Consider the following 67,738-nt stretch of genomic DNA (forward strand, 5'->3'; position numbering starts at 1 on the left):
TCTTTGATATATAAATTCATTTTTTAAACATCAAAACTATTTTTTAAAAATAATAAATGGAGATTCCTTATGTGTAAAATTTTCAATATAAACATAGTAAATGTTTTTTTTTTTAAAAAAAACTTTTTTAAAAGATATTGAAGTTAATCTTCTAAGGTCCATTTTCTTCACGGGTTTAATGTCCCACGTTTATTCTAAAATTGATGAAAAAATTAAAATGTAGTTTTTACATTCATGATTAGATGATGTATAATGCAATAAAATGGGTGTATGTTTGGTTTATTGTGTTTTATGCATTAAATTGTGTATTTTAAAAATAATGGATAAGGTTGAGTGATTCATGCACCAACACTCTTTCTCTTAAAAAAAAAATGTTCCTAAAAAAGTATTCACCAAGACTCTTTCTTTTGGAAAAAAAAATATTCCTATAAAATTATTCATCAACACTCTTTCTTTTCAAAAAAATATTCCTAAGAAAATTATTCATGAATCATTCAATAAATCAAATAACTATAGATTATAGTAAAACCAACATTTGTCAATATCATATTTATTAAAGATACTATTTCATAACAAATAAAAAGATATAAATTTTATTTAAAAAACAGAATTTAAAAATTAAATTAGATTTAAAATTCCATATTAAATCATTATAAAATTATTCATAAATATATAATTTTACATCATGAAAAAATTAAAATGTTTCGTAATATCAGTAAAACTTCACCTTCTTTATGATTTTTTTGAATTGACGTGGATCTATAAAATGGAGGCAAAGATATCCAGAACTCGTGAAAACATATTAATCTTAAGGGTGTAGAATTAAGGCAACATGAGCGAGATGATGGGTTCCGTGGGGGGCACTCTGCATTCATTCAACAACTTTGGGGATGGAGAGCAAATTTTCGACAACGCAAATATTAGATCTGGGGGAATCCGTAACCGAGAAGGTGGCTCTGTTCTCTCCATAGGAGGAACGGTAGAGTCCTTCAACAGTCAAGGTCGTCAGAGTTTTGTTGGTGCTAACATTCAGAGTGGAGGTAACATAACGTGCTAATTAATATATATTTTTTACACTTCAATCCTTTCTTGTTTATAATTTCATTGGGTGCTGTGTGATTCTGAATTTTTCTTCCAACTCCTTCTGTTTTGATTTAAAGAGGTGAATGAAAATGAGGAAGGTGCTAATGAGAAATTATGGAAAGAATTGACGAAAATAGGTGTTGAAAATAATTACTTGACTCTTGTATATGCGCACCTTCATAAGAATCCTGCTGATCTAAAAGCTTTTAATGGTCTTCCAACTGATCACCGCAAGAAATTCTTACATGACCTTCTGCCAAATTATGCACCTCAGGGGTCGGTTCAGGAAGTTGAGGTAAATTACACTTCTCAAAGTTATTTTTATTCTTCTTATCACTTCTCTTAATTATATATATCATGTTTGATTGTTTTTTAATATCTTAAATTAATCATGTCTTTTTGCAGATACGAGAGATGTACTATTGAAAGAAGTTAACACCAAGAAGTACTATGAATAAATAAAACTTGGAGAGTAAAGTGCTTATCTGCATGTTGAAGCTAGAACTTCTGAATAAACCTCCTTTGCATGTATCTTATTATCATAAAACTCACTTTTTATATTGAAAGTGATATTGAAATAAAACCACAATTTACCTTATTTCTAATTATTAAATAAACACCCCATCGATGATCATTTGCAAATGGATAAAAATAATTATATATAAATTTGAAATCAATCTTTAGTTTTTCTAACCTAACCCCACTTGTCTTACACTCCATCTTTTTCATTTTTTTTTTACGAAAATACTATTTAGTTAGTACCTCATTTTGTTTTGTTGAAATGCATAATGAAAATTGTTTTTTTTATGCTAATAGGACTGTGATTGCATAATATATTATAAAAGTTTTTGTTGTGTATGCCATAACAAAATAATAAGTGTTATCATCAAATGTACTTATTTTCAGAAAATTTGAAAAAAAGAAACTGAAGTTTTTTTTTAAAAAGAAAGGTATAATATTGCGTTCTATAAGAATCATAGTTCATTCTCGTTTATTTCCAAATAAATAAATAAAAATAGTCAGAAATATAATAAGATATAAAATGAAATAGTCCTTAAAAATACCTGGATGAAAATAATAAAGTCGAACTAAACATTTCTTTTAACACCATTTTTTCCTATCTAAAATGGAACGATTTGAAAAGATCAAATTCTTCCACCAACTCAATGTCTTTCCCCTACACTTCCATTATAATTGTAAAAAAATAGTCTTAACATTTAAAAAAAAAAATTTAAATTTTTTTAAATAACTTAAATGAAACACAATCTTACCTTTTTTAAATAACCTCATTTACACCTCTATACTCATACTTTTCTTTCAACTACAATAATTTCATAATTTGAGCCTGAACGTGTTGAAAAAAAAAAGTTGTATTTAACATTTTTTAGTGTGAAGATAATTTTTTTTTTTAATTTTGTACTCCATGTTAACACCAGATTGATTTTGTATGAGTTTTGTGACTTCTTAAAAGATGAAAAGAAATAAGTAGATGAAAAAACAGTCATAAGTGAAAACACAACAAAACTTACCTCAACCACTAACTTTCACAATGAGTCACCACAATTAATACTATCACTTACCCCCTGTTTGCTTCCATGAATGTACTGTTCAAGAGGAAGGATGTGAGTGGATATCCATGGTTTGGATCAAGGGATGTGCAGGGAAGTGAAGGAGAGGATATACCTGTGAACAGTAAATATTCTCTCCCCTCAAAATGAAGAGATGTAGAAGGAAAGCCGTGTCAGCATCCCTTATTTCCAAATTTACCCTCATTTGAATGTATCACAATGCTTCATTAGAATGTATTAGTATTTTAAAAAAATTATTGTACAATGTTTAAAATATATATATATATATATATATATATATAATATTTAAAATGAAGAAACAAATCATAATAAATTTTAAGGAAGTTTTAAGTTTGTTTATTATTTTATAAAATATTATAAATTAGTGTAAAAAAAAATATAGTTAAATAAAATATTTCATTTATATAATTTGTTGAATACATATTTTTTTTCTAATTATAGTTTTTATATTATATATATTTACATTTAACATATATTTTTTTAATTATAATTTTTTAATTTACGAAATGTGTGAAAGTTTTTCATTTTTAAAAAAAACAACTCATTTTATTATTAATTTTTTTAATAGGCAAGGGTTAATCTGTAAAGTAACAATTCACACCTTCAAAAAAAATTAAAATTTCATCATAACCATCACATCACTCACAAACTCCCATAAACTTTCCTCACACAATTCAAACACCCTCACTTTCTTCACACTTTCCTCACACATCCTCACAACATCCACTCCCTCAAATCCTCACACATCCCCTCCTCAATCCAAACAGAGCCTTAAAGATGAAGAAGAAGGCATCACTCTTTCCAACATGCTCAGAAGGGTATTGTTGAAATTTAAAAAAATGAATGTGCATAGAAAAAGATATAGAGGTGCAAGAAGAATTTGACTTATAACAAATTTTTTTAATCCAATATAGTAAAAATATTATCCTTTTAAAACTATCATTTCAGAGATGTATTGTTTGCTTTAGGTGCACCAATTTTAGTCCAATGAGTAAATGCAATTATGGTCAACATCTTAGTCACTAAAAATCACACTTTCACCAAATTATTATTGCATTGGTTCTATTAGTATTCTTCTTCCTCGACAACAGAAGCAGTGGAAAGTGGTTTGCTTGACAATGTCAACTCATTTATTTGTATTGTTATGATGTGATGCAGATGCACAGTGATAATTGCTTCTCAGAATGGGCTGAACATTTTGGACAAATTGACAGCAGATATAGTGGGCTAGAAACAGTACTAATTACCTTCCTCTCTTTTTCATCTCACCCCAAATATTTATTATGGGAAAATGATACATGGACAACTTTGCTCCAATATACAACCATTTTTTTTTCTAAAATTTCAATTTTTTTTGTATAAAATGACAAAAATACCCTTTTTTATATCATTAATTAAGAATTGTATAGTAGAGCAGGTTGTCCATATATCATTCCTCATTTATTATGCAACAACAGTAGCTATCACTAACTATCAAAGGAAGCTGAGGGTTACATGTGCTGTGTTATATATACATGAAACTATTGTTTTGGTTTGTATTTTCCATTCCCAAATGGTTCCATTGTAAGAGGAGGCTCAATAAATTATTAACTGGTCTCCAAGTACAATATAAAATAGAATAATCAATATAACTCCTAGTCCTTTTAAATTAATAAATCATCATATCAAATGGTATATAGTTTATAATAAATCACCATATCATATGGTATATAGTTTAGGAGAGTTTATCTTAAATCTATAAGAAAATATTAATTAGGTTTTCCAAAAAAAACTTTGAATAATACTTAAAAATAAGTAAAATAAATAGCTTTGTGCTTGTAATTTTGTACGCAACACAGTGGAAGAAATAAAACATCATAATAATTGTTCGTGTGGACGTATGATTGTGCTTGTAATTTTTGTACACAACACAAAATTAAAAGAAATAAAACCTAATAGTTGCTCGTGTGGATATAAAATTGTGCTTTACTCTCAAGCGAAGCAAATAAAAAAAATTACAATAGGATTTAGACGAATTAGTGAAAGATCTCGAATGGGGAAAGAACTATTGCTTCAGGTTAGTTTAATTAGGTTTGAATTAGTGTGGTTTAATGTATTTAAACAATTGAATGATTTAATTTTCAATGGCAGGAATTTAATAAGATATAAAATGAAATAGTCCTTAAAAATACCACGATGAGAATAATAAAGTTCATCTAAGCACTTTTTTTAACACCATTTAAAAAGACCAAATTCTCCCTCCCCCAATTATAATTGTGAAAAATTAGTCTTAACATTTAAAAAAATAAAAATAACTTAAATGAAACACAATCTTACATTTTTTAAATAATCTCAATTGCACTTTCACACTCATACTTCTCTCTCAGTGTTTGAAAGAACAATTTCATAATTTGAACGCATGAAAGAGAGTTAAAAAAGTTGTATTTAACATTTTTTAGTACGAAAATAATTTTTTTTTAATTTTGTACAACTAGGTTTTTTTTTAGGAGTTTTGTGACTTATAAAAAATGTAAAGAAATAGTTAAAACATCACAAAACCTACTCCAATCACCAACTTTCACCATCAGCCACCACTATCACTTAAAGATGAAGAATAAGACATCACTCTTTCTAACATACTCAAAAGGATATGGTTGAAATTAAAAAAAAAATGAAGGATAGAGATAAAAAATATCGAGGTGCAAGAAGAATTGGCTTATAACAATTTTTTTAATCCAAAATAGTAAAAATATTATCCAAAATCGCATTTTTAAATATATTTGTTTCTTAATGTCTTATGTTTTGTTTTATAATATTTATTTTAAAGTTGTTTTTGTCATTAATAATGAATAGTTCGAAATGTGGTTGATAAAACTTATTTTACATAATAATTCTAGAATATCGTATTTTCAATTAATTTTAAATTCACTTTATATTATTAACAATTTCAAAATACAGAAAAAAAGATAGAGTAGAAGGGGAAAGAAATGGAAAGTAAAATCAAGAGAGTATTCTTTCACGTAATACAGCGTAATGACTTAACATTTTTACATTTTGAAGAAAAGCCCAATCTAAAATATATTACACATAATAAATGATCTAAAATTAATGTTAAACTATTTTGAATCCATTATTTTAATAATTTTATAATACATTTTTAATTATGATTATGAAACAAAATAATTTAAAATATATTTGAAAAAAATCATTCCACAAACGTAAAATTATAACTTTCAAGAGAATTTTATCTCAGAAGTTCTTAAAATCTTTCAGAAAGTTTGTTTAGAAAACATAGTTACACCATCTCTCCTTCAGTTACATACTTTTTCTTAAAACCAACAAATATGTTGTCTTAATTTTAAGGTTTCGAATTTTTAAGTTTATGGACTGAATATTTTTAAATCGTTCATGATATTTATGAGACAAAAAAGATTATGTAACGTTTTGAAATAATTACCGTAGAATAGTTTAAAATCAATTTTAAATTATTACTTGAGATTATGTGTCCGATTCCCACTGTGATTTTTTTTTTTTCAGGATTTTTACCATGAAATTTCTTTAGTACATTCTTGGAAAGTATTTTTTAGAAATTACTAATATTTTAAAAAGTATTTTTTTTAATTATAATGTAGCGGGAGGTGTACAAATATTTTTGGATTTTTTTTTTTCAGAATATTTTTGAAACATATTTTTAAGAACATATTTTATTAATTTTGGATTTATCAATCCGGAAATAAATAAAAAATGTTACAGAAAGTATATTATAAAAGATTTTGTCGGGATATCTTATTTTGGAAACATCCTTTACATATAACTTCTATTCTCGAAATACTTTTTCTTACATTTCAAAAAATGTTACTTATATAACTTCTATTCTCGAAATATTTTTTCTTACATTTCAAAAAATGTAGGCTGCAGAAAGAAAAAATGTATGAGTGCAGAAGAAAAGTTTAGGGGTGCAGGAAGAAACTCCTACTGTTGAGATGTTGATAGTAGGCCCAATAACAGCCCAGAATACTGAGAACACGAAACAAAAAGAATGCGAGTGACGAGAGTCTGAGTTCTCTCTCTCCCTCTCTGTTTGTGTGTGAATCGTGTGCTTGATCGCTGAGATCTGAATCTATCGATGGCGACACCGGATCACCTGTTCAACCTCCGCAACAATTTCTATCTCGGCGCCTACCAAGCCGCCATCAACAGCAGCGACGTCTCCAACCTCTCCGAAGACGACGCCCTAGAGCGCGACACCCTCGTCCACCGCTGCTACATCGCCCTCGGTCAGTTGCAGTTCGTCATTTCCGAGATCCACGACGACGCTCCCACTCCTCTCCAGGCCGTCAAACTCCTCGCCCTCTATTTCTCCTCTCCCGACACCAAGGCATGCTTCTTTCATTTTCTCCTCAATTTCTCGTCTCACTTATCTCATCCGCTCTCCTCTCGAAATCTCGCAGGACTCCGCTATCTCCAGCCTCAGGGAATGGCTGGCGGATCCCGCCATCGGCAACAACGCCACGCTCAGGCTCGTCGCCGGTCTCGTCTTCCTCCACGAGAATGATTTCAACGAAGCTCTTAAACACACCAATGCCGGAGGGACCATGGAACTGTATAATTCTTCTCTCTCTTTTTATCTTTTTTTTTTCATTTTAATTATTTCGTTTCTTTACTGTAATTGTTTTTGCGTTTTTTGTTTTGTTTTCAGGCACGCGTTGAATGTTCAGATCTTCATTAAGATGCATAGGTCGGATTACGCGGAGAGGCAGCTGCGGACCATGCAGCAGATCGATGAGGATCACACTCTCACTCAACTCGCCAATGCGTGGCTCGATTTGGCTGTGGTATTAGTTAATTTATTTATAATAGTTGTTGTGATAAGAAATTAGGAATTGTAATTTTCGGAGATGTGATATATGATCAAATTCAAGTATGAAAGTCTTAGATTCTGCATCTTACAGGCTGATTATGGAAGATTGAGTTAGGTTTAACACCTACTAAGTAGAAATAATAGTAAAAAAAGTGATAAATTTTGGAGTGTTTAATTGATGGGTTTGGCCGGATGATGGTGGATCAGGGAGGGTCGAAGATTCAGGAGGCGTATCTGATATTCCAAGATATGTCGGAGAGGTATCAGTCCACCAGTTTGCTTTTGAATGGCAAGGCGGTTTGCTGCATGCACATGGGCAACTTTGACGAAGCAGAGACCCTTTTGGTTGAAGCGTTGAACAAGGCACGTTTTACACACTGTTCTTATTCTACTGGTGTTCTCTTCCATGGATTTGATAATTTAATTGATTTTGTATTGTGCTTATGATTTTCTTAGATTTTTAAATTGCTGAGTTACTTTCCGAGAATTTTTAGTTATTATAGACAGGCACACCATTTTCTGGAGTATGTAGGGGAAAAAAGAGAGAAATGGAAAGAAAAGGAGAAGGAAGAGGGAAAAGTGATAAGATTTGATGAGTGATATTATAGAAAAGAGAGATAGGAAGAAATTAGGGTAGAAAGCAGATGGAAGAAAAGGTGAATGTTGTTTATATTTTTTTCCTTTTAAACTGATCTCATCCTGAAAGGATTTTTTTCTGAGTGTACTTTGTGCGAGCTCTTGTTTTTAGCTTTTAATCTGTTGTTCAAAAATGCCTTTTGATGGGTGATTTGTTGTTTTGGAAAATTGTGTGTGATGAAAATTGTGTGGCTTATACAGGATGCCAGGGATCCTGAAACGCTAGCCAATCTAGTTGTATGCTGCCTTCATCTTGGCAAGCCATCTAACAAATCGTTCAGGTAAACTCTTTGGACATCTTTACTGTTTGTTTCCTCTCTCTTTCTCTGTGAATAACTCTTTGGACATCTTCTTACATTTAATATTTATCGCTGTATGTTTATTGAAAATATCCTATTGCATGGATATAATGTCGTACATTGCTGGCTGAATCTTAGTTCCTTGAGAAAAGTACTATTCAATTCTGAATCAATTATATGTATTTGTTATGAGTCAGGGCATGCTAGGTGTGTTTGTATTTTATAGATGGAGTTATGCCTTCCTAACTTGTTAAAAAACTTTCGTAGCTCTTAAGTTTTAAATACTAGTATTGGGTGAATGAGAGCTTCAGGGTTGGCACAGAATGGATCAACGTTTTAAAAGCATGCACTCATTCTTGTTATAAGTTGATGAATATAGTGTTAGAATTTATATGAATTCTATATTGAACCAACCAATATTCCATGGATCACAGATTTTAAATCCAAACCTCACAATGTTTCTCCCCAATTTGGAGTGTCAAATCTTATCGGCACCATATCAATACTGAATTTTAACATACCCTTCAACAGTTATAGTAATTAGTGAAGTTAACATCGGTTATATAAATAAGAGAACATGAGTTGTTCTCAAACTGGTAATATGTCAAGTCCAAAACTTTAATATAATATATAGAAAAGGCATACCATGTATACTTACACACAATAGACATTTGTTCAATTTAAAGGGTTGAATAATATTGTTCAAAACATTAAACCAAGCCATGCTGGGAAGAAACAATTTTTTTTTGGAGTTGAACACTTAACACCCCTAATCTAAAAGGGGAGTTGATTTAACACATTTCAAGTGTATTGACAAAAATACTGTTATTTACATTTTGAAATTCGATACTATAAGGTTTTAAAGTAAATTAATTTTGAAACTTCTTTCTTCCTCTTTCCTGAGTTGAACCAAACAGTCCCTAACTCTCCACTTCCTTTGTAAAAATAGCTTTCATCTGCCATCGTCAATGGGAGGGTATTTTTTAACTTTCAGTATATAATTTTACTGAGTGAATAGGGAACATAAAGCTTTTTTGTTTCTTATTTGATTGAATGTCCCGTTACACTTCTGGGTTTACTTTCCCCTTTTTAATTTATTCCTTGCTTTCCGTTTATCACTTGATCTGGTTTGGTATTTCTTATTCTCTATCACGTATATTTTTTACCAATGTATGTGACTTGCATTGCTTTGCAGCCAGCTGAAACTTTCTCACGCAGATCATGTTCTCGTCAAACGGGTAACATCAGCAGAAGAAAGTTTTGATAGAGCTCTACAAACATTTTCTTCATGAGTCGATTATTCAATTTCTTTCAGGAGTTGAATGGTTTGAGGTCTTCCATGCAATCTTCACACCTTATCGTGGCCATTGTATTGGGTTGCGTATCTTAGAACATAATCAACTGGGTAATGTGGCATAGTATTCAAATTTATAACATTGTTTGGTTTACTGAGTCTTGATGTTGTAAAAGCTACATCTGACATTATTTGTTACGCAAGTTAATTTACATCGTATATTTTACTAAAAAAAGAAGAAATGGCTATAGGTATTGATTGAGTAAACAAGATTACGAGAGTGGATAGATTGGCGAATATGTATTCACTTTTATCCAAAGTTTTGTACTCTCTTATATGTATTTTTCATGTCAAAAATAAAATTGATTGTGGTGAAGTAGTTGTTTGCCAACTAAATCGTGTATATGGAAAGGGGTAGTGTACATCAATGCGTTTTTGTGATTAACCTGGGGTATCTATTTTGGCTTTTGCAGTAACATGACCAGAATACTGGTGGTTGACGCTGTTGGTCTCGACTTATATTTGGATAGAGATTGAATATTTATTAATATGTTGAAGTTTGCAGATAACCCATAATTGAAACATAATAGTGTGTTAGTTAATTTGCAGAAAATGTGATAAAATTAGTTGGTTTTGTGTGTGAATGTGACAGTTTTTATGAACAATTGATGAATAATATTTGTAGTATTAGTTGGAAATATATCCATTATTTATCGTTGATTATGGAATAATGCTCATTTAAATTTAAACATTAATGCAGGTATTGATTAGTTGGAAATTTTCAATAGATTATTTGCTCGGGTTTATTTTGGAAATTAATATTTTCACTAAAAAAACATGTGATTAGTATTTAATAAGTATTTTCCAAGCTTTAAGTGTACTTATTTGCTTAATATTTTTAAAAAATGTTTTATTGTACTAACACCAAATTCTAAAAGTTTATTAAAATGATAACAAATTGTATTATTTAATGCAGTGGTTTAAATTTTTTAATTTATTTTGGATATAGAATAAATTAGTTGTTTTTTTAATTTTTTGATAAATTCTAAATAGTGTCCGAAGTTTTAAATTTTTGATAGAGATGCATACAAATAATTCTTTTGCGAGTATTTTATATATTCTTAATATTGAAATAATAATAGTTTGTAAGATTCAAACATTTTTTAGACAATGTCTTTTATTATTTTGTTGAAACCACTATAATGATAATAAAATAATGATGGTACATTATGATTACGCTAGTATTACATCATCAAATCCATAAATATACGTCACATCAATTGATTATAGCATTAAATTACAAGAAGAATGTTACTATTTCCATCCTTATAATAAGATACGTTTTAAAAAAAAATGTTGATCCTTCTTATAAAGTATTTTATAATTTTTGAACTTTATATTTATTTTATTGTTTATCCCTATTAAAGGTTATGATTTTTTATATTTTGTATAAATGAATAGTAAAAAAATTTAAAATATTATTAATGAAAGCTAATTTGGTATTTCTTTTACTTCTTTTTAAGTATTATTCAAGGTTTTTTTGGAAAAACTAATTAATAAAAAAATAATAATAAAATGTTTAGAATATTTATTTATTTTACTTTTTTCTTATTTGTATTACAAGGATTATATACAAACTAATTAAAACCTAGATGAAAGGTAAGGAACAACAGAATAATTAATGTGTCGTTTTAGAGTTTTTTTTAGAAATCAACATCAACAAATATATATTTTTTACTTTAATTAAATATTTACAAAACGTTATTAGATAAAAAAAAATATTTAAAAAATACGACACTTAAAAAGAAGAAAAATTATAAAAAAAACAATAATATAACACCTAAGAGAAGAAGGGAAGTAGATTATTTGTAACATCTTTTAAAATTTTACTAAATTGTTTTTTTATTGACGTGTGTGATTATGTTAGAAGCATATTGTCTAGATGGAGTATTAAAAAAATGTCATAAAGCTTCGAAAAAAAGAAGTATTACAGCTAATTCCACGATTGAATATTATTTGGTTAGGTGAATGCTGCAACAGAAAACATTATCATTATTGACTCATTGTACGTCGAATACACATGTAAGTATAACGAATGAACTAGCAAACTCCCTAGGGACAAAAAATATAATGGTGAGGCCCATGATGTGAGATCAGTACAAACTCAGATTGCAGATGAAATGCCATAACCATTACGATGAGATTTTTGCCATTTCCATGCAATCTGTAAGCTCTTCTCAAGGTCAGTGTGTTTTGCAGTCCAATTCAGTTCCAAGTTTATCTTAGAAGGGTCACTATACACTTCTGCATAATCACCAGGTCTACGAGGAAGAAGGTCCACTTTGATGTTCACCCCTGTGGCCTTTTTGCATGCATCCACAAACTCCTTCACTGATCTACCTGATAAATTATAAACCCCTTATGAGAAATCCGTGGATTGGCATCAAAACATTATTTCTTCATATTCAAAGTGTAATAAAAAACCTACCTTTTCCAGTGCCAACATTGTAGATCCCTACTTTCCCCGGTTGTGCCTTTTCAAGAGCCTTCACATGAGCATCAACCAAATCGGTTACATCAATGTAGTCTCGTATGCATGTTCCATCCGGTGTCTTGTAGTCAGTTCCTCTAACCTGCATGGTGCAAACAGATACAATCAGTACATGTTCATTATAGTTTACAACAGGACACACACTGTGTTATTTGCAATATATTACAACGGATTATTTTCTTTGCAACTTTGAATGATAGGATTTGAAGATTGTTGTTCGGAGTGGAATTGCTAATGGAAATGGTTCCAAATTAGCCACTGATGATATCGTTGCAAAACCTTCTGAGGAAGAAAATAAAGATTTCACGAAGGAGGCTTTTCATATGTTCTCAACACCAAAATACTTCAAACACACCAAATCTATAACGATTTCATTATATTTTTCATTGACGTTTGTAACTTGAATATTTGCTTAAGATATCTAATTGGATTATTCCAAATCTTATACATGTCTAAAGTCTTCTAAATACTATAAATTTTGTAGTATAAGTCCTTTAAAATCCAAATGTTGATAATACTTAAAAAAATTTCTCACAAGCCATCACACTCCTATGTACATGGTATTTTAAAAGCTACAATACTTTTGTATGTAAAAACAATATTTTGAAACCTTACTTCAATATACAACTCCTAATGTCTTACCATCACTCAAAATCAAAACAAAGCTGGTATAAAATTTACTTATATATGGTCGACTCATGCCAAGACTTCTACCGAGGCAATAAAAATCATTCATCTAGTAGGAGTTTGAGTGCATGGAAATAGCAAGATTATCATGAGTTTGGTAACTTTGGAAAATATAGCTGTTTAATCCGACTGCCTTGACTAATGCTCCTGACTAGGGGTGGTCATGGCAAAATCCAATCTAGATCCAATCCAAATCCAAATAAATGGATTGGATTTAAAATTCATATCCATTTTAACTAGATCAAATTTATTTGGATTTTTTTTAAATCCATTTAAAGTGAATTAAATCTAGATTAAATCCACTTTGTCAATTATAATAAATCCATTTTCCATTTTGATATGGACACAGACTAACTTGGCTCGAGATGGATCTAAGCCGACTCAACCTGGACGCGGACAAACTCGGATCGACATAGCCCGGGTCCGTTCGGCTCTACATCGGCCCAGACCACTCGACATCCTGGGCCTGAACCACTCAACAACGGCCCAGGCTCAAACGACTCAAAACCGGCCCGGGCCCAGAGGACTCAACATCGGCCCGGGACCGAACAAATCGACATTGGCCCAGGACCGAACAACTCGACATCGACCCGGGCCTGCTTGGCTCGACATCGACCCGAGCCTGCTTGGCTCGACATCAACTCGGGCCCGCTCGACACGACCTCGACCCAGGCCCACTCAGCTCTACATCAGCCCAGACCTGCTCGACACGACATCACCCAGGCCCGCTTGGCTCAACATCGGCCCAAATCCACTCGGTTCGACATCAACCTGGGCCCGCTCGGCTCGACATTGATCAGGGCCCGCTCTGCTTGACATCTGCCCGGGCCCGCTTGGCTCGACATCAACTCGGGCCTGCTCGACACGACATTGCTTAGGCCCGCTCAGCTCTACATCAGCCCAGGCCTGCTCGACACGACATCGCCCAAGCCCGCTTAGCTCAACATCAGCCCGAGTCCGCTCGGTTCAACATCAACCTAGGCCCGCTCCGCTCAACTTGACATCGGCCCAGGCCCACTCCGCTCGACATCAGCTCGGGCCTTCTAGGCTCGACATCGGCCCAGGCCCGCTCAGCTCAATATTGGCCTTGGCCCGCTTGGTTCGACATCAACCTGGGCCCGCTCTGCTTAATATCGGTCTTGGCCGACTCAGCTCGACATCGGCCTGGGCCTGCTTGACTCGATATCGGACCCGAAAGACTCAGCTCGACTAGGTATCAGCCCCTACCCCCTCGACTTGATATCGGCCCCGACCGACTCGGTTCGACTCAATATCGGCCACTCAGCTCGACTTTGGCCCATACCGACTCGATTCGACATCGGCCCAGGCTCGAACGACTCAACAACGACCTGGGTCCAGACGACTCAACATCGAGTCAGGACCGGACGGTTCGACATCAGTTCAAGCCCGCTCAACACATCATTGCTCAGGCCCGCTTAGCTCGACATCAGCCCAGGCCCGCTCTGCTCGACATCTGCCTAGGCCGCTCGACATCAGCCTGGGCCTTCTCGGCTCGACATCGGCCGATTTAAAATCCAAAAATATGGATTTGGATTTGAAATAAATCCATTTAAATGGATTAAAACTAATATGGATTTGGATAATTATAGATTGGATTTTATAATTTTGATTTTTTGCCCACCCTTACTCGTGAGAAGATATGCATCAAATGTAAAGAAATTCTATTTCATCCAAAAGTAAAAATGATAGACTTAACATACCTTTAAGCCAGTTGTGATACCACGAGCTGCATCAAAACACGCACCAGAAATTCGACCGTGTTCTCGAAGTTCAGGTCTTGGAGCCTCGCCTAATCTGCCCTCTGGATCTGATCCAATCACATTGAAGTATCTACAAGTTTCACAGGGAAAAATAAATAGAAATCACAACCATAGCTAACTATAAACACTTATATTTAAATCCAAGTTCCATTGATTTGCCACGCTATCTTTCATTCATTGTCAAACCTCAAATAATATACCAACTGTCCAAACAACATTATTTGTTCTGTTTTGTTATGCTAAACAAATAAAAAAATACTGATATTTATTTTACTTATAGTAGATGCCAAATGCTAATAAAAGGTTTTTATCATACAAAGAAACATAACAAGGATCTTCCTCAAACCTTCCCAGCCCATATCCACCCATCATCATAGGGAGGGAAAAAACAGACAGTGACATCAAAGAGACCGGGGAAAGAAAATGGCATATTTATATTAGAGTAGCATTGAATGAGTCTGCATTAGAAAAATGAATAATAAAAGAAAAATAAAAAAATGCATTTGACTTGAATCATGACTCACCTCTTGAGAATCAATAGTAATTTAAGAATAAAGGGCACACATTAAACACCAATAAGCAATTTAAAATAAGGGGAAGTGAGATATGTAAATGTAAAATACATACCTCAGAATCATTACTGCCATGTTAGAAGTTTTAGAAAAATCAAGGATGATATCTTCTGACATCTTCTTGGCTTTTCCATATGGATTAATTGGTTTCTGGAATTGAAGAACATAATGGTAAGACTACATTCCAATGTGTATTAACGACATTGCAAGATGTGCAACGGAAATAAAAAGTTCTTAACCAAACTCATCATTCATCCACACTTAAGATTTCCCACCTGATCTGTTTCTTCTGTAATAGGCATCTTTTCAGGTTCCCCATATGTTGCACATGTACTAGAATATATTAATTTCTTCACTCCGTATTTAGCCATAGATTCCAATACCAACAAGGTATTTGATGTAATATTGTGATAATACCTGACAAAAAAAGTGTTAAAAAAAGTAGAACTGAAATAGATAATTTTTAACACCAGGGAATCACATCTAAATCTCACAAAAAACATAACATAATTCCATCTCCTCCACCCCCCAGAAAAATAACTGGGGACCAAGCAAGTTTAGTAAATTAAAAGCAATACATTCTAGCAAAGACTCGTTTTCTATATGCATTGGTGCATAAAGAACTAAGAGAGTAATCCGAGAGAACTATCAATACTGTAAATAGCTACAAAGCTAATTGTGTACGTCAAGTCATCAACCTCAACTAAGAATTATTACAGGAAGATACACAACTACAGTGACAACCATCTAAACATCACTTACTATTCTCATAACAGTTTGATCCAACTCTCAACAAAATCATATCTAATTACAACAATAAAGATATATAGCATAATAAATTTCATTAAATTAGGTATCTCACACACTCTTTAGCACCCAAAATTGGTCAGTATTATGATTTTCTAAGCAACTTTTGAGAGGCTATTCCTAGAAAAAGAGGTCCAATCCAACTTTTCTGTAGGTATTCGTCATTTCATACACTAGATCAGCAGCTACGTTGTGCTCATCTTTATAGTTCTTATCCATGTTCTCATAATTTAAAAACCTCGATAGAAAATAATACTATTACTCAATATGTTATCAGAAAAATGTAAACGCTATTGAAATATAATCACCAGCTTTATCTGTAAACCCTTGTCAAATTGGTAATATAAATTTGAAAATGTCAACTTCCATCTAAAACGTCAATCTGTTGTACAAGCTACATGGGTGGGTGGAAGAAATAAGAAAGCACAGATAGATGCTACTTCCCAGTTCCCACTTTTTGTCCCTGAGTAAAAGATATAAGTACTTACTTAAGAGGGTCAAGTGTGCTTTCTCCCACATACGCAACAGCAGCAAAATGAATCACAGCATCAAATTTATTCTCTGAAAATATTTTATTCACCTAATAACCAGTCAAGTAGACAACTTTTCTTGGGAAATCTCTAACATTGTGCTTCAACAAAGGGTTTAAATAAATTCAACACCAAATTATTTCTTGCAATAAGGAAAGATTATAAGGATACAGATTCTTTATCTCCCAAGTCAGCGTATATAAATTGAAGTCTTCCAGGTTCTGGAAATAATTCTTGAAGAACCCTGACAGCACCCAAATTGCCACGTGATAGATTATCCTGTAAACAAGAAAAACTGTTTAGCAGACAGAACAGTAAATGCATTCAAATTGATCAGAGCAGCTTTTGTTATTATGAAGAGGCACACCACTATGGTGACACGATAAAAATCCCTCAGAAGCCGTAGGGTAGCATGCGAGCCAATATAGCCTGCACCTCCTGTCACTAAAACATGAGTGACACCAGGTTCACGGATGGAAAACTGAAAAGGGCCCCAAAAGAATAATCAACAATTTGAACAAAAGGGTAAAATAGCAATCAATTTACATGTACAAAACATAACAAGAAAAGGTAGAAAATTACAACTGAAAACATATCTACAACAATTTTTCCCTTGTAAATCCTCATTTTTTATTCATTCAAAATTTCTTTCTTTCTTATATACATCTCGCACCACCTGCAAACACCAAAACAAACATACACAAGCTTCATTGTTCTTTAATTTGATACAGTAAAAATAGCTCACCATCTCTATCAATGATTCATTCACCAGCCACTTCAAGGTATCTTTCAGTAGTAAAATAATCAAAACAGCCAAAGAAACTATAAAGAAGTTTTATATATGTCAAAAATCATTACAACAAATAACTCTATCAGACAACAAAAGGCACACTATCATGCAGTAAACCTATAAGTAGCATAAACATTCTGAGAAATCAAATTAAATTTGAGAAATCATTTCTCTCACTGACAACCAGTTAAGAAGAACAATTCATTAATAGAAATTAAACTAACAGGATTTATGGCATCATCCTTCACGTCTCATTCAGTCATTTAACAATTCATTAATAGAAATTAAACTAACAGGATATATGGCATCATCCTTCACGTCTCATTCAGTCATTCAGATATTTATGAACAAATGTATTAAATAAAACATGAAAACACATAATAGAAAGTATAACATATAGATATTCAAACGTACATATATACCTTATTGACTATGATAATCATGAGTATTTGATGAGGTAAGGTAAGAAGGATTACCGGACTAGGGGGATTCAAAGATGGAGATCTCTTGATCATGATAATGCATAATGCCGTTAATGCTGCAGCAAGAAAAACTTTTCCAACAAAATTGCCCTTCCTTTTTGGATCCACATAATCCATGCCTAAAATGAACATAAAAACATATATCTTAAAACATCAATTTAGTTATAATGATAAATAAACAACCAAGCAAAAAAATTACAGAACTTTGTCAAATAATGAATTTTCAAACACCTTATGCAAATACTTGTTTCCAATCATATTTTGAAATTGATTAATGCTTTGAGTAACCTAAGCTTCATTGCACAGCAGAGTCATACCACTATTTCTTGTCAATTCTAAAATCTTACCTCCCAAAGACATAGATCTGGTTGACCTTGGCTGACTTCTGGTCCGAGCAAAATTTAGCATTTGCAAAGTTAATAAGGTCTGACTCCCCCAATACAAATGATCATATCAAGCTCCACTTCCACAATGATTTGAGTGATATGCTGCAGTGAAAACCAGATCATGTAAGTTTATTTTCTCTGAAAGGAAGACGTCAAAACAGCCCTGAAGAAGAAGTTCAGACTGAAAAAACAGCATAACAAAAATCAGACAAACAAATAGCCCTTCAAAAGGGTAAACAAGAAGTTTTGTTTGTATGTAAAAGTTTGAAAGGTTAAAAGAAAAACATGAAGACCATAATAATAAAGGGGGAAAAGGATTCAAAAAGTTCAGATACTAAACACTACGAAACTAAATAAAGCAAACAAAACACAATCCCGCCAATTCACCAATAAATCCAATTATTCAAAACTCCATAGCTGGTGAGAGAGAACATATCCAGAAATGAAAGATCCAGAGAATTACAGAAGAAGAAAAATCTTGTAAGATAGAAAGCAAACAAAAAGGGCTAAAGATTGCTCACAGTCATAGCATGTTTTACCACAAAAGCAACATTGCAAACGACATGCAGAGAAAAATCTGTCAGAGTGGGTCACGAGGGGAAAACCCCACAAAACCACTTTAAGAAAAAAATCACCAAGAAGACCAGAACAACATAGGACCAAAAAAACAGCTTCAAAATTTCATCATCAAGATCCAACACAACAGGCAAGCAAAAACAGCATCATCAGTCCATGAAACTTAACCCCTGATAAACAATTCAAACTCCACAACAGACAAAAACCCCTTTGATTTTACATTTGCATCATCACCAACTACTAGCCAACCAACCAAGAAGATCAAAGACCAACCCAGATACCAAAAACCCAAAGATTTGTCAGGGAAAACAAAAAACAAATCAAAAGCCTTGAATAGCACAAGACATGGAGAATTGAGCAAGAAAACCATCAGAACAGTTGTTGTTTTTAAAGGAAACAAAAACAACGAAAAGAAGAAAACAAAAGGAAGGAGCACCGCCAGCACCTTAACCTTATGCAGCTGCCCAGAAGCGCAGAAGACGTTATAATGCGAAAAAGAGAGTAAATTTAACGGTTTGTAGAGAAAAAGAAAAGTGGGAAATCTGGAAAAAAGAAAATGAAGTGGCGGATTGAGGGCAGAAGACAGGGGAGTGGAAAGAGAATGAGAAGAAAAGTACAAAAGGGGAAGGTGATGGTAGGAATGAAGAGGTGCAGTGGAATTATGGGGTGGCGTTGAAATTGTGAGTGTGTTAGAAGTGGGAGAGAAAGAGAGAGAAGAATGGGTTCTAATAGACTGCGTCTCCTCTGCATCCATGTTGTCAAAAGCGTTACAGGGCATTTGACACCGCAAGGGAACAACATCGTAGACTTTATTTTATTTTTTCTTCTTTTGTTATTTTCTCATTTTCAAAATCAAAAATGTTTCTTTTATACCATCCAATAAATATTAATATTTTAATTATTTATATAAATTTATAATTTTAAAATTTATTTTAATTTTTTTTATTAAATTTCTTTTATTATTATAAATATTATTATTTTGTTGTGAGTATAAAATGAAACAAATATAAAAATATCATAAATATCATAATCCTTTCAAAATATCTCAATTGAGATATGAGGTTTTATATTTTCCTCAAATTTTGAGTGAGAATACATGCAAACACAGATAATTTAATACTTAATTGGGAAATTATACTTTCACACTCTTCAAAATTTACACTTTCATCTAATAACTACTTTTATTAATTTTTTATTTCATAATTTATTTATATTTTAATTAAATAATTTAATTTAATATTTTATTATTATGTAGTTGTTAAATAGATGTTAGAGAAAATATAGAATGTTAAAATAGTTTTTTTCTTTTGAAGCATATGGAATCATTCTTGTAGTTTATGGTTTGATTTAATCAAGTTTAAGAATTAAAATAAAAGATTGAAAATTTTAGAATACTAATGTTTTTAACATCTAAAGTTGTTGTGTTTGGATGATTTAAGTTTATATTTAAATTATTTAAAATAAATTCTGTATTTAGTGAGGTTAATTTTATTATTAGTATTAGTTTATTAATCTTGTAGAAATGCATATATGGAAAATTAAACTTATTATTTGTGTAGCTATATATGAAAATATATAAATATATTTTTTCCATTGAGTTACTTTAATTCTCTTTTCGAACTTTACTTCTTGTAATCCTTACCTGCTTTTATGATTTAAAATCTACAAATATTATTTTTAGTTATAAAATAATGGGTAACCTTTAATTTGCTCTGTTTTTATAAGGAATCAATTTTAGATAATTATGAATATAGTATCCTAGTAATAATGAAAGTGCAAATGTGGACATGTAATTTTAATACTTTATACCTTATAAATCTACATTCAATTATTTGATCAAAGTGACCATTAAATACATGAGTAATAAGAATTATGTTTTTTGGAAAAAGTAGTAATACTTAAAAGTATTTAATATTGTGTTTGATGGAAAATTACTTAACTTTTAATAAATTTAAAATATTTTATTTGAATGCAATATTTAAATTTATTAAATTTTAATTCTTGTTTGAATAAAGTATTTCTATTATCATTAAATACAAAATATGAAATTCAAAATTATAAAATACTAGATGGTTTAACTTACAACTAAAAAAAAAGTAGAAAATAAAAATATATTAAATTACAATCAAAATAACTAAAATAAGAGAACAATTTTCATAAACATTTAAAGGAAAATAAACATATTTATACTTTACATGTGATATGAATTATTTTGGAGACAAATATTAATAGAGGTAATATGATACCTAGGAGGTTAGTGTAAATTTAGTACCTTCAATTTCAACTAAGTCTTATTTACTCCTTTTTGTATCATTTCAATATATGGTTGTTATATATTTGTAATAGGATTAATGTAATTGTTTCAGTATTTTGATATTTTGTTTCCTTTCTAAAATTAAATGTAGTGCACTACCATTATTTATCATGTGTTCTTTTGTTATTTCTTATAAAATTTTATTTGTAACATAGATAACATTGTATTTTATTTTTTTTAATCTATTATTTACAATATTATTTTCATATAAATCGTAAATTTAACGTTGGATATCATTATCATCATTCATTTATTAACAAGAAAAAGACAAGAGAATAAAGGTGTCAATTTTAATGATTTTTTTTTAGTATACGAGGATTGGCACTCATATTTTTTATAACAAAAACATTAACTTAACTTGTTTTTATCTTTTGATGTTTTTAATTTAAATGTTAACACATTAACCAAGCATACGAAAAATGTATCAGCGTGATTTTTAATCAAATCAAATATATAAACATTATTTAAAAAACATTAACTACAAAACTAATTTATCACCAAAAGAAAACTTTATAAACTCAAGTGTCATTGAAAAAAAATCAACAACCAATCAGATGCAATAATTTATTATGATATCATTTTACAAATTTGTTGTTTTCAATGTTGTGATCGTTAACTAAACAAATTAAATACAAGACTTAAAAATTAAACTATGAATTGTATGATAACTTGTCACAACTTTATTTAACAAATAAACATTTGTTTTTTTAATTACAATTGCGATATTGAAACAATATTACTCAATTTTATAATAAAAAAGTGAATTCAACAATTCTCTCAAGTTTTTTAAATAAGTTGGCATGGTGTATGTAAGGCAATATCTAAAAAAATAATTTATTGTAGTGATTTTAGAAATATTTAATACTATTTTCTTTTCAAACTCGTGTTATTATATCTTATTTATAATGCTCAACTACAAACTTCAAGGAAATGTTTATAAAAATTTGCTAATATATTCATCTAAAACAAAACTTATTTTTTGTTTTATAAAATCTTGTGTGAAATTATCTGTGTGTGTTTGATGTCAATTTTAATTGGATTAAAAATATAAAAATATTAAAAAAAAAATTATTTCATGTCATACTCCACCCTACATCCTAATAAATATTAATATTTGAATTATTTATAAAAAAATGTTAATTTTAAATTAAAACATTTTTCATTTTAAAAATATAAAAAAGTATTTTCTTTTTTTAATTTTTTTATTGTAAATATTAATATTTATTATAGAAGTAAAATGGAAATGTCATCCCAAAAATTAAAACCCCATATTAAAATGGCAGAAATCCATTAAAAAAAAGTTAATAAATTTCTGATTCTTTGAAAAGCACGTTTCGAGTATCCAATAATATAAGAACATTTGTTATGTACTTTTGGGCGACGAACGCGGCACACTTTGTAAATGCCCCCCCTCACGTCACTGTTAAACTTCAGTGGGGACCACATACTTTTTATGGGACCCATCCATGTTTTTTTTAAATTCAAACAAAATTATTACGTTTTTAAAATATACTTTCTTTTTCAAATAAAAAAGTATCTAAATTAATTTCAAAATAAATTAAAAAATCAAATCAAATTTATCACAAATGTTATAAACTACAAATGTAATAATTTAATTACATATTTTACTACTCAACTATCATCATTTAGGAAATTTTATCACAGGATTAATTTATTTATTTTAAAAATTTTCTTTCAATCTTTTCATATTTGATTATTATATTAGTAACAAAATATATGGTTTATAAAAAAATTGTGATAAAACGCATGTTTTGTAAAGATACACAATATTTTGTTGTACATTAAACAAATAAATAGAATATGAAAACAGTGAAAATATAAAGTTAAAATAAGTTAGAAATAAATTTAGACTAAAATAAAGATAGTTGAATTATAAAATGTGTAATTAAGTTAATGTTTTATTTATAGTGTGTCTTAGTTACGTTTTAATAAATTTTTAAAGTTATTTTTCTGTGTCAACTTTCATACATGTATTTATATAAGAGAGTGAAAGATATTTTAAAAACATTAATTTTAAATTTATTATAAACAAAAAATAACCATGGCTTCTCATTTCTCACTTGCAGTTAAAGAAATTGAAAATTTTATGAAATATGTAACAAAAGAAATCTTTATAAGAGAATAAGTACTCTTTTAAATTAATCTAAACACTTTATGTTGATTCAATTTGAGTACTTTTTTTCCACCTTCAATATAAAAATTAACCCATCTTAATTAGATTTTTTTATAAGTATTATATTTTATCCTCCGACCAAAAAAACATAGGAATAATGAGAATAATATATAAAATAAGAAGAAAAAAAGTGATAAAATTCACAAAATAAACAGCCAAATTTTTTAATATATATAACTATTACTTTCCAGTGAAAAAAAAAACGAAGCAAACTTTTTTTTTTCTATCACGGCTACTTCTTAATTATACTCATAATATATTTGAAATGCAAAAATGATTAATATTTTGTAAAACAACTCATGCGTACTTTTTTTTCAATACAATACTTTTTACTGAAAAATAATTATACCCTTATATTTATATATATATATATATATATATTTAAGTATGTTGTAAAAATAATCTTAATGAGACTGATAGGAAAATAATCTGTAGAAATGAGAAGATGAAATAAAGTTAAAAAAGAAAAAAAATAGTATAAAATTGAATTAATTCTAGTTAAATATCAATTAATTTTCTCACAATTTACTTGAGTAGTGACTCAGGCCACTACAAAAACAAGACATTTTTTTTTCAAAATAACATATTTTTAATTTATTTTTTTCTCCAATATAATATTATATCAAAAAATTATTCAAATAATACGATTTAGTGTAGTAGCAAAAACATGATTAAGTAATTTCACCAGAAAATCAGTATAAAATTCGTTTTTTTTTTTGAAAAATAAAATAAAATTGAAGGGTCTTTTATTTCATTTTTTGTTTTTTTAATATGGAGGGAAAAAAATAAAATAAAAAATATTATTTTAAAAAATAAATGTTTTTAATAAAATTGTAGAAAAGTATTTGTTTAAAAAACATAAAATGTTGATATAAAAATATTGAAGACTAATTATTATATTTATAAATAATTTAATTATTATATTTATTATTCTCAATCAATAATTTAAATTACATAAAACACTTCCCAAAAACGAGTGAGGGATTTATTCCAATGGTTTTATATTTTACGTTTGGATTGATTCCATTGACGCGGAGTGGATGAGCTTAAAAGATTTGGCACTTTAAATGGTTTTGAAGTAAACAAATAATTAAGTGTGATTAGGCAATGAATTAGGCACAATTTTGTAAACAATAATCCATGAAATATATTTATCGTGCAAAGAGAGAAGACTTGTACTTTTTGGTTGGTGCAGTTCCTTTTTATACCAACTTGTCTAAACTAAACAAATTTCTCAAATAATTTCCTTTGATTTTGATATTATTGGTGAGATGTAGTTAACCACTGCCATGACATTGAAACCAATTTAGAAAAAGAGATATACATTTACTCACCAAGTAATCTTTCTTCTTCTTCTTCTACACGTAACTTCTTTCTTTAATTAACCTATCTGTACACCTTACCATATTATATGACTTTTATTGTGAAGGTGCTTAAGTCCAAGGTTAAAAATAGTGTTCTTTTATAATTATTGTTAATGTTAACTGTTTTGTTTAAATATTTTAGAATTTTGAATTATACAATTATTTTAATTATTCATTTGAATTTAAATTAAACATACAAATAATCAGGAAATTTATTATTAGTGTATTTATAAATTTAGTCTTAAATTAAAAATGAGTAAGGGATAACATATATTAATTACATAAAAAATATTTCATTCCATATATATTACTAATAGGTATTAAGTAATAAAGATACTTTTAACCACGTAAGTAATCAAGACATAAAAACAAAATACATTTTCATTTGTGAGCTATGATTTTAAGAATTAGATGATGGAGAGTCACTTTAAAACTGAGGTTTTGGATATTTAAATTAAATTTCTCGAATCTCTCTATGAAGAGGTTTAATGATTCTCCATTCTATTAGATGATGATGTCAAAGACAAACAACGTCAAACGTAACTGACTCATTATGAATTGTGTTTTGAATTTGGTTACTAAAGTTTCAAAACAATCTATAGATAATGGTGAAAGACACGTAAACTAGCTTAATGTCGCCTCTATGTAGGAAAAACGCGACAAAATATCATGTTAGTTAGAGTGTAAAAGTTCATCTGGATCACATGCACATTAACATGTTTATCGGGTCAATTGTTTATCATATCAGTTGATACCTAAATTTTTCCAATTGGGAGAGAATTGTGCATTCATTATTTTGCAAACTAAAGGGTGTGATTAAGCACTTTCCATTGTAATCAAACTGTTTGTTGATGTGTGAAGTTGTAATTCTATCTCCAATGTATGAGATGTTGATTTCTTTAGTAATCATTTGTTTCATTTTGATAATTTCCTTTTGAAAAGGCAAAAGTAAAGTCATGTTTTTAGTTTAGGTTACTTTTGCATTTACTTATTTTTATCGTTAGTTATATTTTTCATAAATATCATTGAATTCTTCAGGAATCTTTCCTATAGACTCCACAATGACTTTGGTGTTCTTATATGAATTGAAAATGTGTCTTTATTTATACTTTGTTGATATGATTGTTTTACTTGTCAATTTTTTTCCGCTCTTGAACAAAATGTGAAGTACCTACAAAAGCTCCTCGACGCTTTAATTATTATTTAGTATTAACATGTGTCAGAAGATTAATTTTAATTTATTTTAACCACGTCTCTTAAGATTATTTTTAATTTAATTTAACTACATACTAATTAATATATTCTAATTTATTTATTATTTTTAAGTTTTAAACATATATTCAACAAGATTTTGTAAAATCATTTTAAATTAATTGTTTTTATGTGATTTATTGAGATGACAATCTCAATCAAATCCATAATATTAAATATTAATGTAATTTCCACCATTTACACTACAGTTCTTAATAAAAGAATTCACAAACCGGGATCATAATTAACATATTCCACTAGTCCTACCGCTAAATATAAGATAATGAAAAACATTTAATCATATAATTACAAATATACATAGTCCTAAACCAAATTATACACCATCTCTTACACAAGTTTTTACTTTTTTTCACGTACCATTTTCTTGGTCATACTAATTCACATGTAGTGTCTAAAGCTAATGATCAATTATTAAATAAAACATATTGAATGTATCTTTCTATCTACTTGTATGAATTAAGAGAATATTAACACAAATTTTGTGAAATGTCTCGTGCCATTTTCAATTACCTTTTCAAATTGCCATACGAGACATTTGGTACCTTCTTTTTTTCAATCAACTAAAATAATATAATAATAAAAATTATATATATAAACAATTGAAGCAGCTGAAATGTCATTTTGTTTGGGACAGCTAATTTAACATTTTGTTAATTGGTTTAATATTTAAAAAACTGGGATGGGAATATTTTTGTTTCTATGTGGCTGCTCTTTTTCACTTCGTGAACCATTTCTCCACATGCTTCAACCTCCATTTATTCTACCACCATCTTAAATTAACCCTCCACCAATTATTTTCTATTTTTATAAAAAAAAAGTCAAACAAAAAAAGTGTTATAAAATGTTTGGTTCCTAACTCCAACTTACCATTAAAAAGCACGCGAACATTCTTTATACATTTCTACACAATTATTTTAGTTTTAATAATTAATTATTGATTAGAAGAGAGAGAAATAAAAACAATTGATAAACATTCATTCTTCATCAAAGAAGTATAACATTAAATACTCAAATATAATACTATCCCAATAAATTTAACCCCTATCAATTTCTGTACTTTAGCACAAATACACGCATACAGAAACTATACGCATATAGTTTATAAAGACCGGACACAAAGATACGTATAATTTGTAAAATATAGGACACAAGAACACAAATCTATATATTATATAGTTATATAAATTAACAATAAATATTCATGTGTATAAGTATGTTTCAGATTTTTCTCGAAGCAAGAATATGTTTTTCATGATTAGTTCAAAATAATTTGTTCCTTACTTTTATAATTATAATAAAAAATTATACAATAAATTTAAATTTTTAAAAAATTATTGTATTTATCCTTTTTAAAATTGTGTTAGAACCGTGCTAGAATTGTTAGAAATATAATAAATATTTTTTGAATTGAATATTTCACCGATAAGTGTCTTCCAAATGTGGTACGAATGTTGACACCGATACATATGTCTAACGGACACGTCATTTAAGAGAAGTGTTAGACTCTCATATATACCGTTCTTACAATAAAATATGAAGCAACAATATAAAATTATTTTTTATTATCGTAAGTAGGAACAGACGCAGAACACCATACCCTACAAAATAGAACATGAACATATGATTCCCTTTATCCACCTTGGAAGGAAACCGTTGTGAAACAAAACAGAAAAGAATGATATATGCATGCATGTGTGTGAAACCATTGAAGATGTCAACAGTGGAATTGTTTTGTTTTCCAATAATGTTTGGCACTGAGGAAGGTGGTGCTACATATCCTGAAGATACGGCAAAGTCTTGCAACTTTCCATTTTATACGTCATTAAGACAATATTTAATTAGAGGATCATAATTGTGTTTAATTATGGAATTTGGTAGTGTTTGAATTTTCAATGCCTATCTAACTTGGTGTGCACTTCTTAGGGGCAAATGAGCCAAACACAAAGTGTGGGTTCTTCTGACTTTTCCATAACAATTGAAAGAGACAACTCACTCACTCACCACCCTATGTATAGTATATTATGTTCTAAGCTACTTCAAGATTAATCTTTCTTTCCAAAGTCTTAGTCAAATCTTCTTTTCTTATTTATGAAGCTATTTTAATTGTGCACAACACATTGCATTTCAGAGTTTTTCCTCTTTGCTTGCTCATGCATGTATAGGAAGAGGTTTTTCTATCTAAGGAGATTGTGATTGAGGAACAAGATCAAGTTGTTGCTATTTGTGTTTGTTTTCTCTTCAATCTTACTTGCATCCCAAAAAGGTGGTCATAAAGTTTGTTCAAATTCTTCCTCTACTTGCTAATGAATAATGCAAGCTCTCTCTAAACACCAAAACAAAAATAATCGAATCTGGTTATTCTGCCTTAAAGTTTGTGTTCTTGAAGTTTGTGTTCCCATTGTTTGCCTATGGATTTTTTAATATAATTTATTGTTAGCATGAGTTGTTTGAGTCAATTGAAACATTAGAGAAAACATATTTTAACAATATATTTATCTACCAAATCATTTTGACTTTCTCAGTCCAAGTGTTTTACCTTGTCAATTTTCAGGCAGGTTATTTAAGTGAATTACTTTTACTTTATATAGTAATAATACCCTTTTCAAATACATAATCCTATTCAATATATAATCTCACTTAAACATATAACTTTTTTAATTCATTAATTTATATTATTACAATATAATTGTTTTAGTTGTTAATTCTTTTTTTTTTTTGGAATAATTTTATCTATAATTTATAATAATAATAATAATAATAAGAGGTTTATCCTGTTGACGTATGTATTTTTTAATACCATCATGCAATGGAATTGTATACATCCATATGTTATGTTTCCATATTCAAAATTTTAAGGTAGGGTTATTTCAGTGAAGTACTTTTATTTTACAGAGTAATGTATATTTAATAATTCAAACCATTCATTTATATTATTATATTATTATAATATAGTTGCTTTAGTTTTCAAGGTATTGTTTCTTCTGTCTTCTTTCATCTTTTGAGAAATTTATCTATAATTTATAACAATAATAAAATGAACTATTCCAATATATATATATATATATATATTTTTTTTTTCAAATATATTTTGGTGATATAAGTGTTTCATTCTTCTTACGTAAATGGATTTATTATTTGCGTAACTGTCTATAATACCACTTACTTTATAGTTTTAGTTTTCAAGGTCATCTTCCTTTTTAGATAATACAATTTTTTAAAAATTTCTTTTAATATGATAAAAATACAAAAAAATGTAGATACACGTATGCAATCAGGCAATGACGCTATGTTTATTATTCATGAATAATTTCTTATTTTTTTTATCATTATTAAACTCCATAAAAGAACACCAGAAAATAACATATATACCAAATTTTCGTTCCTCTTTTGCAATTGTATTATTGATAAAAAAAATTTTAATTTCTGAAATTCATTTAAATTTATTCTTTCTTAAATTTAACTGAAACGAGGCGAGAGTGCCAAATTTTTAACGTTATAATCTAATAAAAAATTATAACAAAATGTATCTAAATAGTTTGTTTTTGTAATTAAAGTAGCAGTTTAAACGTTTCAAATTGAGTGTGAAGAATAAGACTTTTAGGTGTTGAAAATAAAAATAGGTTAGGTCTAATAACATTTTACTTAGATTGACCTAGCTAATTCAAGAAACTAAAGACATGACTAAGGATACTTTTCTTTACAATTCAAATCTCATCACATCTCTTTCAGCTGCAAATAAAAAAAATTAAAATTATTTTAGATTAACATTTTGTGCTTTTGATGTTCAATAAATTATAATGATACGTTAATTTAAAGGTAATTAATTACATAAATTCAATTTTATTTTATTTCAAATCTAGACCCAATATATTACAACCAGTTTGGTTCTCAAAGAGATTACTTCGGTATACAATTTTTTCAAAGAATAATTTTGTTAGTAATATTAAGTTGAAAATCCACATGATTAAGCATTTAATTATAATAATTATTTTTTATCTATCTTAATCATCCATGAAATTTAATTTTTTTTTTGTTGTTCAGCATTTGATATTAGGAATGACAATAGAGAGTGACACGAATTACGAGTTAAGCGAAATTAGTAAAGCAGGTCAATGAAAAAACTGAACTGACCCACATTTTTTACTAGCAGACTATGATGTGCCTATCTTTGATCAATAGAACTTGAGAACAAGAAAAAATATGAAGTTTGAATTGAAATTTTAAAGTTGGACTCGTTAGTTTATTTTATACTTGCCAGCCCAAAATAAAAGTCAATTTCTTCTTCCACCGCATATTTTTTTCCTCCATCTCCATAAATCTTTCAATTCCAAAATTATCCATTAACAAAAGATGTAAAATTTGTTTTTTTTTTCATTTTCAAATTATATAATTCGTAAATCTTCCAAACTTTAAATTATTTCAAATATATCAAATACATTTCAAATTTTAAAATTTAGAATAAAAAATTATATTCCAAAATTTATAATTTAGAAGATATTTTTTGGTTTGAAAATGCATTCTAACTCTAAAATTCAGAATGTAATTTTCTACAGAGGTGCAGGACGAAAGCATGGAAGTGCAGGTAGAAATTGTTAAATAGAAGGCCTTTAGCTAAGTATTGTTTTGGGCTATCTATTGTGGCCCGTTTTTTGTGGCTTCGTCGTCCTCCTGAAGTGACAAAAAGAAAATCAGTTTCTTCGCTACTGAATGTGTTGTGTGTTTTCTGGTTTCCCTATCTTAGCATCAGAACACCACTGGCGAAGTCGATTCCGGCGAGCGTACCGTCTCACCGTCAACGTTGCTGGCAAGGTACTATCATCTTCTCCTTTCAATTCATATTCTCTCGTATTTTGGAGCAACCAATAGGTGTTCACGCGATGAACACACAGTCACAGATCCCTTAATTTGGAACTCGCGATTACACTTAGTTAGAGTAACAGAGAGGTTCCTATACAAAACTCATCTCATAACACACAAAAAATCATCCCTCTTTTCTCTGTATAAAAAGGAGGGTGTATGATATTGGGGCAGGGTACTGGGTTCATTTTCAGCCAAGTCTTGTTTTTTGGGTTTTTTATAGGAATGCAGATTCTTATCAAAGTAGAACATGGTTGTGCTGTGTTGTGAATGATGTTTTACAATGGAACCATTGGAAAAAGTTGTGCTCAATTATCGTCATTGTTAAATGTAAACAGTAAAGCTAGTATTGATTTTGTTTTAAATTGTTGAAAAATGAACTGAGTAAATTTGTTTAATCATCAATTGATGCACTGGTTGTTGTTAACGTAAAACTGATGCATATAAATAGCACAAGAAAAATAAATATGAAATGCTGGTGAGTTCTGAAATGTGTAGTTTTATGTGCTAGTTTGATGTATTTTATTGGCTATTCCAACAGTTCATATAAACTTTGTGGTGTATTTTTTTTTGGGGATATCAGGTTCATGTTGCTGAAACCTCTTTGACATTTCCAATTAAGCATTTGTTTCACTGTGTCAATGAGAGGCAACCTTGGAATAAGGATCCCAAACTCCACTATTTCAAATGCCACCAGAAGAACGCTAGTTGCATTCTCTACATCTTCTAGTTTTGGTGATGGCGGACGTGGTCGTGGTCGTGGAGGCTCCCCCCCTGGTTCAGGGCCATTCAATTTCAATGAAAGAGCTCCTGGGAAGCCTAATTCTAGTGAGCCCAAATCTGACACGACAGAGTCACCCATTCCTCCTGGTTCTGGTCATGGCCATGGTCGTGGCAAGCCAATGCCTCCGTCAGGTCTTCCTTCTTTTTCATCATTTTTATCTTCCATAAATCAGCCACCTGCTGGTCGAGGCCGACCTACTGTCCCCCACCATCAAAATGATTTGCAGTCACCTGCTGGTCGTGGCCGACCTACTGTGCCCCACCATCAAAATGATTTGCAGTCACCTGCTGGTCGTGGCCGACCTACTGTGCCCCGCCATCAAAATGATTTGCAGTCACCTGCTGGTCGTGGCCGAGCTACTGTACCTCAACCTCCAAATGATTTGGGGCCACCAGATTCTGGACCCAAAAAGCCCATTTTCTTCAAAAGAGAGGACATTGCTTCTCCAACAACAAGAGATGATTTCCCTATTGATGTTGAGCAAGCTAACAAACTTCCAGGCAACATAATAGAGGTGTTGTCTGGACTTGGACGGGGGAAGCCCATGAAACAGTCAGATCCGGAAACGCGAGTTACAGAAGAGAATAGGCATCTTCGTGCTCCGCGAGCTCGTGGTGCTGCTGCATCTGACACTTTGTATGAGAGACAGCCAATACCAAGCCGGGATGATGCAGTGAGGAATGCAGGGAACTTTTTGTCACAAGGGGAGGATGATGTAGGTGGCACTGGAAGAGGAAGAGGGTTTAGAGAGAGGGGTGGGCTTGGTCGAGGCAGGGGCAGAGGCAGAGGTAGAGGCCGAGGCACCGGAAGAGGAGGATTCAGAGGGAGGGATATGGATGAAAGGCGTGGTCGATTCATGGATGCAGAGGCTTCAGATGATATAGGGCCATATGTTGGGGATGATGCAGATGGTGAGAAATTAGCCAAAAAGGTTGGGCCAGAAATAATGAATCAGTTAACTGAAGGGTTTGAGGAGATGGCTGGTAGAGTTTTGCCATCGCCATTAGAGGATGAGTATTTGGACGCATTAGACATCAATTATGCAGTAAGTTGTTTCTACAGATATCTTTATTTATTTGTTGAGAAATAGTTAAAGATAGTGGAAATATAATTATGTAGTATAGCTGCATCTAGGGAAATTCTCCAGTCTTAATTGAATTGCTATGAGGAAACTCGTTATAATCATCCGATACTCTAGATCTAAAGACTACATTTCTCTCGAGGAATTTTTTTTGCCAAACTTCTATTTCTGTTTAGTACCTATATTTCAATGTTTAACTGTTTGTGTTTTTTTTCGGCTTCTTTATTGATTATTGCAGATTGAATTTGAGCCAGAATATTTGGTGGAATTTGATAATCCAGATATTGATGAGAAGGAACCAATTCCTCTTCGTGATGCACTTGAGAAGATGAAACCATTCTTAATGGCATATGAGGGGATTCAAAGTCAGGAAGAGTGGGAGGTATATTTTGTTGTAAATCCTATCCATTATCCATGACTTATGATTGATACCGTACATTAATTGCAAATGATTCAGGGCACAAGTTTTGATACTGATGTTTTTTTTTTAATTTTTAATTCATCACTATCTCCGACACTAATAATCTTATGGCTTGGTTGCCAATATCTTTGTCATGTCAAACCTGTGTAACAATTACATTGGACAAGTACTGTTTCAGTCACTATGTTTGGAAATAGTTGTCTATTTTATAGCTGCTAATAGGTAAAGGCTATTGCTTTTATGTTCTCTACTATAGTTTATGGGTGTGTGTCCATGTGTTGGGATATTTTTATTTTCTAACTTTATATCCTACTAGGAAATAATGGAAGAGACAATGGCACAAGTTCCACTCTTGAAAGAGATTGTTGATCACTACAGCGGACCAGATAGGGTAACTGCAAAGAAGCAACAGGAAGAGTTAGAAAGAGTTGCTAAAACTCTTCCTGAAAGTGCACCATCTTCAGTGAAACAATTTACAAACCGTGCTGTGGTCTCTCTTCAGGTTTGGAGCTCTAAATTTTGATATTGTGTTGGGCATAAAATGTCTTTTACTAAGGCTAGTTGTTTTCCTCTTATGTTGATAATCTTATTATAAGTATTTCTGCCGATGATGTTCTACTTGCCATGTAATTCAGTGGTAAAGGAACCCCTTTCCTCAGTATGTTATCTTGTAATTTGATATCAGTAGAGAATCTACTTCCCAACATTTGCATAATCAATTGAAATTACAACAAAGATTTGCTATTTTTTTAGGAATTTCAAATCTAAATTCTAGTTGATAAAATAAATCCCAATGTATGGAGCGAATAGAATATGTATTTGATGTTGTGCCAAGGCAGAATGGTTGTTATTGACAAGGCATAGATAGGAAAAACAATGCTCTGCCTAAAATATTTGTTTAGATCTATTTAAAATATTGGCAAGGAATGCATGAAGATTGTTAGCTATTGGAGTTGGCTTTGGTGGAATGAGATAGTTATTTACTGTATGATTAGAAATCCAGGAGGTTCCCAAACTTTAGTTCCCCATATTAATGTGAATTTATGGCTTTGTACATTAAAGAATTCATTCAGAACCTTGCTATTTCATGATTATATGAAGTTTGCAGCTGTTTTGGTATTCAATTGATTCTGGCTGTAGTCACAAATGTAGCTGGAGTTGCACTAATCTGAATCGGGAAAGGATAGTATATCTAATGTCCAAATCTTGATGTATTGAGGATTTTGTTTTCCTGAGTCTGGCATTAATTTCCTTGTCCTTAGATTGATTTATAATTCTTCTGTCTCTGTTATCCTTTCATGAATTTATACATACATATATATATATATATATATATATATATATATATATATATATATATATATATATATATATATATATATGCCTTGTCCACTTCTGACTGCAGATTCTTCACAAAAATTACAAGCATATAATTGTGTGCTAACAATTTTCTTCGCATAAGAGATTGAATATAACTGAAAAGTTAGGACTTTGGAGCTTGCTCGATGAATTATTTGAAAATTCCCTCGACCAATTCTTTTGCAGTTTTCTAAAAGTTCATCTAGTTTTGTTTTTATTTGTTATTTCAGTGGGCATCATATATAAAATGGTATGTTTGTAACTTTTTATTTTTGTTATTCGTGTGGCTGAGTTTTATGTGGTGTGGCTGCTGCAGTCACCTCTTTGAAAGAAATAAACAATTTACTAACTTAAAGGTGTCAATTACGTAAAGATGTACAGCAGAAAAAAGTATTGACTAAATGATTGACTTTAATGATGGACAATGAAATTTTTAGTGGTTGGTTAGGGTTACTGCTTAGCTGGTTATAACTTCAATTTAAAGTAGTTTTCTTATGTTGAAATGAACAACAATGGAACTCGGAAGGTTAAACACCTGTTGTTTGTTTTGGAGGCTTTATGTGCAGTATATGATATAGTTTTTTCTGTAAATGCCTAATGCTAAAAAATTATAAATTATATGCATGTGATTGAGGTATTGCATAAACAATCCAGTAGCACACAAAAACACACACACACATAATATATATATATATATATATATATATATATATATTCTTTTGCGTTTTTATTAATGAATATGAATGCTAGTCAGAAAACTAGTGGAAGGAATATCCTGCACATTATTTATGCTTGGTCTGAAATATGATGCAGAGCAACCCAGGCTGGGGATTTGACAAGAAATGCCATTTCATGGATAAGCTGGTTTGGGAAGTGTCTCAGCATTACAAGTAACTTACTTTGTCTTTCAAGCTTAAACATGGTGGGTTTTGTGGAATACGATATCCACTGTAATGTGGACTAGTCATCTGGGCTGCTTGCATTTCAAATTTTGTTAACTTCAGCTTTGATTAAAAAAGCTGCTATAACTCTTGTTACATTTCTCTCGTACTTTGTAATAAATGAATTATCATTTTAATTAGACTTTCAAAAAGTGATGAAATATGTCGGATCATAACATTGATGATTGGGAAATAGTTGTTACAATTTAATAGTTTTACAATTAGTTTTGTGTATGTATGTCTTTTATCATAATTTTAATTGTTTTATGAAATAATGATTTATTACTGTGTGTGTTTTGCACATCCATAATATATATACACATACATGGAGAAATATTTTTTTCATTTTATGTAAATATGGATCATAATGTTAAGAAAAAATAAAAGAAAGTTAGTAGTTATATTATATGATTAGTACTTAGAAATGCTTAAATTTATGTTTTAATTTCATCATTCAAATAAGATTTAATGATTTGTATGTATTGTTTTTTTCAAAGTATCGAAGGACATTTGAATTGTTTGTGAACAAATAAAACCACAAAACAAAACTAAGTAGGTACTGTTTGCTGTATACTATTTCCCTATTAGTACAAGTTTTGTTTGGTATAATAATTAATAAAAGTTCCAAACACGATGGTCACACTAGGTTTGAGATTCAATAAGTGGAATCTTCTTCTGAAATTGAGTAATAGGTTTCTTTTTATACAAAATGTTTCCTTTAAATTTTTGTTTGTCACATGTAAAAGTTGTAGAAATTCGATAAACAAACTTTCAATTTTAAATATTATACAAACAAATTATTCAGGGAAAATGAAAAAGAGGTGAAAAATTCACCTTAGAAAAAAAAATAAAGAAAGAAAAAGACTGATAGATTTGTGTTTGACTATGTCTTGTGTCGGAAGTATGTTGGCAATTGATTTTTTTCAAAGAGACAGTGAAAATAAAGTATGTATACGCATAATTTATAGTTGAAATTCTGAATATTAGAAAAAAATGTATGAAAAGCACGAAAATAAATTTGACAAGGAAAAATTGCTTAATTAGAAAAAAAAATAGCATCGGTAAAAAAAATTATTTTATTTACACTTCCATAAAAACTGAGTAAAAAATAAATAAAAGATGCTAATGACTATTTTTTTTATCTTTCCAATTAATCATTTTTAAAGAAAAAAAAACAGTATAGGATGAATGAATATTTATAGTGGGATTGATCAAATTGGGTTTCGTTTCACAAATACATGAATATTAGTGGTTCAAACAATTTTTTTATATGATTGTAAAAAGAAGATTGACAGGGAATACTTTATAATTTTTTTTACCAAATTTGAATGGTAAAATAATAGTGACGATTGATCAGTGATCGATATACTGACTTAAACTACATTAAAATATAATAATGATATCGCTATTTATAACTGTTATATATATATATATATATATTTGTTATAATTTTATATCATAATTATTATTTTTATTTTGCCAACTGATATTTGATTATATAATAAAAATATAAACATATATTTGCGATAGTGTTTACCTTTTTACCAGCTACTATAATATATATTCAAGGAAAATTATTATAAAGTAATAAAAAAATCATCATAAATTTTACTATCATCATTATAACAGAAATCCATGATTTTTTTTTATAAAATCACAATAATAATAAAATAATAACGTTCTAATAGAAGAGTATTCCAATATAAGATGTTAGATTTTTTCTATTTTCTTCAAGAAGTACCTTGTTAAGGTAAAAACCTCTGAAAATTGAACACAAGTGACAAAAGATAAAATACAATAATAAAAAACACTAAAAAACCAGGTAAGTCAATAAATCTGAAAGTACCTTGTAGAAATGTTATATAACCTTTATTTTGTAGTGTTGGGTTTGGTTAGGGGAGAAAAAGAAGGCTTATTTGGATGAATTTAATAGAATACGAAAATTCAAGAATTTGTGGGAAATTTATATCTCAACGTAAACAAAAGGTCTGTGAATAACAAGAGAAAAAAAAGAGACCAATGGATGAAGAGGTTGTCATAATTGTGACTTGTCATTTTCAATAAAATTAGAATATATTATTATAGTATATGTAATATAGTTTTGTTATGTTTGATTCTTTGTTTAAAGAATAATAAAATATTATAAATCTCTTAAACAATATTATGATAATTAAAGAAAAACATTAAACAAAAAAAAGAGGGAAAAGGGTAGGGGAGGAAAGAAAAGAAGGAGTTGAGAAGAGTGAAAGGGGAGAGAGAGAGAGAGAGAAAGAGAAGAAGTGACAAGAGTGGAGTGTGCGTGAGAGAGTGACTGCAAACCGCTCCACCCTTGTTTCTTCTCAGATCTTCCATGGAACAGGTTTGGGGTTAAGCAATGCATCGATTTTCCATTCTTCACTTTCCGCTCACAATTGTTGCGTTAATTTCGGTTTTCATTTTGCAGTACGAGAAGGTGGAGAAGATAGGCGAGGGTACATACGGCGTCGTTTACAAGGCTCGCGACCGCGTCACCAATGAGACCATCGCCCTCAAGAAGATTCGCCTCGAGCAGGAGGACGAGGGGGTTCCCAGCACCGCCATTCGCGAGATTTCGCTCCTCAAAGAGATGCAGCATAGGAACATTGTTAGGTATTCGTCGTTTCCTTTGCTTTTTTGTTCCAATGCAATGTCTCCTTATCGATGCTCGAATTGGAGGGTTTATAGTGCTGTTGCCGCGTGCTATTTGTTGTTAATTTTTGTTTCTGCTTTGCCTCGGAGTTTTTAGCTTCTGAAGGGTAATCAGTGAAGGAGGTGCTTTCATTTTGTTGCTTGGAGGTGTACTGTGTAGGGTTTGGATTAGTTGAACAATTGATAACCCGTTTTTGATACTTTAGTTCCATTCAGTTGTTGTTTATGTTAGGTGAACTGGTTGTGGTGTTTAATTTTTACAATCTTGTCAACATTTTAATTTTTACTCCTGCTTTTGGTCTAGCTCAATTCCAACAATGTTTGTACAGCTTTGTGTGTCCTGGCAGCTCTGAAAAACGTCTATTTTAATGTTGCTGTGTTATGTGCTATTCTTAATCTCATTCTTCCTTTTAGTCATTTCGTTATTGAGTTGTGCTCTGTGGTTGCGTGGATGACAGGTTGCAGGATGTAGTGCACAGTGAGAAGCGATTGTATCTGGTTTTTGAGTATCTGGACTTGGATCTAAAGAAGCACATGGATTCATCTCCAGAGTTTGTGAAAGATCCACGGCAAGTAAAAGTGAGTGGCACATGTGGTTTTCTTTTCTCGGATTATATATTTCGGTAACTTGAGTTATAATTGTGAGAGTTAGCAAGGGATCTAATCTGGCAAGCACATATATGGGTTTCTTATTATCTGGCTTGCCCTTCCTAAACCAAATGAAGACAATATGAGGGTTATTGATGATCAATAACCTTGTGGTTGGCTACTTAATTTGAGCTTTTCAAATCAAATGCAGATATATACATATTGTGAGTCTAATAGTTTTTGTGATGAGTGGAAGAGTTTTGTAGAATATCTTTCATTACTTGATTGGTATGATGTTGTCCTTCAAAGTTTCCTATTTCAGAAAATGAATGTTCAGTTGATTAAGTTTTTCCTTTAGGATTTTGGTTGGACCTGTCCACTAACTAGTTGCTCAAAATTATAATGTTATCTTGAGTAGTTGGTTTAAAGAAAGCTTTACTGTGTTGGTTCAGGTTAATTCTGCTTGGAAATTAAGATTCTGTGCTGAGATGCAGCTATCATGTATTTCATTGGTTTTGGCTTCCTTGTTGTCTGTCTGACAGCCTGCCTATTATCCTATTGTGATTATTTATTCAGTTAAGATGCCATGTATGATGTTCCCATTACCTTCCCTTTTCATTGTTTGTAGGTTAGATTATGGTTAAATGTTTCCAACTTAACATCCACCGAAAATGTAAAATCTATTTTGTCATGGATTCTATTAGGTGATGCTAATTTTGGTGAAAATACCAGTTTGGATTTGGAATTTGAATTCTTTAATGATCGTTTCTGTAGATGTTCCTTTATCAAATTCTCTGTGGCATTGCTTACTGCCATTCACACAGAGTTCTTCATCGAGACTTGAAACCACAGAATTTGTTGATAGATCGCCGTACAAATTCCTTAAAGCTTGCTGATTTTGGATTGGCTAGGGCATTTGGCATTCCTGTCAGGACATTTACTCATGAGGTTTGTGTGCTACCTTTGTGCTTCTTGTCAGCCATGGAGATAATAAAAAATTAAATGAATGGGTTTCGCATGAGAAAATAACATGACCATATACCGTGTTCTAAAGTTGCATCTTTTGGAACTCTGAACGTTGTTGGAAATCTTATTTCCTTGTAATGCTAAAGCTACATGACTTATCTTCAAGACTATATTTGGTAGTTTGATATTTCTGCTCCTGAGCTAAAAATCAATATTTCAGCCTTGTTGTGTTACTGGGGGTTGATGTTGTTTGTGTTGTCTACTATATATTATGCAAGATTGTGTACAAGGGTGGTCAGTAATCCATGTAGTTGACCCCATTTAGTGGGAATAAGACTGTTATTGTTTTTCTTTCCTTTAATATATTTTTTAATTGAATGGTTCTTTTGAGACCTTACTTGAATATAACCATGGGATGATTCTCTACATAAATTTGATTTTCCTCAATTTTTGAAATTTAGCATTTTGTAAATTGCTTGTCTTTGAGAATACTGAAAGTTCATCTGTCAATGGTAGCTTTTTTGCTATCCTGAAAGATCATTGGTCACTTTCAAACAATCCACTAAATTGGTATTCATAGAATGCTTCTGTTCACTTTATGTTAATTTGATAATTTCCATACATTGAACTTGTATATATAACAATTTTCACTATAATAAGTAATCAAGAATGTTAGTGTGATTGCTCTCTGTTTTTTGTTTACTCTTTTAATATACCAGCAACATTATATAATTATCCATTGAGGGTTTTCTCAATGGGTAGAATCAAACTGCTTCACCTGAAAGGACTCAGTTCGATTCCAGCCAAAGTTTTTGTGTCATGCCTTGACCCGTCCCCTAAACTTTTCTTAATTGAATACTAATGTATTTATTTTATTTTTTAATTAAAATTATTTAATAGAAGATTATGTGTATGAATCAATTTTGTGGAAAGGTATTATTGCAGTAGTCCATTTTACGAGCTTTAGAATAAATCATATTTATTCCCAAACTGTATCTATAGTTTTTATAATTGTTTGTAGGTGGTGACATTATGGTACAGAGCTCCAGAAATATTGCTTGGGTCTCGTCATTATTCTACCCCAGTTGATGTTTGGTCAGTGGGATGTATATTTGCAGAAATGGTAAACCGACGACCTCTGTTCCCTGGGGACTCTGAGATTGATGAATTATTTAAAATATTCAGGTGATTATCCAGCAGTCTCAAATTTGTCTCTAGACCTTTTAAACTGGCACATTTTTATGTATTTATATTGGATTTGATTGAAGAATCTTAATACTGTTTGGTACATCTATTTGGAGGAGGGGAAAGTTTACACATGCATTGAAATGTGCACTCATACGTATTGTTGTTTATATGTGAAATTTAAATGTTTTTTGATGTGTTGGTGACAGTTTGAATCCTTGAAAAGTTAGTCTTCAGTTTTGACCCTTTGAATATTTGTTTTCAGTTTTGGTAGTTATTGAATTATTGAACAAATTTATTGCGTGGTATCAGTCTTTCTCTTCTGCCTGTTTGACTCCCCTTCTCTTTACTTTCTCTGAATCTTAAAGCTCTACCCTCCCCAAAATTCTATAATCTATAAATAAACTAGTATAAGGTAACAAAAAAAGGATGTCGTGTCTCTTTTTTGATATTTAATTACTACGGTTTAGAGTTGATTCGGAGAGCCCAGTTGGATATTAGGAAAAAACTAGAAATGGCACCAGATTTCTTTGTTTTTGGGTCACGATTTATGTAGAATGGACCCAGGGCACGATTTTGTGGTTCACTGGTTCTCTCTTGTAAGCTTAAGTCTGTTTTTGGTGTTAACGTTCGAACTTCAGTTATACTTCTAGTGCATGACCAGATCTCTGCTAGTGTTGTTTTTCTCAGATCTGTTTTGGGTATTAACATTTTCCTCTGTTTTGGCCTGGACAGCCTCAGCAACCTCACAATGCTCCCATTTGGTTCTCTTGTACCTTTCATTGATAGGGGCGGCATAAGCTACATATTATTAGTGGGTTGGGTCATATTAGTTCCCCCCGCCCTCCCCCCTCTTGCTATTTGGATTGTTGGGAAGTTTGAGTCCGATAGCTTTTTTTGTTTAAGTAAAACATATTATATAAAATAATAATATTAAAAATTATAATAATAGTAAAATTATAATAATATTAAAACTAGAAAAAAATTTAAAAACATGTTAGGTTGTGGCACGCCAAAAGAGCGGGGAGGGTGATATGAGAGGGCAGTGGTGGGGCCAAAAGGAAGAGAGAGAAAATGAGTGTATAAGGAGGGACGGTACCCAAATGAAAGGAGGAACTATTCTGAGGTTTTGGGTGGTAATTTTGAGGAGAGACTGGCTTGTCATCATCCTGGTGTTTGTTGTATTTACTTGCTTTGTTGTTATTCTATATTTGTAATCCATACATAGTCATTTACTGTTCCTCTGTTCGATTTCTGTAATTCCATTTTATAGAGGAACTTATCTGTGATACATACTAGTACCAACTTAGCTATTTCTTTTCTTTGATACCCTGGTTCCTATCAAAACACAATATATAATATGATCAACTAAAAAATAATAATAAAAATATAATAGCTGTATATGATCAACAAAGCGCTTCCATAGAGGCTGTTGCAGTCACTATTCAGCCGCTATTTGGTCTGTTATGCCTGCAATACCAAACCAGCCCCAGTATCTGGTAGGGCTGTTCCTCACCGCTACATTGCTATAGTGGCGTTATAGCTAGGTATTTAAAATCATGGTTTGGGTGATAAATAATAAATGTTACTAATAATTCAAATATGTTCTTGATAGCTGTAATTATATAGATATGATCTTGATATCTGTAATTGTAAAGATAGAATCTTTATTTCCGTATTTATAACAATATCAATAACATAAGATCATAAGAACTTTACTAATTACTTATAATATATTTGTCTGGTCTCCATTTGACTGTGGATAGTTTACAGTTTCTCCACATTTCCAGGACATAGTCTTTGCAGTTTGCTTGTATTGCAATGTTAGGTTTGAATTATCAAAATGTTCATTTCTATTCTGCACTATGTTCATGTTAATGCTTTCTTTAAATTTTCAATTCATTGATTTTTTTTTTAATTCAAAGCCAAAGCTAGCCAAGTATTTCATGTACATAAACGTGAAAATACTATGAGCTAAGTTATTTTATGAAGTAACACTGGTTTCCTATACTGCCATTATGGGTCATAAACCACACAAATATTTGATGTTACTGCTGCAGATGCTTGTGTCTATCAGACCAAACATGAGCCACCTAGGATAGACCAATCGATGAAAAGAGTGAGAAAAAAAGTAGCAAAGTTGATGTTTAATTGTTGCAAGGATCCACGGTTAATCTGGGAAGACTTAATTCTGAATATTCAATAATTAATAGTAACTTTGGTATAGGTGAGTGAAAGACCCTAAGGTTTGTTTGGTTTAAGGAGACATGTACTGTTGTCATTCTCTGTTTTACAACTAAATACAAAATTATCATTTTGTTTTTCACTTGTTTCTTGTTTTCAACGTTTGTACAAGAAACAGTGAAAAAACAAATAGTTTTCCTTATATGGAAGCATTTTTTTTTTCAAATATTATGCCTGACCAACTTTTCTTAATTTGATTTTGAAAAAGAAGTTAAATAAAAGCAATTTTTTATTGATTGGAGTGACTATGATTATATTGCATTTGAGCTGATGGACATGGAGAAGAAGAGAGACCTTTCCTGTTTTGGTTCCTGCAGTTGAAGGAAGTGTTTCAGGAAATATTAGAAATTTGTGATACCCGTATAAAGTCTCCCGTCTTTATTTAGTCTTTATCCTAAAAGGATAATTAATCTGTGAATTTTTTTAATTTAGCAAACTAAGTATTTTTGAATTAAAAACTTTTCATCATAGTATCAAAACCTGTTAATAGATTTGAGAAATGGCAAACATAGTCAAATAAATATTTGCTTCCAATTCCCCCAAATGAGTAATCAAAGCTTCATATATCTATATATGTACTAATATGTATGTACATATTGTCCTTATATGAAGAATCTTGGGTACACCAAATGAAGAAACATGGCCTGGAGTTACTGCATTACCGGATTTTAAATCAACATTTCCCAAATGGCCACCTAAGGTAATTGTGGCTGTCTTGAACCTGGATTAATTGCTTTGTTCTTCATCCAGTAAGAATTTAGCTTTATCTTTTACTTTGCAGGACTTAGCAACTGTGGTTCCAAATCTGGATGCAGCTGGTCTTAATCTTCTTTCTGTAAGTACAAGATGTGATATAGTATTCTTTTTTCATGGCATTATTAAAAATAGTGCAAATAAGTATATAGTTCAACCGCCACCAGCCTCGGTGTCTAAGGCTGGATTGTGGCGATGTTATCAAGAGGTTCAATTCTCCACTAGATTTTCTTATACTCCTTCTCCCAAGTACAGAATATACTTGGGTTCAATGCCTCTAATATATCCATAAAAAAAGTAATCTAGGACAGAATGAAATAAATTTATGTGTTTTTCCTTACTAATTAGGAGAGTACTTTCGGTTCTGTTAAAAAAAAAAACAAGATGAGAAATCAATCCAGAAGAAATAGTAAACGAGTAAGTATTCGATAGTAGTATCCTGTCACACCTGATTGTATGTAGCTTAGAAGTCAAGGTATTTGGTAGTTCTAATGTGTATTTGGCGATTTTAGTGTATTATATTTCCTAGTTATTACTATCTATCTAATAAGACCCTTAATTTGTAAGTGTTTTCAGTAGTTCCATTGGTCAAATCCCATTACTAACTGGTGCAAGGGTCAACACTTCCAGCCATTTGATTTTGTGCAATCAACAGGAATTTCTATCTAAAATTTTGTAATGAAGAGGAATCAAGTTACTTTAAGAGAGTTACTATTCATCCTTATTATTATTTTTCTTAGTCTATCGGTTTTAATAAGTAATTCATTTTAATGGTTATATTAGATTAATAGAAAATGAAGGGTAAGGATGGGGAATAACTTTCATATAAGTTTTTCTTTGAGTAACTTGATTCCTCCTATAATTTTCATTTTCTTACAAAACACTTTACTGTTGAAATCCTTCTATACTTGTTTCCCAGCATTCCCTTCGGTAATATATGACAATATAAATTGAGTTGAAAGCAGAGGGGAAGAAGAGAGATTTATCTTTGTTTTTCTCGTTAATCTTAAAGGGAGATGCTAGTAAATGACCGTTGAGGCTCTTGTTTGCCTTTTGAACATATCTAGCTCCATGGTTGGTTTATTAGGCACCAGCTGTGTGGTGAGATTATTATTATTATTAAGAAACGCATTCCAGTATTTGATTTATCATGTAATAATGGAATGAAAGATTTCATGACGTTTGTCCTCTAATAAGTTTTCCTCAATCCTCTATAGCAATCCATTCATGCATTTTAGATACTATCATCCTTTTTGGGTCCGGGGTATTTCTAATATGTGATTTCCTGTGACGCTTTATCGTATGAACCATCGCCTTATTGTATTCTCTGATAAAAAAATGTTTATTGTATTCCAGAGTATGCTATGCTTGGATCCCAGCAAAAGAATTACCGCCAGGATCGCTGTGGAGCATGAATACTTCAAAGACATTAAATTTGTACCCTGATTCCATATCTTCATGGAAAACGTGTTTATAGTAATATTTTGTGCAGAATTTATGGGTTTTGACTATGCGAGAAATGCGTGCTGTCTTTTGCTATTTTATTCAGGAAACTTGGGAGTTGGGACTGGGTCATATTTCCATTTTTTGTCCTACAGAATATTTCAGATTCAACTTGAGTGTGATCATATTGCTTTTTCTTTTCCCCTTTGTCCAGTCTCAATGCAATGCAAAAGTTATGTTTTCAGTTTGCCTGACCTGTGATAGTTCTGCTTGCTTAATGCAGAAGAAGCGCGTAACTACATTCTTTCATGATGCCAAGAAGTCACTTATTGATTGAAAAAAAGTAGTTTGTTTTACCAACCCGTTAACTTATATAATGAAACTTATTTGCGTCCGGAAAATATATGAAATATCTTTCAAAGATTAACTTTTCCAAGCTTAATTATTTAATGTTAATATCTATATCAAGACGAGTTTTTATGGAAAGCTCTTGCAACTATGTAAAGTAATAAATTGAGTCCAAATAATGTAGTAATACATGTCTTTTGATTTCAGTATTACTAAATCTAATTTCATTTTGCTTATAGTAAGACCAACATGGGATTTCATTTTATAATGGATAATAAAAAGGAATATATCAAATAGCTCAAAATAAACTGTAGACATTTCTCTTAAATAAATTAAAGTAAATGAACTTTGAGTTTAAATATTACTTTGACAATTGAAAACTATAAAGTTCTCGACCCCCACCTTTGTAATTTAGTTAGGAATTGGATCATTTTATTAGAAAATTCATTTAGATTAGTTCCAGTTCACTTAAATCCTACCATAAGTTAAATTGTACTTTTCAAATTTTGCTTCAAAGCTAGTTTTAGTTTAAACAACTTAAACTTTTACAAATTTTTTATAAGCACTTTAACTTTTAATTATAGAAAATTAATTTCTTATAACTAAATGCTAATTTAATATGGATATTTAACAAAAATGAAATGATTTATTAGTGAAAATTGCTGTTATACATATAAAGATGAATCAAATACATGTAGAAATATTTTTTTCTTGCACTCACTTAATTGAGGTGGAATTAAAATTAATTTCTGATTTGTTGGGAAGTAATAGCTGTGATATTATGAATTTTAAAGCATTTATTATGAAAACAAATTTATATACTTTTTTCAATTAAATCTACACTTTAAAAACTCAATTCAGCAAAGACCTGTTTAGTCACAGTGAATGGTATGCCAAGAAACAGAGAGGAGCACCTGTCTTTCCCTTCTCCTTCCCCCTCCCTTCTTCACTGTGAGTGACCCTTCCCTTCTCCTCTGCATGGGCCATGCATGTTTTCTAATATCACTTTTATGCTATTACTCTTCCTCTCCTTTATCTATTTCGTTATTTTCTGGCTGTTTTGATAATAGCTTTTGCTAGAAAAAATATGGTCTTTATTTCGTTAGTACTAAGAACTCTTAATTATTTTTAAGCAACTTTCACTTCCATGTCAGCTTCATCTAATGCATGGTTCTAACAAGCTACGTTGTATATTTTAAAGGCTCAATCCAAGCAGATGGGGTTGGAGTTGCTTTATAGAATAAAGATTTCACTGAAAAAGTTGCCAAAAAGTTTATGCAATCAGAAAACCGAGGAAGTTGTTGAAATGGAAAGAAGGAACAATGCATCATATGCATGTAAATGTAACGATGTAGTAAAAGCAAATTTGAAGAAAGTTTACTGGAGTATATGATACGTTATTGGTAACATCGAGTTGTGAGTTTTGGATTGGTTTTGAGAAGAGAACGCAAAAACGAAAGCGAAACCAGAAGAGTGGGCATTGGATTACACAATGGAGGTGAAAACTGCGAAGAAACACACAAACAAACACATCCTAATTCTGTGAAATAAATCTGTCCGTTACTTATCAAAGGTCCAAATTGAAAGAAGGAAAGCAAAGCAAAAATGGAATTGTCAAATTACGACCACACTCCCATAATAATATTTAAGAACCATTGGATTATCAAGACCCGTCGAGTGTGTAATGAATAGTTGTGATTATTTAGAGACATATATCTTCATCAAGAGTCATGAAATTTCACGGAGAGATACAAAATGCGTGTGTATTTGAAAGATTAAATCTTTTCACTGACAATACATGAGATGATCTATAAATAGAAACCCAACTGCATGAATACAAACGTAACCAAAATACATAAATCTTCTGTAAATTTGTCGCTGAATTTGGGTGGGTACAAGGTAGGTGATTCGTACATCCATTAAGGTTAGTGTTTTGATGTGTTTTTCTGTTTTTTCGGTTATATTCTGAGTCTCCTTGGACATTGATTCAGTTTGATTCGTTGAGAGAAAGGTGCAGCAAATGGGTGTGGAGCGCGACATAGACGATTTACCCAAGAACGAAGCCAACCACACTGCTTTGACCCCACTGTGGTTCTTGGAAAGAGCAGCATTGGTGCACCCCACCAGAAGATCCATCGTCCACGGATCACGACACTACACGTGGCTCCAGACTTACCAGCGTTGCCGTCAATTAGCCTCGGCTCTCTCTAACCATTCCATCGGCCTCGCCAACACCGTACTTCTCTTCTACCTCTTATTCTTTTACTGTCTTCATGTTAATGTTGCTGTTCTCTCTCTTCTATAATCACAACCAAATATTCAAAATAAATAATAATTCAGACACCTGATTAACCTAACCATAACTTCAGATAGGAACATTAGCTTCTTCATTCATGAATATAGTCTCGTTTCTTCTAAAATTAAGAACACTAGTTAATTTAAATTGCATACATTTTTTTAATGGATGAAAGGAATAACATCTGTTGGGTTATTTACAGCCCAAAACACAAAGTCTTAAGATTTTTTTGTTGAAGGTGATATTATGATCTCCTCACGTTCATTGGAGTTGTAGACAGGGACAAACATTTTCTATTGTGGTAAACCTCAGCCGCAGTTAGGATCAGGAAAAGTGTGTTGAGATGGTTTATCTTGGTAATCACTAGATGGGGACAAGCATGTCCCGTTGTAGTAAAACCTATGGTAAAAACCACATCACTTGAGGAGAGACTCTTATTAATATGAATATGAGATGAAAGTCTCAGAAAATTGAGTAATATATAAAAGATTTACAAACACAACCTTAGATTGGAGATGGGTCATGGTCTCTTGAATGACTAACTCATGGTTTATTGGTATGAATCCCTCCAATGTCTCTCCCCTAAAAAGTAGTACCTAAGAACATGATGATTGTGTTGCAGCCTGTATATGAATTTTATGTTGTTGTTTTTTGTTGCATTAAAGTGTGTTGAGTTGTAATGTAATGGTGGCATCAGGTAGCTGTTATTGCACCCAACATTCCAGCCTTCTATGAAGCTCATTTTGGAATTCCAATGGCAGGAGCTGTGTTGAACGCAGTTAACATTCGTCTAAACGCTCCAGCAATAGCTTTTCTTCTTGCTCATTCATCGACAGCAGCAGTGATCGTGGACCAAGAGTTCTTTTCCGTGGCAGAAGAATCCTTGAAAATCTGGTCTGAGAACAGCGAAAGCTTTAAGCCTCCCCTTTTAGTTGTCATTGGTGACGAAAACTGCCACCCCAAGGTTCTGAGACACTGTGTATCCAGAGGAGCCGTTGAGTATGAGACATTTCTGGAAGGTGGGGACCCTGAATTCAAGTGGAAGCCTCCTCAGGATGAGTGGCAAAGCATTGCTGTGGGTTACACGTCTGGTACCACTGCTAGTCCTAAGGGTGTGGTGTTACACCACCGAGGGGCCTATCTCATGTCTCTGAGTGCAGCTCTTAACTGGGGAATGAGTGAAGGTGCTGTGTATCTGTGGACACTTCCCATGTTTCATTGCAATGGCTGGTGCTATCCTTGGACACTTGCTGCTCTTTGTGGGACTAACATCTGTATGAGACAGGTAAATTTATTTGAGGTGATTTTGTTGTGTTAAAGTTTGCAAACTTTAGTTTAAATGAATTGCATTTGCAAACTAACTTTACAAAAGCGACTCTCTCAGACTCCATTTCAAACTCGGTTTCAAGGCACATTTAGGACAAAATCAGGATTCTAGAGCTCTTCTACATCAATTATGATTTTGCTGTTTATTCTACTCTGTTTCTTTTTTGTTTAACATGCATCCCCACTCACTCACCACTGTCTTGGCATTAACACAGGTAACAGCTAAGGCAATATATGCAGCCATTGGGAAGTACAAAGTGACTCATTTTTGTGCAGCACCAGTGGTTCTTAACTCAATAGTGAATGCCTCGCCTGAAGAAGTCATCCTTCCTCTACCCCATGTTGTAGAGGTGAATACAGCTGGTGCTCCTCCTCCTCCATCTATGATTGCTGAAATGTCTCAAAGAGGATTTCGTGTGACTCACACATACGGTCTCTCAGAAACCTATGGCCCCTCCACCATATGTGCTCGGAAGCCAGAGTGGGAATCACTTCCTGTTGAACAGCTAGCCCAGCTCAGTGCAAGGCAGGGGGTGCGGTACATAGCCTTGGAAGGCCTAGAAGTTATGAACCCAAAAACCATGCAACCTGTTCCTGCTGATGGTGCCAGTGTAGGTGAGATTATGATGAGGGGCAATGCTGTGATGAAAGGGTATCTGAAGAACCCCAAAGCCAATAAGGAGGCCTTTGCAAATGGATGGTTTCATTCTGGGGATCTGGGTGTGAAGCATAAAGATGGATACATAGAAATAAAAGACAGGTCAAAGGACATTATAATCTCGGGTGGTGAAAACATAAGCAGTGTTGAAATAGAGAATGTTCTGTTCTCTCATCCTTCCATACTAGAGGCAGCAGTGGTGGCAAGGCCAGATGAGAAGTGGGGAGAGTCACCTTGTGCGTTTGTGACACTGAAAGCAGGCATGGATGGTAGCAATGAGCAAGGTTTGGTTGAAGACATAGTTAAGTTCTGTAGGTCACACATGCCTGCTTATTGGGTTCCAAAATCAGTTGTGTTTGGACCATTGCCAAAGACAGCTACTGGGAAGACACAGAAGGCGTTGCTGAGGGCAAAGGCTAAGGAGATGGGGCCTGTAAGGAAGAGCAAGTTGTAACCATCTCACAGAATGCTTCTGCTTCTGCTTCTTCCTCTCTCACCTGTGCCTGCCTAGGATTGCTTTTACTTTTACTGTTGCTTATTTATAACTACAAAAAAACTTTCAATAATAGTGACCACTGCCTTCTATTTATTTCATTAACATTTTTGGTATTAAAAAGAAAAATACAAGATTCAAACTTTTCATTAGATTAACCAATAACAGATTCACAAACTCCACATAAATAAACCAGAGCTCTTTTAACCAAATAAAATGAATTTCAATCATAAATTTCAAAACGGATTTTCAGCTAAACGAGTTGAGCCCAATAAAGGTTGTGTCATTTCAAATTGGGCAATTGCTTCCTGCACAGCATCCGATTCCAGCGAAAAGACGAAAATTTTCTTAAAAAAAATAGATGCATATAAAAATACCTTCTGATTCCCCTTTCCGGAATATTTGTTCTAGATATTTTTTGTCTGGAACGAATTTTTTTATTATGGATTTTCTATGAATTTTTCATTTTTGTTTCTAGATTTTTATGTTCAGAATATAATAATCTCTCTTTTAGATTTTTTTTTCTGAAATGTATTATTTTAATTTCAGATTTTTTTTTGTCCAGAATAGAATTTTTATTTTTATTTTCAGATTTTTATTTTCGAAACTCAATAATCTCTTCTGGATTTATTTTTCCAGAATATATTATTTTCAATTTCGAATTTTTATTTCCGAAATAAAGAAATTTTTGGAAATTAAAAAAATATGTTGGATGGAGGTTGAAAATGATTGGATATAGGAAGCATTTGTCTTCAAATTGAACCCACTAACAGTGGGGGTTTCTTCCTGCACCCCATCATTGTTATTATTGTACCCATAAAAACCTGAAATGACGAAAGTAACCCTGACAGCTTTTAAATATCATAGCACAGCAGTGCCTCCCTCCCTCTCCTCTGCATTTTCAACACACTAATAACTCCCTCGTACCTCTGCCGAGCTCAATCTTTACTACAACAACCTCTACAATCCCACCTACAAAGGACTATTTCAAAATTTCGAAAAATATGGGGTGCAAGAAGAAGAATGATGGGATTAAGGAAAAAACACCCCTAATTAATGCCGACCAAAACCCACATAGACAAACTTACTTTAATCCCTCAACTATCCAAAATAAATGTCTATTGTTTTAGTGAATTTTCAAATATACTACTTGTTCTTTATATTTTAATTACAATTACAAGATGGCTGCGTTCCCTAACTTAAAGAAGGTTGAAAGCACATGTACAATTAAATGCAACTACACAATGTGCCAAATTGTTTCAAATTTATTATGAATGCAATTAAGAAATACAAAAAAAAAAAATAGACAGATATGGTTACTTATTGCTTGCTACATACATGTGCCGACCCATCTATAAAAACATCTATAAAATAAAATTCGTTCACATTTTAAATAGTCTTTAATTTTTGTATTTTGCATTTATTTCATCAAACATGTGAATTAAACGAGTTACCGCACCTGCAAAAATACCTTAAAATCTTTAAACATTAAACAAGGAAACCTAATGTATAAGCAAAAGGGGTTAAGTAGTGTTGGATTATTAAACAGTTGTTGTCATTAATGAGAGGTTGAGATTTTGTATTTCTCAGTACATGATTGTTCATCTCTCTGACTGAAATAGGGCATTGTAGCTTTATTTATTATGATGTTTGGCTCAGATTGCACCCAGACACACAACTGTGCTAACATGTTAAACAGTACATGCATTGGGATTGTGCCATTCCAGTTCCTAAATTCAAACTCACCTTCCCACCTTCTCACACTTCTTTCCAAATTATAATTTTCATAAAATTTGATGAGAAAATAGTGAAATTTGTTTTGTTTTTTTGTCTACTTTTGTACAGTATAATTTAGATCTCTCCTTCAAAAGATGTAATGTGTTTTCAATTAATGCCTTTAGTTAAGGTGACCCAATTGATATTCATTATCCAATACCTTAATTAGCCTACTAATATATAATTAAAATAGCTTCTATCTCAAAGTTACAACCTAGCTACTAACGTGCTTCTTCAGTCTAATTGACTATTAATCTTCCATGTTGAACTTGTCTTGCAAAACTCAACTCAGACAGCAACAACAAGGGCACCCAAATTCAGCAATGAGTATTATTAATTAGGTCTAAATTGTGTGTGTGAGAATAGAAAAAAGACAAAAGGGCATGAAGAGGTGTGAAGGAAGAGTAGAAGTGGCTTTTTCTTGAACTTGAAAAGCACTTAAAGGGTTGTGGCATAGGATCTCTAAATGAGTCCCAAAATAAGGGCCAATGGATTCAACAATGTTGCTTTGCCCCTTGCAAGTGAAGTCATGTATAGCACATGGAAAAGTGCCACGTGACCCATCATCACCCAAAGGCTTAATCCTGTTTTTCAGTTAATGTGTATATAAAACTTCAAAATTAAGATTGCCCACATGGAAGGGATCTTATTTTGCAACTCCCAATGTGCATCTCTTATCAACTAATAACATCCTCATCTTCATCATCACCAAATCAACTTAACCTAACCACCTTTCCTCAACTCTTTCAAATGTTCTTAAATTATAGGGAAACTAATCAAACATAATTATAATAATATAAGAATTAAATATACTTTTTTATTTGTACTATAACATGAAATTACTTTTCTTTTTTTTTAAACTTTAGACTATCTAACTGTAGTACAAGTTAGTACAAAAGTGATTAAAATATTTTTTTTATATACTTGGAAACTGATATTCACATAACTAATTTATAAATGGATGAAGTAAAATTTTAAATTGAATCAAGTCTGATTATAAAAAAAAATCATAAAATAGAAACCAATTTTAGAGACAAAAAATAATTAGTTGGTATAGTTACTAAATTGGAGACTATTTTAGAGACTAACTCAAACTCATAAAATCAGCTCATGAGGTTGAAGTTTGCACCAACTTATATACAATGAATTGTCTTCATCTCTAGTCGATGTGGGATCTCCAACAATGGTATCTAATTTAGTTATTATAGCAAACTAATTATTTTTTGTCTCTAAAATTAGTTTATATTTCATGATTTTCTTGTATTGTTCATAATGACCTATTTCAATCATTTTTATGTTATAAGTATCTCAATTATATAAAATTTGTATCAGAAATAAAAATCAATCTTTTATTATAATAAAGAAAATAAAACATATTTAATCTATAACATAAATAATACTAGTACCCTACAAATTACTATAGATGAAGAAGTCAAATGTGGTTGTAATGACTGATGATGATTATGTGCTCACCACCAACGTTATTATGTATATATAACATATAAATATATAAGTGTTATAATTTTTTTTGGGGGATTTAATGTAGAGAATTAATGTACGTGTGTTTGTTGATGGTACATGAAATTCTACAGCTAAGCCTAATAAGTAGGCACTGTGGTTGGTGGTAGGGTGCAAGAACCCCACCCTATCAGATATAAAGTCATTTTGTCTTTTTCCTATTGCCTTTCTTTCTTCTTAATTAATTATTAAAAATGGAGCTGACTAATTCTAAACTGCAAATTAGGACGAACCAAACACGCCCTATATACATAAACTTTCTACTATAATTCACACGCTTAGTAGGCAATACTCATGTCTTATTAAATTTGTTAAGTAAAACTTTTATAGCTGTTAAATCTATTAATAATACGATGATTCAAAAATAAAGATTATTTTATTTGAATATTCAATAATCATAACCACCATATCTATATATGAGTTAATATTAACCATTAAATTTGATAAAATAGAATAAATTTAAATTTTTTAAATAAGTTTTTGAACGCATTCCTTTTTAAGGATGACAATCGGATGGGTTAGGACGAGTTTTGAATAAAACTTCAAAAAGTACATCAATCTATTATGGATTAAGAGATAATATTTTGAGTTAATTTTAATTTTTAGACTTGAAAGTTGGACTGAATTTATTATATTTAAGAGTTTATATATATATATATATATATATATATATATATATATATATCCAAATTGTAATTTTACAAGCTTGCTGAAAATGTCTTGATTTAGTGTGACAAAGTGAAAATGTTCCGATTTAGTGTGACAAAATGAAATGTTTAGTATATATGTGAAATATCCCTCTTTATTAATTTCATTATTAACCACTAAAAAAATCCTTACAAACTTCTATGAATTCCAAATTTGAATTCAACCTAGTCAACAACTCTTCCTCCTCTAAACTCATTTGATAACATGCTTTTCTAATTACTTATTTAATTATTGTTGCTGATAAAAAAAAAAATTCAGCAATATGAGTAATTGAGGGTACTCATGACTGGTATAATAAAGAGATTATATATAGAAAGAGTGAGAGAAATTGAAGTAGTGGAAGGCTACTTTGAGGTTGATTAAGTGGTGCATCAGAATGTGTTGGTGACTTGTTGCAAGTCTCAAACAGTTGGCATGCATGATGACAGCGGAGGGGTGAGGGAGAGGAGTGACGCATGGAGGCGTCATGAAGAAGAGGCAGTGCGAAGTGCGAAGATGAAGAAGAAGAAGAAGAATAGTTTAATGGGAAAGTGGGAGTGGTAAAGGAGTGTGAAGGGTTGGCATTTGAACACCCCTACCAGTCATTGTTTCTATACTATTATTTCCACAATCATATTATAATGTTGTTTGATTAAACTATAGGCCTGCTTCACATGGTAGAGTGATTGGCAGTGAGAAGACAAAAGTGTTGATGAGAGAATCCCAGTTTTATTTTGTTGCTTTCTGGGATCTGTGTGTCATTGGCCTGTCATGCAGGAACGTGTTTCTCTCAACTCAATCCATAATTTACATTTCACAAGATACCTCTGCTTCCTCACCTCTATCATATTAAATATTAACCCTACTTCTTAATTTCATCTTAACTTTTAATCACTTCAAACTCAATCTTCATCAACACATGCGTATAGCTACAACCCTAGAATCAACATTACAAATCTTCACTTTTTATATTGCATTATCTTTTCTATACTGCCTCATTCTCCTTTTTGTCTTCTTTCTTAACGAGGATAACTGTTAGAAGATTATAAAATATTCAAGATTTTATTACGAAGTAAACTTTAAGCTTAACTCAATTTCATAAAATCAATTCATGAGGTTAGGTAGATTTGCACCCACTTATATATAATGAAATGTCTTAATTTCTAATCAATGTGAGATCTCTAACCGGTTTGGTCTTAGATTACTTTTAAGTCACATTCTGCTTAATTTTTCTACTCTTACCAGTGTCTTGATCCATTGGTTTGTATGAGATTGGTTAAGTGATGCAATTTTGTCGGGTAGTTCTAGAGTTGGTGTTGTGAGGGTTGTCAAAATCTCTATAAGGATTAAATCATCTCTAAAGTGATCCATATTTAATTTATTGTTTATTATTGATAAAAAAATATAAAAAATTTAATTTACAATCAATAAACAATTTTTAATTTAAATTAAACTTATAAATATGTATAATTTTATTTTCAAACTATCATATCTTTTATATTTGGGTTATATTAATGTATTTTATTTTATTATTCAATTTAGTTTGTTTGAAATTTATGTTTTTTTATCTCTCGTTTTTATTTTATTTTATTAACTTTATGTTTTATACTGAGGATTTGTTTTTTATAAATAAGATAAAGTTTATGAAAAAAAAGGAAGGGATTTGCTGCATGTAGTTGTTGAATTTGTTTTGGATTATATTGGGATTTATATGATGCGATGTTTAATATTACGAATGTTTTTTTTTATCATGCATATTTGATATTATATTAACATATTCTCTTCAAACAAAAGGAAAACAAATAATTGCTTCAATCTAACTGTTAATGATTGGATTGGTTGAATTTTTTCTATAAAAAATGTTATCGAAATCAAATTATTTGTTCAATTATTCTTGTAATTTACGTTTGAATCTTGTCAATAAGTTTTCCAAAAAAAAATCCCTCTGTTCTTCTTTTGCTTTCCCTTTGATAGAATGTGTTCAATTATTTGTTGTTTTAATTTTATTTTATTTTAGATATGAACTTATTATTGTATATTTTTAAACCTGTATATGAGTATTATGATTAAAATATCTTTTGTTGTTTAAAACACTTCTATCAACACATTCTCCTACTGTTATACTGATTAAAATTGTAGAATCGTAAGTGAACCTTATTAAATAATGAACAGTACCTTAAAATTGTAATTTTTAGTGAATTTTAGTGAAATAAAAAGAATGTGCTTAATAGTATATTAATTATTAATATTCCTTTATTTAGTTTGAATTTATGTGTATTTTAAAACTTAAAATGTATAAAATAATATTTTAAAAATTAAAATAATAAAATTATGATATTGCGTTTTTTAAAAATACTATTTAGTAACCCGTCGTAGTTTAATCACTATTAGACCACATTTAGTTCCCGGATTTCATTACTTCAATTATGGGTCCGATTTTAGAGATATGTATTTTATTTTCCACCTTTTGTTTTTTTTATTCGACCATATATATTTTAAAATATTAAGTTTTTTATTGTCAAATTGAATATTAAAACTATTAGAATCAAGTAAAAGTCTATAAATATTTCTACAATAATATTAATAAATCAATATTACTTTAATTTAAGTTTTTAAATATGAACTAAAACAACAAAAAATCGCGTAGCAATCACATTTCCCAAAGAAACATTATAACCATTGGCAAAGTGTACCTTCATTAATTGATGATTGGATCTAGATAGTGTCAAATTAAATATAAAATTGCTGAGATAAAGAACGTGTGTGTGAAAGAGTTAAATATTCATCAATCTGTCGTGTCAAGTAAGAATTATGTGAAAATTAATACACTTCAAATATATATTTTATTTCCCTCCATTCTAAATTCTTCACACTATAAACCAAAATGCCCCTCTCAATCATAAATTCCAAACATGGAAGAAAATATAAGATATAAGTTCTTAAATTATATATAAACTTTAAAAGGTAATGAGTTTTTCAATTGAATTTTAAATCTAATTTAATTTTATAAATTTAATTTATAAAATAAGATTTATATTCATTTATATATAATAAAATATTTATATTATGAAATATTATATTTTTAATTGATGTGACAATCTACAAATAAAATGATGAAAATGCTTGCCCAAACTCAGATTAAAGCCTTGAAATTAATAACTTGAATATGTTGAGTAGAAAAACAAACACAATCTACACCAATTGGGCCACATGGCTACAACTTGGTCAATTTTAATTGGCCATTTTTATAAAAAAAAGGCAATATATAATTATATATATGCATTATGTATTTTAATGTGATTAGAATAAAGATTGAATGACGTGAGTGGAATGGTTCAAAATGCAGAAGTGACAAGCAAGTTATCTAAGCATATATAGTTAATCATCTTACGTACAAAACCCTTTACAATTACATGGGAAAATGTTGGCAATTATGTTGTTATTTGTGTTATTCCATGATAGGCAAATGAGTGTGAGAATTATTATTTTGAAGGGTAAGATGGAGTTTGAGTATTGGAACATATACCTATATGAATGTGATGAAAAAAAGGTTATAGTAGTGATTATAGTACAAGTATTGGAAATGTTGTCTCCACTCATGATTAGTGAAGTTTTAAGAAGAGTATGGGTAATGAACAGTGGGAGATGTAGTTGGCATAATAGTGGTTATTTTGGAGCATATGATATGAAAATAAAAATGGAGTGACAAGTTGAGAAGAGAGAGAAAGAAACATAGGTAGGGGGTAATAGTTGTCTTACCTATGTATATGTAATAGATTCTCAAAATGTCTCATCAAACATAAGGGGTCGCTCATTCTCCCCACGATCATTCGTCCATTGAAAACTTCATCAACCTTTCAAATTATAAACAAAAACCCCTTTGTCCCCACAACATGCCTCATATCAAATTTTTTCACACAGATGATAAAAGAGAAAGAGAAACGTTTCGAAACCTCATTCTTCAAAGTAAAAAAAAAATGAGAACCTTCAAAAGTGTTTTATCAAGAAAATGATTCCGGCAGCATCATCTTTGAACGTGTTCACAAGACCATATACATAACTTTTGGAATCAAACAAACGGCAAAGTGGACGCTAATGCAACACAAACCCTAATTTATTATGTTTATAAAACTTATCATTTTTATAATCCTTGTCCTTTATCATCCCGACATAGTATATTATTAGTTCTGGTTAATTGCGTCCTACAAAATCTCATCATAATAATCACTTTTAGATGTTTGATTAATTGTCCGCAAAAAGCCATAAACACCTCAAGAATTGGTTCTTTCTTATTGATTCTATTTTCTATCGCAAGCAAGGTTTCAAGTTGTGACCTCAGAAGATAGTGAAAAAAGTGATAGCATGATTCCCATTAGCTTCTGAAATAGTTTATTTCCAAAGATAGAAGTTGTCTCCACCAAGAGAAAATTCAAATGAATTTTCCATGTGGCCTGGAAAGTCAGCTCATTTTGACTTTGAATGAAGTAAGTGGAGCTGAATGTTCTAAAGCTCAAAACAATTTACTCATTGGGTGGTCTTCAAAATTTTTCCATTCATTTCATTGTCTTTATGTGCTGCAAACTTTGCTTGTAGATAATATATTTCCACATTAATTAATACTACCATTCATTCATGACGTGTAAAAGGATTCTTAATTCAATGGCTACGATCACTCCTGACTCAGTATCTACATGGCCTCATAGTTTATCTATGTCACTACTTTTAAATCTTCACCTTCGTAAAAACTCTTCTATATCAGGAACTCACATCCAATGTACCACGATTTTTCTAATAATTTTGTAGGATAAAAGGAAAAAAAAATACATAATATATGATAAATCATTTTTCCTTTCGACAAAAATTTATGTACAAATAATGTTTGTCAGAATAGCAGATTTGTCGGCGGTAGGAATTTCCTAGTATATATTTTGTTTTAAAAATACATAATTCTATCACTCGAGTCGGAGAGTATTATTTTTAGAAGTAGAAGAGGAATTATGTGTAATTACTTGTTTTTATAGAAGCAGAAGAGGAATGTGCTGATAATAGGATGTATAGTTAATTATCATTTTTAGTTTTACAAAAATTATATGATTGATCAAGTTTGATTTGTATATATTTCTAGTATAACTTTTAAATAAATTATTATAAAGTAATCAATCTTATTATAACAATACTTTTGACTGAAAATGTAAAAAAATGTAATATGTATGTATATTCAAAATAAATTCATAATATTATATCTCTAAAAAAAATAAAGAATTCAAAAGTTTGTAAAAACAGTAGCTCAAAATCTTATCACCTTCATTTACAGTTTTTTTATGGAAAATGTTTTGTATGGACAAAGGTTATAAAATTAAAGTTGAGCGTTTAAAAAAAACTCAATTCATATAAAAAATACTAAGTTCATATTACACTACAAATAAATCATTAAATAAAAATTAATTTTAAATATTAAAATAATTAATTACTATTTAACAAAAATAATAACTTAAAATCTTATCATAATTATTTATAATTTTTTATAAAAAAAAATAATAAGACTAAAGTATAATATTAAAGAAAACTTCATCCTATATAAAAAAGATAAGGTCATATTAAGCTCTTAACATGCTTTTTTACCCATTTAATTCAAAGTTTCTGGATTGAAAGTGACCAAAAGCACCCAAAATACATAAATTATAATAGTAACCTTCATTCCAGTACACAAATGAAGCTGACTCTCATAGTGTAAGAAAATTACTAGTAGGTAAGTGTCCATCTACTATAACTCATTTACGTGATATTGTATCCTTTGGTAATTGTTTTATATTATCTATTTGATTTCTGTCTATACAAAAGAATGGTGATATATATATATATATATGAATGTAAAAAAATATACACAATGAAAAATATAAAAGAGTATACAATGAAATATGTGCAAAATAATTTGAAACAAGAAAAATATTACGAAGTGGACTTTAAGCCTAATTCAACCCCACAAAATCTGTTCATGAGGTGAAATTTGTACTCACTTATATTATGGATGGTCCGATAACGGGTGACACGATAAATTTAATATCATATTACGAAGTGAACTTTAAACCTAACTCAACCCCATAAAACCAGCTCATGAAGTGAAGTTTGCACTCACTTATATATAATGAAATATTCTCATATCTAGTCGATGTGGGATCTCTAATAGAGAAAACATGTAAAAATTTGTTAGAAATAACTGAAGTCACAAGTAAACTAGAGAGTATGAAATTTGAGAAGATAAGTGATTAGGAGATGCACCATTATTAAAAGGAATGCAAATTTAAAAAGTAAAAAACTCATAGAATTAGGAAGTTGGGAGAATAATAAATGAGTATGGAGTATTGAGTGGATGAGGAAGTGGTTTGAGTGAGAAAAAGTATAAGTTAATACATTAAAACAGAAATATACATAGTAAAGTCAACTTGTATAATTATAAAAAAAATTAAGAGTTTAGAATTTAGAATTTAGATTTTAGAAAAAATTAAGGATTTAGAGTTTAGAATTTAGGATTTAGGATTTAAGATTTAGAAGAATAACTATAAAAGGTTTAGAGATATAATTATAATATGTATAATTTTAATTAAATTTTAAACACATATATTAACCAGTTAGTTAAATATTTATTACGAATTATCAGATAAGTGATGTATTAATTATCATTATTATATATATTTTTTTTAAACTCATTCTTTAAGAATTCAAATCAATTGATGATACTTTTCATAGTTTGTGAATAGACATCATTCAAATAAACGCACGTGTATTGTCATCATTATCCAATTTAGAGTAATTGCCAAATTATGATTCAATAGAGGCGAATTTAATGATTTTGAGTTAAAAAAAAGTAATCTTTAAAAAAATTATTTGAATAATAATATTTTTTTACTTGAAATAATTATTGTAGCTGAACTCAAAATTTTAAATTCTAAAATAATAAATCTTTAAAAAATTCAATTGAATATAATAATGTTTTTGTATTTAAAGGAATTATTGTAGTTAAAAATAGTTTAAAAATGTTATATGGTGAACTATATACACATAAATAACTGCCGTGTCGATCTTACTTATTTTCCTTAGTAATATATAGTTCAACATTTAATTGAGAAATTAATATATGTCAGTTGAACTCAAATAAAATTATGCTTGTTATATTAAGATTAGTTAATTTTTTATGTAATTATAAAAATTCTAACTATTTCTGAACGACCTATAATAAATTAACTGAAAATGTCCATGTTAACATTTAATCACACAATTAATAGAAATAACTAAAATTTAAATAAAATTATATTGTATGAAGACCAATTAATTTTTTATTATTATATTAAAAAAATTGATACTACGTATTGTATACAATTACCTTAATTTTTATGTTATGTCTATTTTACTTTTTTTTTGGAAAAAAAAATTTAAGCAATATTATTTTGTCGTTTCAATCAGTTAATGCATCATTATTATTATTCCACGTCAAAAACTAAATTTTGAAAATTTTGAAAATCTATTACGTTTTCAAGTCTTTAAATATTAGATCAAAATATATTAACATTTTATAATTATAAATGGTATTAGTAATTCTAAAAATTAAGGGCTTATATTAGTGACTAATTATAGTCACCGAAATAAATTATCAGCAAATTGTGATTCAAATAAAAATTAATTTGATTTTAATCATTAAATTAATATAAAGTACTAGTTACCAATTTGATTTTAGTAGTTAAATCACTGGAAATAGACGATCAATTTGGTTGTAGTCGCTAAATATTTAAAAATTAATGATTAATTTAATTTTTGTTGTTAAATACAAATAATTCAATACAAATTAACAATTAATTTAATTTCAGACGTTAAGTAATTATAAATTAACAACCAATTTGTTTTACCTCTATAAAACACTACAAATTAGTGATCCATTAGATTTCAGTTGCTAAACACAATACAAATTAGTAATCAATTCCATTTTGATCGTTAAATCAATAAAAAACTAGTTATCGAATTTAGCGGATGAAATATATAAGATTATACTTTTTTTTTATTATTGTGATTATATTTAATTAAATTTGTATTATTGTTATTGTTATTGTTATTATTAATATTTTGATTATTTTTAATATTAATAATAATATTAATTTTAATAATACTAAAATTAATATAATTATTATTATTGTAATAGTAATAATAAATATGATTATTATAATAATAAACATAATAATAATTGTAATAATATAATAATTTTTAGCCCCTTCGTGACATTGAATACAGAAGCAAGCCACTGTTAAAATTACATTATTCAATAATTAAGTCTGGTTAAAAAAAATGAAATTTTCATCCTTAAAAAACTAAGATTAATTATAGTGTTTACATGTAAAATGGATAGAGAGAGACAGAGGAGGAGATGGAGAAAGAAAAGGATAGTGACTGCAATTGCAAAATTGTTGAAAAGCCAGAAAAAGGACTTTACTAACATAACATGGCTTTGATAGTAATTGAACATTGCCATCCCTCACCTTGCGTATGTATATAACCTTCGTATCACTTGGCTTATGTATTAACAATCATCATCATCATGTCTTCCATGAATCTGCATTTGAATAATTGCATGTTTGTGAAAGTGACATTTATATTTTACCCATCCATTTTTTTAACCTATGGAAAATATATTTCATTCAACAAACCAAAAAAGGGTTAAGTTTTTCATATTTTATTGTATTTGTCTTTGTTATTCATAGAATAGAGTTAGTAATCTAGCATATATACAATAATGTATAATTAGATAACTTAATAAGTTCAATTAAATAGACACAAATATTTACCACGCTACAAAAACGAAAGTAATGGATAAAAGTGATTAGAGAATGCAACTAAGTAGATTTTTTGTGCTATGATTGGACGACTAAGTAGATTTTTTGTGGTATAATTGTGAATGGAATTAATATTAAGATAAAAATTGAATGAAAAAATGACACTTTTCATACGTCCTTTCAGAGTTCATAGACTTTATACCTAACGTAAGACACGTATTATCAAACATCTAATCCTTTCTGGGCCACAGACTTTGATAAACCAAAGTGTGACATTTATTTTGGTCCAAATCAAATATATTATTTCTAGTTTAATATCTTTATTATGTTTACATGTAGCACATGCATGATTCTAATTAATGTAGTCCAATTCCAAGGACAGAAATTAATTTTCTTATTCGTGTGGAATGGTACATGATAGGACCTTATGTGATCACATGTTTAACTAAATTTGGTATACCAAATTAAACACGATGATATGGGTTCATAAAACCTTCTAATAAAGCACTCCTTCACTCCTCACTCTTGCTTCCTTCAAACATTGATGATTGTGTTTTGGAGACTCATAAACATTCCCTAAAATAGATCGAGTGAAAAAGAAAATATTGTCACATTTTATTGAAGATTAATTTTGTTCTAATTTTTCGGATGGTTATTGTTCTTGTACGACGTTCATTCTAAATTTTTTGAATTTCGTTTATTTTTAAAAATATTTTGATAAATTAAAAAAATATATATATTTAAACTGTTATTAACTTTGATTCTTAAATATATAAAAATATATTTCGGTTTCTTCGGAAGATAGAAAAAAAAAATGGAAGGATTGGTGTGTGAGAAAGGAAGAGGAGACATATAGATTGGTGCCACGCTAAAACATTCTTTCCTTATGGAAAGAAACGGGAGACTCAGATTATTGAATGCCTCGAAACGTTTCTCCGCGAAATGCGGCTACTTGCCGCATCTTTTGTTTCTTCTCCATTGTTTTTTTTTCTTTAGAACACAATTCTCCAATTTTTATTTATGTTTGAATATTGCCCTAATTCTATGATAACTGTAACATCTACCAAGTTTTCACACTTCTATTATTACAATTAGAATTATTTAATAATTTGTTATATTGACTAGTTATTGATAGTTTATATACTTTTTTTAGGTAAAAAATATATACAAGTGTATAGGTTACAGTGGAATTTGAATCTAGAAATTAAATAAGAAGATGTTGGATTAATTAATAGATGTATTTGATGGTATTGAATTGAGAAGGGTTTTTTTTATTATTATTAGTTTTAGGTAGACAGAAGGGAGAATAATAATAAGTAATTAAGAAAACAGTGGCAAAAAATTGACCCTTAGATGGTGTTTGATAAATGTGGGAGCTCTAGAGTTGTGGTATTTTATTAGTGGAAGAAGTTTTTGTGATTTAAAATTGGTTCTCTCTCCTGATGTTGCGTATGGAATGGAGCTGTTTTGTGTGAAAAGTCAGCGTCTCTGTCTCTCTCTCTCTATAAACCCATTCTCTTTTGTTTGTTATTGAGAGGAACAATCAGTTTCAACCTCAAAAAACCTGTTCCTTAATTTGCTTTTTCTTGCTTCTTAACAGCCAAAAACCCATCTTCCCAGGAGAAAGCCTTTCTTCTCACAACCCCTTCTTAATCCTCCCAACCTACCTCCTCACACACCAAACAAAATTCCCACAATTGCATCTCTCTCTGTCTCTCTCTTATTCTCTCAAGCACCAACATATCTCCATCATTTATGCTCCAAAACATGTCACACAAACAACCTTCTCCCTCTTTATACTTGAACAACAAGCTCTTGTTCCACTAATAGGCAGAGAGAAAAGCATGTGCAGCTGCATCTTTGCGCCAATAAGCATGGACAATTACCAAGGTGATTTAACTGACATAGTCCGAGCCAGTGGTGGAGCATATGGTGGTGGCAGCAGCAGCAGCTGCAGCACAGGCACTTCATCTGCTGAATTACCTACCACATCTCATCACCATACTATTATTACTCACAACCACAACCTCTCTCGTAATGATCACTGGCACCAACACTTCTCTTCCTCTTCTTCTTCTTCTTCTGACCCCATCACCTTCTCTTCTGTGCTTCAAGACCCCAGAGGACTCACCAACTTTGGTGACCCCTTCTCCACCATGAGAGATCCCTTCCTTCAGGAGCTTGGCATGCCCTCCGCTTCTGCCTACTTCACTGGGGGCTTGGAAGAAGCAGCTGCAAGTTTTGGTGCTGCTGCTGTTACTACTAATGCTAATACTAGTGCCACTGTTTTTGCTGCACACAAGATTCTTGAGGAGCATGACATGAGAAGACCTTGTAAAAACATATTCTCCAACATGATTCAGATCTCTCCCAATGCAAAGTTACCGGTCTCACCCTATGATTCCACCACACCCATGGCACCTTCTCCAAGGCCAATTAAACCTCCTGCTGTTGTTTCACCCAACATGGTTAATGCAAACTCCTCCAAGGATTGCCTTGTGGACACCACAGGAGTGCAGATCTCATCTCCACGGAATCCGGGCCTTAAACGAAGGTCAGAATAATAAGATATTGCTTAGTTAATTAATTTCTGCGCAGAACTAAATTTAGTTTATGCTTGTGTGTATTAATTTCATGGGGGCCTCATAAATTATGAATCACATACTTTTTAATTTTTTTAAGGTGCGGTGGGGTGAAATTTTATGAAAGTGGGTATGGTGAAGTTTACACTGTAGAGAGAAAGTAGGGTTTGGCATGAGTTAGGTACTTGTGTTCCTTTTCTTGTGCTTTCCAAATCGGTTCCGTTGACTGGCCCAGTTATGCTAGGTAGCTGCTCAAAATGAGAAATAGTAGTTTCATTGTCATGAGACTAACTAAACATGGTTTATTCATTCAGGCTTTTCGTAGGCTTTAATCCACCTGAAAAGTAGAGTTAGCTCCGCGTCTCACACACACAATAACAGTCACACACTTAGCTTTCACCCAACTTATCTTAAACCACCTGAAAATTCCTATTCCTTTTATCCTCATTATCATCACACAGAACCGTATTCTTTCCTTGGAAACCAAATTAAAACGGCCTGATCTCATGGTTATTCTCGAATATTCTATTTCTCTTTGTAATATTCTTATTTCTTCCTCATATATATCATGCTTGTTTGATTAGACTTAATAGTGACTAATATAGGTAGTTTATTGGTGTATTATAGTGGTTGTTGTGTAATTGCTGCAGGAAGAACCAGGCCAAAAAGGTAGTTTGTATTCCTGCACCAGCAGCTGCAAACAGCAGACAAACCGGAGAGGTTGTTCCGTCAGATTTGTGGGCTTGGAGAAAATATGGTCAGAAACCCATTAAAGGTTCACCTTATCCCAGGTTAGCCTGATACTTTAGCCTTAGGTTTACGATTGATATATTATTCTCTGTAAGATTTGATATTTTAGGAATAATAACACTGTGGGTAATATATATTGGCCACACTGCACAAAATATATATCACAACTTCTCTCCCCTATTAACTCAATTTTTTGTAGCTTACTATACATGTATCGTGTTAATTTCTTCGATATTTTTTTTCTTGAATATTGACCATTGAATATGGACCTGCCACACTTCGAGGTTTAAAAAACAGCTAGGCGTAAGGCTTTCCCGTTCAGAAAGTTTTCTTTACCCATTTTTTTATTAGAGAAAATCACTATAAGCACACGTCTGGTTAAAGATTCGTCGTTTTCTTTAAGTTCTCTTAAAAAACTGGCAAAAAAAGCAAATGGTTCTTTCAAATAATTAAGTTGAACCAAATTCATTAGAGAGCAGTGACGGTACTCTTTGAAATCTAATTATGATTTTCATACGACTGCCTTTTAGGTCAATTGAATGAATTTGGAGAAACGAATAAGAGATTTTAATGGATTGGTTTTTGCATCAACGTGATGTTGTTGTAGGTCTCGGTTTTCTTTCTCATTTTCATTTGAGGTGTTGTTGTGGTATTTCTTATTATATATCATTCTCTTGTGGTTATATCTATCAGGGGTTACTACAGATGCAGCAGCTCAAAGGGTTGCTCTGCGAGGAAGCAAGTTGAGCGGAGCAGAACAGACCCAAACATGTTGGTTATTACATACACATCAGAGCACAACCATCCATGGCCAACTCAAAGAAATGCTCTGGCTGGTTCTACAAGGTCACAGCCATCCAAGAACAATGCTGGAAATTCAAAGAGCTCAGAAGGCTCAAACCCCCAAAAGAGCACAACAGCAAAAGCAAAGGATGATCAGCAGCAGGAGAGCAACACCAGTGAGGGCAATGTGTCCCCAGTTGTTGCTGGGAACTCATCAGCAAACAGTGCATCTGTGAAGGAGGAGAATATGGAAGACATAGAGAAGCAGTTTGAGATGGATGAGGGAGAGTTCAGTGATGGACTCCCTTACAAGCCTTGCTTGATGGATCAGAGTAATAATCAATCTGAGGATTTCTTTGCTGAGTT

At 30.9% G+C, this 67,738-nt stretch overlaps 7 protein-coding genes across 11 annotated transcripts in view; 6 read left to right on the forward strand and 1 right to left on the reverse strand.

Moving 5' to 3' along the window:
• Positions 1-791: 791 nt before the first annotated feature.
• LOC137833126 (uncharacterized) lies at positions 792-1,677 on the forward strand. The gene is made up of 3 exons (XM_068641497.1): positions 792-1,040; positions 1,161-1,378; positions 1,489-1,677. Exons 1-3 carry the CDS (start codon positions 833-835, stop codon positions 1,507-1,509), a joined length of 447 nt encoding a protein of 148 aa, XP_068497598.1. The 5' UTR covers positions 792-832; the 3' UTR covers positions 1,510-1,677.
• A 4,948-nt stretch (positions 1,678-6,625) lies between these two features.
• LOC137831976 (Coatomer epsilon subunit) lies at positions 6,626-9,983 on the forward strand. The gene is made up of 6 exons (XM_068639908.2): positions 6,626-7,029; positions 7,103-7,254; positions 7,351-7,486; positions 7,720-7,875; positions 8,350-8,429; positions 9,643-9,983. The coding sequence occupies exons 1-6, from the start codon at positions 6,778-6,780 to the stop codon at positions 9,737-9,739; spliced, it is 873 nt and encodes a 290-aa protein (XP_068496009.1). The 5' UTR covers positions 6,626-6,777; the 3' UTR covers positions 9,740-9,983.
• Positions 9,984-11,770: 1,787 nt separating this feature from the next.
• On the reverse strand, positions 11,771-19,745 carry LOC137831977 (UDP-arabinose 4-epimerase 1). 5 transcript variants are annotated; one of them, XM_068639913.2, is made up of 11 exons: positions 19,349-19,745; positions 18,289-18,429; positions 17,936-18,060; positions 17,037-17,150; positions 16,841-16,948; positions 16,628-16,719; positions 15,608-15,749; positions 15,388-15,482; positions 14,701-14,830; positions 12,230-12,374; positions 11,771-12,141 (listed from the first exon to the last, which is right to left on the reverse strand). In XM_068639913.2, exons 2-11 carry the CDS (start codon positions 18,347-18,349, stop codon positions 11,906-11,908), a joined length of 1,248 nt encoding a protein of 415 aa, XP_068496014.1. In that variant the 5' UTR covers positions 18,350-18,429; positions 19,349-19,745; the 3' UTR covers positions 11,771-11,905. The 5 variants fall into 5 exon arrangements, with proteins under 5 accessions (XP_068496014.1, XP_068496011.1, XP_068496016.1 ...); XM_068639910.2 differs by having other exon boundaries at positions 11,771-12,137; positions 12,226-12,374; XM_068639915.2 differs by having other exon boundaries at positions 19,355-19,682.
• Positions 19,746-30,672: 10,927 nt separating this feature from the next.
• LOC137831982 (uncharacterized) lies at positions 30,673-35,724 on the forward strand. Its single transcript, XM_068639919.2, has 5 exons — positions 30,673-30,856; positions 31,488-32,733; positions 33,008-33,151; positions 33,507-33,692; positions 35,363-35,724. The coding sequence occupies exons 2-5, from the start codon at positions 31,546-31,548 to the stop codon at positions 35,441-35,443; spliced, it is 1,599 nt and encodes a 532-aa protein (XP_068496020.2). The 5' UTR covers positions 30,673-30,856; positions 31,488-31,545; the 3' UTR covers positions 35,444-35,724.
• A 1,787-nt stretch (positions 35,725-37,511) lies between these two features.
• On the forward strand, positions 37,512-45,580 carry LOC137831983 (cell division control protein 2 homolog). The gene is made up of 8 exons (XM_068639920.1): positions 37,512-37,849; positions 37,934-38,118; positions 38,616-38,736; positions 39,520-39,693; positions 40,733-40,896; positions 43,753-43,840; positions 43,922-43,975; positions 45,250-45,580. The coding sequence occupies exons 1-8, from the start codon at positions 37,841-37,843 to the stop codon at positions 45,337-45,339; spliced, it is 885 nt and encodes a 294-aa protein (XP_068496021.1). The 5' UTR covers positions 37,512-37,840; the 3' UTR covers positions 45,340-45,580.
• A 2,069-nt stretch (positions 45,581-47,649) lies between these two features.
• Positions 47,650-50,528, forward strand: LOC137831981 (acetate--CoA ligase CCL3-like). Its single transcript, XM_090303081.1, has 3 exons — positions 47,650-47,920; positions 48,678-49,265; positions 49,522-50,528. The coding sequence occupies exons 1-3, from the start codon at positions 47,705-47,707 to the stop codon at positions 50,416-50,418; spliced, it is 1,701 nt and encodes a 566-aa protein (XP_090159207.1). The 5' UTR covers positions 47,650-47,704; the 3' UTR covers positions 50,419-50,528.
• A 14,125-nt stretch (positions 50,529-64,653) lies between these two features.
• The window catches only part of WRKY14 (WRKY DNA-binding protein 14), a 4,034-nt gene continuing 949 nt past the window's right edge, over positions 64,654-67,738 (forward strand). Inside the window, exons 1-3 of the mRNA XM_068639922.2 lie at positions 64,654-65,811; positions 66,490-66,630; positions 67,283-67,738. The exon at positions 67,283-67,738 is cut by the window's right edge and continues 949 nt beyond it. Coding sequence (XP_068496023.2) covers positions 65,102-65,811; positions 66,490-66,630; positions 67,283-67,738 — 1,307 coding nt within the window. The 5' untranslated portion in view covers positions 64,654-65,101. The remainder of the gene's footprint in view (positions 65,812-66,489; positions 66,631-67,282) is intronic.

This window comes from Phaseolus vulgaris, chromosome 6 (assembly GCF_051622355.1).
Source record: "Phaseolus vulgaris cultivar YP4 chromosome 6, ASM5162235v1, whole genome shotgun sequence".
NCBI classification, from domain to species: domain Eukaryota; kingdom Viridiplantae; phylum Streptophyta; class Magnoliopsida; order Fabales; family Fabaceae; genus Phaseolus; species Phaseolus vulgaris.

Excerpts from the sequence above, each read along its gene's own strand:
- LOC137833126 (XM_068641497.1), top strand. The coding sequence starts at position 833 with ATGAGCGAGATGATGGGTTCCGTGGGGGGCACTCTGCATTCATTCAAC. Across the intron at positions 1,041-1,160 it reads TGCTAACATTCAGAGTGGAG|AGGTGAATGAAAATGAGGAA; the intron begins GTAACATAACGT and ends TTTGATTTAAAG. Across the intron at positions 1,379-1,488 it reads GGTCGGTTCAGGAAGTTGAG|ATACGAGAGATGTACTATTG; the intron begins GTAAATTACACT and ends GTCTTTTTGCAG.
- LOC137831976 (XM_068639908.2), top strand. The coding sequence starts at position 6,778 with ATGGCGACACCGGATCACCTGTTCAACCTCCGCAACAATTTCTATCTC. Across the intron at positions 7,255-7,350 it reads GCCGGAGGGACCATGGAACT|GCACGCGTTGAATGTTCAGA; the intron begins GTATAATTCTTC and ends TTTTGTTTTCAG. Across the intron at positions 7,487-7,719 it reads CGTGGCTCGATTTGGCTGTG|GGAGGGTCGAAGATTCAGGA; the intron begins GTATTAGTTAAT and ends ATGGTGGATCAG.
- LOC137831977 (XM_068639913.2), bottom strand. The coding sequence starts at position 18,349 with ATGCTAAATTTTGCTCGGACCAGAAGTCAGCCAAGGTCAACCAGATCT. Across the intron at positions 16,949-17,036 it reads TTTATCGTGTCACCATAGTG|GATAATCTATCACGTGGCAA; the intron begins GTGTGCCTCTTC and ends TCTTGTTTACAG. Across the intron at positions 15,750-16,627 it reads AGCACACTTGACCCTCTTAA|GTATTATCACAATATTACAT; the intron begins GTAAGTACTTAT and ends TTTTTTTGTCAG.
- LOC137831982 (XM_068639919.2), top strand. The coding sequence starts at position 31,546 with ATGAGAGGCAACCTTGGAATAAGGATCCCAAACTCCACTATTTCAAAT. Across the intron at positions 32,734-33,007 it reads CATTAGACATCAATTATGCA|ATTGAATTTGAGCCAGAATA; the intron begins GTAAGTTGTTTC and ends TGATTATTGCAG. Across the intron at positions 33,152-33,506 it reads AAAGTCAGGAAGAGTGGGAG|GAAATAATGGAAGAGACAAT; the intron begins GTATATTTTGTT and ends ATATCCTACTAG.
- LOC137831983 (XM_068639920.1), top strand. Across the intron at positions 38,737-39,519 it reads AAGATCCACGGCAAGTAAAA|ATGTTCCTTTATCAAATTCT; the intron begins GTGAGTGGCACA and ends TCGTTTCTGTAG. Across the intron at positions 40,897-43,752 it reads GAATTATTTAAAATATTCAG|AATCTTGGGTACACCAAATG; the intron begins GTGATTATCCAG and ends CCTTATATGAAG.
- LOC137831981 (XM_090303081.1), top strand. The coding sequence starts at position 47,705 with ATGGGTGTGGAGCGCGACATAGACGATTTACCCAAGAACGAAGCCAAC. Across the intron at positions 47,921-48,677 it reads CCATCGGCCTCGCCAACACC|GTAGCTGTTATTGCACCCAA; the intron begins GTACTTCTCTTC and ends TGGTGGCATCAG. Across the intron at positions 49,266-49,521 it reads CTAACATCTGTATGAGACAG|GTAACAGCTAAGGCAATATA; the intron begins GTAAATTTATTT and ends GCATTAACACAG.